This window comes from Peromyscus eremicus, chromosome 7, assembly GCF_949786415.1.
Source record: "Peromyscus eremicus chromosome 7, PerEre_H2_v1, whole genome shotgun sequence".
Classification (NCBI taxonomy): Eukaryota; Metazoa; Chordata; class Mammalia; order Rodentia; family Cricetidae; genus Peromyscus; species Peromyscus eremicus.
In genome coordinates this window covers 50,426,395-50,498,483 of record NC_081422.1, presented here as the reverse complement: position 1 = coordinate 50,498,483, position 72,089 = coordinate 50,426,395, and the positions used below count along the sequence as shown (strand labels likewise).

The 72,089-nt window shown below is 43.0% G+C and overlaps 1 protein-coding gene across 1 annotated transcript; it reads right to left on the bottom strand.

Moving 5' to 3' along the window:
- Positions 1 to 30,556: 30,556 nt before the first annotated feature.
- Rcn2 (reticulocalbin 2) lies at positions 30,557 to 52,925 on the bottom strand. The gene is made up of 7 exons (XM_059267928.1): positions 52,711 to 52,925; positions 52,258 to 52,363; positions 50,690 to 50,886; positions 42,626 to 42,739; positions 33,129 to 33,225; positions 32,029 to 32,171; positions 30,557 to 31,548 (listed from the first exon to the last, which is right to left on the bottom strand). The coding sequence occupies exons 1-7, from the start codon at positions 52,855 to 52,857 to the stop codon at positions 31,396 to 31,398; spliced, it is 957 nt and encodes a 318-aa protein (XP_059123911.1). The 5' UTR covers positions 52,858 to 52,925; the 3' UTR covers positions 30,557 to 31,395.
- Between the last annotated feature and the right edge of the window lie 19,164 nt (positions 52,926 to 72,089).

Sequence of the window (72,089 nt, the reverse complement as noted above, 5' to 3'; positions counted from 1 at the left end):
ATCCCAGGGAACACAATCCTAAGACAGGGTTTGCCCACTCAGCAGAAGAGGCTTCTGGGAGTCCTGAGCCCAGGGTGGGTTGGTGAAAAAGATGAGTCAGAGATTGTCCACAAATCACCACCCTCACGGAGGCTTACCTTAGGACCGACTGGGTTGATCAGGCAGCTGCACTCCCAAGTGGGGGTTACACAAACAGGGCTTAGAGAGAGGTACAGCCAGGCTTCCTTAAACAGCCCCCCAAGAAGAAACACAGTGAGCCTGGTGCTGGAAGTCTCTGGTGCTAGACTCCTGGGACTTGAGGTAATAAGCATCTTTTTTAAAGGATTTATGTTTTATTTTTGTTTGTATGTATATGTGTGTGTGTGTGTCCTATATGTGCACAGATACCTGTAGAGGCCAGAAGGGGGCGTCTGATCCTCTGGAGCAGGGGTTACAGGCAGTTGTGAGCTTCCTAATACAGGTGCCAGGAATTGAACTCTGGCTAAGAGTAGGTAGCACTTAGCACTGTTGCCGTGAGAACTGACCCCGTGGGGGTGTTACAGATGCTTGAGTAAGTCACAGTGACCATGAGGCCTTCTCCTCAGTTTAGATCCACAAAGGCTGCTGGACACCATCTCCTCTCAGGCCCTGCTGGGCCATGTCTGCCAGGAGGGGAACAGGCCTGATTTCTTTGTTAAGGGAATTGCAGACCAAAAGACAAGTTCCAGGAAGATTTCTCCTTATGGGGTGGGACTGGAAGACAGTGTTGTGATGAGGAGGTGGGTCACAAGGAGGGAGGGCGGGTTACAAGGACAATAAGGCCTGGAAGGTGCCACCATGCAGGACAAGCGAACTGGTGGAATATAGATGGAAGGATGTAGAATAGCACAGAGATTTGCAGGAAGCCTTCAAAAACTGGAACGGCATGTTAACCCGGTTTCCTCCCTCACCAGCCATCGCCCACACCAAACCCGGTCCTTAGGGAGGGGATCTGGGCTTGAAAATCACAGCTCTTTAATGACCGTTCCTGCTGCTTCAAAACACAGTTTGCCTTGAAGTCTAGGCAGCTGTGCCCCAGGCCAGCCCAGACTGTTTGACATAGCATTTTGAACACGTATGTTTGAAGAACTCAAGAAGTTACAGGTCCAAGGACTAAAAATAAATCACAAACTCAGCTGTTACAGCATTGATTGGCACAGCCAACTGCCTGGTGGGATTCAGCGCTTAAGCCACTCTGTCCATCCTTTGAGCCATGGAAGCAACAGAGACAATGCCACTGGTAGACATTTGGGGAGTCTCAATACCTGTGGTGTTTTTATTTACTGTTTAAAGTTGCACTCCCTTGGGGATGGATATTTGTAGAAGACACGCTGAGATCTATCAAGTTCAGAGTTTTTCTGCCCAGTACCAGACTGGCCTGTGATCTGCTGGGGACAGGGAAGTTGAGCCAGGCATCTCCGTTGGTCATGACCTGACTCCTCAGTCTACGGTGGACAGGCAATCCCCAAGGGGGTCGCAAACAGGCAAGGATGCATTAGGTACGTGGAATGAAAGTATTTCTGCGGAATATGTCATGTGCTGTCTGTCTGGGCCAGGGACAGCTGCCACAGCCCATCCTGAGATGCTATTGGGCATACTCCTAACCCCGACTCTCTAGAAACCAGCAGCTGGATCCTTGCTGTAGGCAGAAGGAATCTAGGCAGGAAAGGAGGAGAGGAGACCAGCCCAAGTGGAGCAGTAGGAGGCTACCGCACATGGAGATAGTCCTTGAAGTGTGCGTCACTGTTACACCAGACTGCTCCTGACAAATCATACAAACCAGCAATAGGGCTCAGCTGATAAAGATGGGTGCCACCAAGCCTGAGAACCTAAAGTCACCCCCTAGGACCCACATGGTAGAAGGAGAGAGCCTTCTTCTGTCACAAGCCATCCTGACTTACACACCTGTTCTGTAGCATGTGCCCACGCTCTCAAACACAGCACACACACACACACACACACACACACACACACACACCACACAGAAAGTATTATACATGATCAATTAATTTAGCTGAAAACACTCAATGATAATATGATATTATTTGGAATTTCAAGACAGCAGTGTCAGAGCACCAGACCCTGGACAAGCTCATTTCTGAGCATCAGGCTCCATGCAGTGGTGTTTGTGCATTCATGAAGCTATCCCTGCTCACCACTGCCTGCTCTCTGTACAGCAGAGTGATGTCTTCAGACTCAAATCTGGCCACTCTTGGGCTGTTCCTTCTCTATGTGAAGGATGTTGTTCTTAGGCCCATGGTCATTGTCACTACTTAGCCTACAGACCCTGCATGACCTAACCTCAGCTTGCTTTTCAAAACTTTCCTCTCTCCTGCACTTTCTTTTGGTTTGCTATCCTGCTTCTTTCTCTTCTATCCCAGATCCGTTTTCCAGGCCCTCTTCTTTGCTTGGCAGGTTCTTCCTCCCTACCCCAGCCTCTGTCTTGGCCCAACTACTTCCCTTCAGATATTACTCTTGTCTCCTCTTCAAGAAAGCCAAGCGATAGACTGCATAGGACAAAACGCAGGCAAGACAATATCAGTGTGACGACTTCTCAGAGGCTGGAGGAGGGGCTATTGTCATGGAAACAACCTTCATTGGTGGAGCTGATGCCAAGCTGGAGGGAGAGTCTGAAGCAAGAGCTTGGAACCCTGAAGAGGGGGAGGAGACTGGAGCAAAGGAGGCCCTGAAAACTCCTTAGTGACATCTAGGGAGTGAGGAGGTCCGCACCCTTCACTTCATTTGATAATGGCAATCATTTTATCCCTTTCGGTGCCTATATAATAATGCCTTGATAATGCATCTCCTGGAAGGAGGGGAGCCTCTGCTCTGGTGGAATATCCCTCCAATGCCAGGCGGCTGTGGCCAGCAGGGAATTCCTGGCAGGCTGTGTAGTCTGTGGATGGGTATGCTGCCTATGGCTGATCTGGGACATTCCAGTACCTGGTCAAGGTGGTCCACTGTTCCTGGAGGAGATGCCTGTGGTATTCTTCTAGGTGGTCCAAGGTCTACATTCTATGTTCTAGGGAACACTCTGCCCTGCCCCAGAATGAAAAGAGACCCGCTGCAGTGTACCCAGTGAAAATAACAGCTCCCCCCTGTCTGGGGACATGAACAGTAGAAATAATGCTGATTGTCGGACAGTAGAATGTACAGGACAGAGCGAGTCTGTTGGGGAGTAAGCCGGAAGCCTAAGCCGGAGAGCAGGGACATGATCAACTCGACCAGCTGAGACTAAGTTCAGCAGTAACAGACGGCCGGCCCACCGAGCTCTGGCTGCATCAGGCCTGGAGCTAAGCACGTCACACACTCTGTGAGGCCTCGTCATCCTACTCCACAGAGAAGGACACCGTGGCTTAGAGAGGCCGGTTGGCTGGTTGAGTCACGTTGTGCTCTTTGTCCCTGTTGTGCTGAGGAGCCAGGACCTAGGCAGGGACAAAATGAGGAGGAAGTGAGTTCCCAGCTGAGAAGCAACTGAGGAGGTCAACAGTCATGGTGAGCAGCTGGGATCTTAGATGGAGACTCTGCCTCAGGGTCGCCAGTGGGCTGAGGGTGTGACCCTTGGTCCTCAAACTGTGGTGTCAGTACAGGATTTCAGTTTGCCTTGGGGACAGCGTTGTAAAAGTAAGGCTTCTTTCTTCTCGCCCCGCCCTCCTGAACCTTCAGATCCACTCTCTTGCAGCCACAGAGACCATGACGGAATTTCTATAGCATTGTCTGTCACGAGGGTTCTTGAAAGCCACCAGAGATGTGCAAAGTGGCCCATTGGCAGCTGTCAAGGTCATGGAACAGAGAGCCCTAGAAGGCAGACAGGAGTGAGGAATGTGAATCCCAAGACTCACCGCCTCCAGCAGAGATTATCTGGAGGGTGACAAATGGTGCCACATAAGAGACCATGTCCCCGCCTAGACCCTTTGATGTCAGGTGTCAGACGTTCAGCCTAAGGTCAGAACTCCAGCCTTTCCCTCACCGCTTCATTTCCCAGATGGGGATCTGAGGCCCAGCGTTGAGACTTAGCAGCTGACCTGACCTGATTGACAGGGAAGGGAAGGATACTGGCTGCCTCCAGCAGCACCCTTTCTAGTCTGTTCCATTTGACTTCTTCCTCCATTCTTGGCACCTGTTCCTTGGGAGAGCCCCCATGCATTGTTCAGCTCTTCAGCTGGCTCGGTATTAATTTGGTTAGAACACAGGAAGGCAAAGCTGACTTCAGCCCAGCTGCTGTCTAACTACCAGTGAACCCAAGATTCAGAGGCAGGAGATCTTGACTTCATCTTGACTCAGTCAAAAGATCAATTAGCTGGGAATTAAATCAGGTCAGGTGAATGGAAGAGCATGGAGGACCCAGTGGGCGGACCCAGGGATGTCCATAGGGCTGGAGCTTAGGAGGGGGACCAACAGAAGAACTCCAGCCTCACCCAACCTCAGTTTTCTCGTGGGGAAACTCAGCTTTCTCATGGGGAAAATGGGATAAGTCAATCATGTGTTTGGTGTTTCCCACAACTTAGGTAAGAAGTGTATAATGTGCCCATACCAGTGTTTGATAACATGAAACCAGGCCCCATCACAGTAGGCTGACAGCCCACAGTCATGACTGTGCCTTAGACACGGCAATGTAAATATCACCAGCTTCACCCATGCAGGCTCTGGAAAAGCTTCATTCCCAGGATTCCAAATAGCCGGCTCCTGAAAGCAGCTATAAACCAGAGCAGAAATAGCTTAATTCAGGCCCATAATACCCCACTTTTCCAGAATACTGGATCTGACCCTCCAGGTCCTCCCAAAGCTCAGACCTCCAAGCACCCTTTCCAGGGCCCTTAGAAGAGCTTCATTGTTTTATGTTCTTTTTGCAACTTTTTACTTTGGAATTATTTTCTTTTAATATTCTGGTTTGCTTTTATTTACGTGTGTGTCTATGCCTGACTGTCTGTGTGTACACCATGTGCATGTAGTACCTGCAAAGGCCAGAAGAGGGCTTCAGATCCCCTGGAACTTTAATTTTAATTACATAAACATGTAATTTTAAACCTAGAGAAAAGAATACAAAAGTCCTTTTCTCTGTGTCCAAAATTATTAAGTGTTTTATTCTCTCCGATTGCTGTTTCTTTGTTTTATCTGTGCACATTAACTTGTTATATTGTTTGGTAAGTTAGATACACAGGTGACTAGTCACCCTTCAGTTTTCAAGTGTGCACTTTATAAAGATAAGAGCATTTTCTTATCCAGCCACACACAAAATCAAAGCATTTACTGTCAAGCTGGAATTGTAGCTCAGTATTAGAGCACTTGTCTAGCATGTAAAGGGTCCAGTTCTCAAAAAAAGGTGAGAAAAAGAAAGAAGTAAAAATTTTATATATATATATTTAGAGAGAGAGAGAGAGAGAAGAAGAAAGGAAGACGGAAGGAAAAGAGAAGAGAAGTTCAGCAGCAGTCTTACAGTGTCTAACCTGCAGCCCTGTTCACTCCAGTAGCATTCTAGCCTTTACTGACACCTTTTTCTTCTGGTCCCCATCAGTATGTGACAGCCCCTCCCCCATGCGTCTTTGACATTCATGACAGTGACATTTTGGAAGATTGCAGGTCAGTTATTTTGCAGACGGTCTCAGTTTGACTTACGTGTAGTCTTTTCCTTGTGATTAGATTCTGCTGGTGGGTTCGGGGAGGCACACCACATCCAGGAAGCTGTCCTTCTCCGTGCACCAGATCAGGAGGCACACGGCATCACTCATCTCAACTTCGGGGGGCGGGTGTTAACTTTGATCAGCTGATGAAGGTGATAGCTATCTGTGTCTTTACCACAGAGTTTTACTCCATCCTTTGTGGTTAAAGAGGGTCTTGGAGAAAGAGTCTTTGAAGCTAATATGCAGATCTTATTCCTCACGACAGTTTCTTCTGCACAAGACGGTGATTTTCTAATTCCAACATTCCATCTGCATTTGAGATAAGGCAAGAAAGACTATTCCTTCTATCCTGTTTGTTCATTTATCTATGTTAGTGTAGACTCGGGAGTTTCCATTTCCTTCAGTGGGTTTCCGTGGGGGGGGGCGGTGTTCTGTGGGCTGTGGAAGTACGTGTGTGTGCATGTGTATAGAGGTCAGAGGTCAACATTGAGCACCTTCCTCAACAACTCTTCACAGTACTTTTTTGAGGCAGTCTCACTGTACTTTAACTGAGCTGGACTAGCTGGCCAGTGACTTCAGGGATCTGCCTGCCTCTGTACCCGCTGCTGCCCATACGGGGCTACACACATGTCCTTCCACGCGCAGCTTTTGTGTGGGAGCTGAGACTCTAAACTCACATTTTCATGCTTGCACGACAGCGGAGGCATCTCCCCATTCTCCGCTCGGTGAGTTCCTGTGTCACTGCTATTTGCTGTGGATTCCCCACTCAGTGAGTTCCAATGCTACTACTCTTGTGGTCCACAAGCTTTTCCAGATGTGGCCATTATGAGGCCCACAGGGTGACTTCTACTTCTTTCTGCTTTGGTCCCATTGTTTATTTTCTGGGCCAAGATGTTTCTGAGCTACCTTGTAAATGAACCATGTCTGCGCCCCCCGCCCCTCCATGAAATCGTCTTTCTCTGAGGATCAAGCCTTGTTTCCTTTCGGGGTAAGTCCAGACCTTCCGCTCTTACGCCACCAGTTGTTCCCTTTTGTCCAAGCAACTGTTTGGAGTGCACTTTGAGGAGAGAGTCAAGGGTTTGTGGGAGAAGATGAGCTGAGAATCTTTAAGCTATTTCTCACACCAAGCCCCTGTGAGGTCCATGGCTTGCAGAATCTGTCTGGTGAGGCATGATTCCTATTGCTATTTCATTATTGATTCATTATTGATAATAAGACATTTACATCTATTTGCTGACATGGAGAAAGGACGGGTCATGTGGGTTTCATGCCAGGCTGCATCCAGACTTCAAGGTAAGGATGGGTATCTGCAAGGCACTGGAGTCCCTGAGGCCAGAGGGTTCTTCTTGCAAGGACTCAGCCTGTGTCTCTTTTTTAAGGCCCCCTCCCTATGCCCTGACTTTAAGGCCTTATGGCCAAATCACACAGAAATAGTGGAAGAAGGGAAATTATGTTCCTTTCCTTAAATAAAACTAAATCATGACGTCACTGTGACCCAGCAGAGAGCATGTTACCAGAAGCAGAGCTAAAGCAGGAGCAGGGGAGGGAAGTGGTGAGGATGATTGCCAGGCATTTCAAAACCATCAGGCCAGAAAACTAGGAACCAGCTGACAGGGAACTCCTTTGCTACCAAGGCAACCTCCCCTCACAGGCACCGTGTGCTCCCAACACCGTCCTCCCCTCATAGGCACCGGGTGCTCCCAACACCGTCCTCCCCTCACAGACACCGTGTGCTCCCAACACCGTCCTCCCCTCACAGACATCGTGTGCTCCCAACACCGTCCTCCCTCCACAGGCACCGTGTGCTCCCAACACCGTCCTCCCCTCACAGGCACCGTGTGCTCCCAACACCGTCCTCCCCTCACAGACACCGTGTGCTCCCAACACCGCCCTCCCCTCACAGACACCGTGTGCTCCCAACACCGTCCTCCCCTCACAGACACTGTGTGCTCCCAACACCGTCCTCCCCTCACAGACATCGTGTGCTCCCAACACCGCCCTCCCTTCACAGGCACCGTGTGCTCCCAACACCGCCCTCCCCTCACAGACATCGTGTGCTCCCAACACCGTCCTCCCTTCACAGGCACCGGGTACTACCAACACTGTCCCCCCCCACAGACATCGTGTGTTCCCAACACCGCCCTCCCCTCACAGACATCGTGTGCTCCCAACACCGTCCTCCCCTCACAGACATCGTGTGCTCCCAACACCGCCCTCCCTTCACAGGCACCGTGTGCTCCCAACACCGCCCTCCCTCCACAGGCACCGGGTGCTCCCAACACCGTCCTCCCCTCACAGACATCGTGTGCTCCCAACACCGCCCTCCCTTCACAGGCACCGTGTGCTCCCAACACCGCCCTCCCTCCACAGGCACCGGGTGCTCCCAACACCGTCCTCCCCTCACAGACACCGTGTGCTCCCAACACCATCCTCCCCTCACAGACACCGTGTGTTCCCAACACCGTCCTCCCCTCACAGACACCGTGTGCTCCCAACACCGTCCTCCCCTCACAGACACCGTGTGCTCCCAACACTGTCCCCCCCCCACAGACACCGTGTGCTCCCAACACCGTCCTCCCCTCACAGACATCGTGTGTTTCCAACACCGTCCTCCCCTCACAGACACCGGGTACTACCAACTTGTCAGTGTTGGTCCTACAGAACCCAGTCTGCAACACCAGGACACCTAGCCATGGGGTAAACAAGGACTGAAAACCAGATCCTCCTCCTTAAGTCACATGAGAGGAACTTCAAGCGCTAGAGCAGATGCCGCTTTCTGGTGTTTGCCGAGGTCCGGTGTGAACTCCTGACGTGGAGGTCCCAGCCTGACTTGCACCTCTGTGCTTTCCTGTCCCCTGCACTGCCCATGGTCACTCTCTTTAAACAAGTCCCTTCCCTCTGAATTTATTGTTCCACTAAGTCCTAGAAAAGGTTTCCCATTGTTTGAAGCACCCCAGAACAGATCTGGTCTTGTCTCCGGAAGAGAAACCATCTGGGTAGGTGTTTATACTTCCCTGGGGAACAGCCTAGGAAGCCGTTCAATCTCTTCAGAGCATCGCCAGACCAGAGGGTGCCTACCATGGGCAGATACCAGGCTCTTCTGCAGATGGGTATACCAGTGTCCAGCAAGGGTGAGATTCTTGTCCAGGACCACACAGTGGGTTGGTTAGTCACAGATCCAGGTGCTGGGCGACTACCAGAAGATCTCCCAGCTAGCCTGTGCTGACTGGATCCACCTTCCCTTCTGATACTGACAGACCAACCCTTTCTCCTGGCTCTCATCCTCAGCCCTCTCCCTTCTTCCTTTTTCTCTCCACTCTCCTTCTTCCTTTATGTCCCATACGGCTTGGCAATCACCTCTCCACTTGTCTGCACCCAGAACCATCTTCTTTGCCTTTGGGATTTGACCTTGGCCCTTTGCCCCATCATCTACAGAGCTCCTCAGGGTCTTGGCTGTTCCAGGGTCGGGACAGACATGCTAAGATCCCACCTTAAGGCATCTGCTTACAGAGGACATGAATCTCTCTCTGCCAGTGCCAACCAAGGAGCTGTCACCTGTGACTGTCCACAATTATTATGCTTCTACTGTATTCTAGATGGGGTTGTGTGCTTCACATTCACTGCCTTGGGTCCTCACAAAAGTGATCAGGGTGGAGCCATCACCCGATCACAGGGGAAGGACTGGGTTTCGAAAAGGTGAGCTGATGCTGTGGGACATTTGTACACTGTGTGAAAGATGTATTGCTGTGATTGGTGTCACAAAAACTGAAATGGCCAATACCTAGGCAGGAGATATAGGTGGGACTTCCAGGCACAGAGAGGACTCTGGGAAGAAGAGAGATGGAGTGGCCAGTCAGACAGCATGGGCAGTAAGTACTGAGAGAAGAGATAAGGAGCCATGCAAAAGAGTGTAGATTTAAAAAACATGGGTTCATTTAAGTTATAGGAACTAGTCAGGAACAGGCCTAAGCTAAGGTCAAGCTTTTGAAATTAACAAGAAGTCTCCATGTCATTATTTGTGGGCTGGCTGGCCAAAATAAAATCTGACTACAAGCTGATATGGCCACAGCTATGATTAATAAGCGAAGGGGCTGAGACTTGCCGCAAGGTGCCCCAACGCTTATGACTCAAAGCATTCTACCCTGGCCTTACTTCCCCAGACCACCACACAGACTTAAGGATTCACGATGCTACAGCTATTGTAGCATCTCCAAAAAATCATCTCAGAAAGCCACCTGGGACAGCAAGTATTGTTGAGTTGTTGAGAAAGTTTTAAACATCATTATACTATGACCTAGAGGCCTGTGACTAGCAATCTAGATGAAGAAAGTAACAAGAAAGACCAGAAACAATTAAGTACAGCTATATTCATAACAGTATTGCTTATCACAACGGGAAGAGGTGAAAATAACCTAAATGTCCACACCCAATTAAGTAGGGCATCACCCTGCTGAAAATACATCATGGCCAGTGAAAAGATGGCAGTACACTTGTCATGACATCCCACTAAATAAAAACATGAGCTTATAAAGTGATGTACATGGGTTGATCTCAGCCATAAAAACACAGTCTGCAGTTACAATCTAAAAAGGAAGTGTGTCTCCGGTAACTCTACCTCCTCAGGGTTCCCCAGCGTGACCAGCACAGCTAAACAACTCAGCCGTTTTCACCCTGGTGGTGTCTTTTTGGGTTGTCTCCCTGATTACTGGAACAATCGGACTTAGTCCTTTCTGAGCAGCATCCAGACAGGATGTATGAGATGCTCAGCCTATCTCTGTGGAATAAATGAGAAAATGAATGAAAAGTGCCAAGGAATGTGGTCCAGGCTTCAAGTCATTAATTTGCTTGGATTCAGAGCCTCTTTTGAGTCTTTAAAAAAAGTACTATTATTTGGTGGTTTGATTTTTTAAAATTTATTTTTATATCTTTTTATTGATTTATTGATTTATTTATTGAGACAGGATCTCTTTACACAGCCCTCTCTGTTCTGGAACTCACTATGTGATTTTTTTTTCTTAAGACATGGTCTTACTCTGTAATCCAGGCTTGCACTAGAATCAGCAATCCTCCTGCCTTAGCCTCCCAAGTTCTGATGACACAGGTGTGCACTACCACCCCCGGTTTATACAGTGCCAAGAATTGAACCCATGGCTTCATGCACTCATGGCAAGCACTCTACCAACTGAGCTACATCACGACCCCAGAACTTCCTTGTATGATAGAATCTTCTGAACTTGTCACATCCAGTTTTTTTGTTTTAACCTCTTCTGCTCACAACCCACCCTCCATTCCCTCCTAAAGCCTTAAGTGGCCTTGCCACCTGGCTGCGGCTGTGCACATCCTCTGAGCAGTCAGGCTGTCTGGGAGAGGCAGCAATGTCGCTTTGTGCAGGGACATGGTGCTAGATGCCTGATGCCACTCGGTGGCAGACGCTTGGCGTCCATCCCTTCTTCTGGTCCTTACAGCAAAGAAGCATCAACTGGAGCCCTCCACCGACAGCTGCACAAACCAGGCTCTGGGTTCGGGATCTGCTTAAGCCCTTACAGCCTGAGGTGCAGGGCTACGGCTCAAACCTCGGTCTCCAAAGCGCATGTTTGTCTTCAAGAAGGACTACAGGAAGGGCACTGGGCAAGTCACTTCCAGCGAGGCTCTGTTTCCCCTCTGGGAAATGAGGCTTGTGGTTCCCAGTGCATCCAGCTGTCCCCTTCCTCAGAGAGTTCATGACAATAACAACACCCCAATGTCCCTATTCATATCGCCCTGCGCTCTCTGAAGGCAGCATGGAATCTTGGGAAAGAGAGGACTGTAAGCCACCCACGTGAGGTCATGCCCAGTTAACTCCTCATGGTGGCCATGGACTAGAGAAAAGCTGCCATCCTCAGCACTGGCAGAGAGCCCGGGGCTTTCTCATGCAATCTTCACATAAATACAAGTGCATGGGTAGTCAACGCACGTGCCCACCCCATCGGATGCCTTAACCACAGGCCTGGAATCTGAGGATTACACAGACGGGCCTCACACCGGCTTTGATCAGCTCTCAGAACCAAGAAGATCTGAGAAATGAAATGGATATGCTCTCCCCACCCCAGCCCCGGTACACACTCCGCCCCAGTACACGGTGTAATAACAGCCTTCACCAGCACAACCTCCTGTCTAATCCCAGGAAGGTAGTCTGCAGCGGCGGCCCTGGGACTCCAAGACAGAAGAGTCTCTCCACAACGACCCCAGAGTTAAGTGGTACTGCTGCTGAGACAGCCATCCCAGGCCTATACTTAGTTCCTCCCTTCCAGAGACTGTGTTTGTCCACCTCATGTGGCACATTCATCGGCTCTGCTCCTAGAGGCAGGGCACTGGGGCTGTAGAAGGGGCCTGCACTCTTGGAGAGTTTATAGTTCACTAGAGCAGAGGAGGAAGAGGAAGGAGGTCCCGGGCTTAGTAATAGAGGGCTGCAAAGATGTCAGCACAGGAAGTGGAGTGTCAGAGAGCCAGCTGCAACATCTGTTGATGAAAGGCCGGCTGACCGACTGAATGAGGAAGCTGTTTAGGAACCAGGAGAGGAAAGCGCAGGAGTGCTTCGCAGAGACAGGCCTCGAGCCGGGTCCAGAGGGCCAAGAAAATTCTCCCTCATCACCGTCCGCTGCCTGCTGTGTGGTGAGGAGGAGATGGACCCTCAGTGACAGGGTGTGAGAGCACCTGATCTCTCATGGGCTGCACTGGGAAGGGCCTGCCTCGATAGAACAGATTCCTGAGTCCCGGGAGAAAGATGGGTTACCGAGTAAAACTAGAACTGGCCAAGCTGTAACGCCAGAGGAGCTGTGGAGGAGTAGTCAGCCAGGGCCAACCTCCTCACGGTCTTCCTCCACTTTCACTGTGTGCTCTTCACCATCTCTGTCTTCCAAGAGGTGCCCTTGGGTCAAGGGCGGGCCTTGAGTTGTTAGAAGAACAGCGACCCCTGGAGGTCAATAGGGTGCAGCGGTGGAAATCCGCGGCACTTCTTTGGTGTAGGACACTAGAGCTTCCCGTGGTGGCTTCAGCTCACTAGTGAAGCTACTCCCACAGAGACACTTTAATGGTCGGAACAGGCGAAGACGACAGTGCCATGTGATGTTAGTATGTCCCGGTCCTTATCTTTTGCCTGCTCTCTTTCAGCCCTCAGCGCCCGATCCTAAGCTGTGCTCGCCCGGCAAGCTCAGTGTTTGGTACTTTCAAGCAAATCCTCTGGAGATCTCAGAGCTCTTAAATGGACTCCAGGGTTACTTCCTCCAGAGCAGGGATGACTTGGCTGCCCCTCAGCTCTGACCTTCCTACCCAAATCCCATCACGCTGAGAGTTCAGGCTAGAGGTGCAGAAGACCGGGAGGCCTTATGCTCTTCAGACTTCCCGAATTAAGTCTCTTCCGAGCATAGAAAAGGGGTCTTGGCGTCTGCTGTGCTAACACGTTTCCAGATTAAAGCCTTTTATTTTTTTAATCAGCCTCATGAGTCAGACATCCTGCTCTTGCTCCTGTCCTGGGGAATGAGAAGCAACTGGAGTCCACCAGCCTGGAAGTGAACGAGTAAACCAAGGCACCACACTGTACTGTAGGTGAGACATGGATGCAGGATGCAGGAGACGAGATGAGTTCTGTGACACACATCCGTGCTATCCATTAAGAACACACCAATAGATTCAACCTTACGTTTGGTGTTGTGCTATTGTCTCTAGTGTTAATAAAATTGAAATGTCCCTTCCTAGCATCTAAGGTAAGACTTAAAATATTTTGGTCATTTATAGTATATTTTTACCTATAATCAGGACATGAACTTCATAGACTAGCATGGCTGTATAGGGTCTCACCTACGTCATGTGTTCTTTCATTAGCCAGTTTTAAAGATTCACATACATTTAGCATGTTCTGGTGGTAATAAAAAAGACTTATTTGTTTTTATTTTACATCTATGAGTGTTTCACCTGCATGTGGATGTCTACCGTATATGAGTGCCAGATCCCCCGAAATAGGTTTGCAGACAGTTGTGAGCCATGTGGTGCTGGGAATTGAACTCCTAGCCTGTGGAGGAGCAGCCAATGCTCTTAACCACCGACTTACCTCTCCAGCCTAAAACAGTGTTTTGTTTTGTTTTGTTTTTTTAATAATGAAGTATTCTTTTTTCTATCAATAATTTATTAACAGGCATCTTACACTTAACAATTATTTAGGGGAAAGCATGGAGTTCAATTTTATTTCACTCACACAGACCATAGTGCATACTTGGTTAGGTTCACAGGAACAAGATGCAAATTCATTGCTTTCTGAACAGAGAATTTCAATTAAATAGAATCTGTCCAAGAATGAAGTCCAGCACCTTTTTAAATTTTAATACCCTGTGTACTAGTGAATCAAATCTAAAGAGGCACTATAGGTTACCCCATCACTGTTAGAAGTTAATGTTAAAATAAGATTTCTCAAAAAGCTGCACAAAGTGCATCAGCATTTTTAGGCACCACTAAATTGTGCATAAACAAAATCTAAACACTCACCATCCCTGTTTGTCAGAACCCAGCTTCACAGCGAACTGGTGAGGACAGGCAGCAACAGCGTCATGCCCACCCTTTATATGCCTACAAAAAAAAAATCAAGATCTGAAACATATATACAAATATACTTAAATACTTTAAAAGAACATTCCTTTCAAACATTCTCCTATTTAAAGAATGAAAACTTTTAATGGATGGCATGGATGTATGTCACAGAATTCATCTCGTTTTCAAAGCTAAAAAAAAAGAAAAAGAAAAAGAAAAAGAGAAATCAGCAGGCTTTGTTTCTACATGCTATACAAAACTAGAGGGCCTCCTTTGAACGAGGGGCTTAAAGTGTGTCAGATACCACCGTGGACAGTTGATAAGTACCGGGAGCCTTTTTTATATTTATTGACTTCTCAAGACAGGGTTTCTCTGTTTGCCTTGGCTGTCCTGGAACTCAGTTTGTAGACCAAGCTGGCCTCAAACTCAGAGATCTGCCTGCCTCTGCCTCCCGAGTGCTGGGATTAAAGGTGCGTGCCACCACGGTCATCTATAAATACTGCTTTAAAAAAGATTAAATGGTTTTTGTTTTAATGTGCTTGTCTGTGCACAGGCACTCATGGAGGCCAGGAGAGGGTGTCAGGTCCTCAGGAACTGGAATTACACATGGTTTTGAGCCACCATGTGGGTGCTGGGAACTGAATTCAAGTCCTCTGCAAAAGCAGCCAGTACTCTTAACTGTGGGGTCATCTCTCCAGCCCTATACTAATTTCTAAAAGATATATTTTAGTGGACATAAAAACCAGCCACAATCTTAACACTGAAGAACATGTTATTGTTTATCTGTTGACCTCATCAATTTGGCAAGTAGGAAGTATGTTAGCCCAGGAAATTTATCCAAAAGATTCAAAACTCATAGCAATACTTTCAGAGAAAGAATGGGTCCTCCTAAAACAAATATCCATCAGTTAAAAAGAAGTATCTGTCACTTTGGGATCATAGGTCCAAAGTTAGATAGCTGAGTACTTGAGAAACCAAAAAGACTCTAGGTCTGGAAGGCCGAGGAGGCCCTGGTGAGAGTCAGGTGGGTATTAAATGCTTCCAGTGGGTGGTCCCAGTGGGGAAGAGTTTTGCCCCTCACATACACTCTTAACCACTGGACCTTCTTTTCAGCTCCCTGTTAATTCTAAAGATGGGGCATACCACAAACTCATATTGATATTTTTCAATTCAAATTCAAGAGGTTTTGTACAATTGTTTTGTTGCTGCTTTCTTTGTGTTTTCTATTTGTATCTGTTTCTCCTATGTTAAGAATCTCATTTCTTTCTTTTTTTTTTTTTAAGATTTATTATACCTGGGCGGTGGTGGTACACGCCTTTAATCCCAGTACTCGGGAGGCAGAGGCAGGTGGATCTCTGTGAGTTCGAGGCCAGAGTTCCAGGAAAGGCGCAAAGCTACACAGAGAAACCTTGTCTTGGGGGGGGGGGGGAAGATTTATTATGTATACAGTGTTCTGCCTCCACACCAGATCTAATTATAGATGGCTGTGAGCCACCATGTGGTTGCTGGGAATTGAACTTATGACCTCTGGAAGAACAGTCAGTGCTCTTAACCTCTGAGCCATCTCTCCAGCCCTTGTTTTGTTTTTCAAGACAGAGTTTCTCCTTGTAACAGCTCTGGCTGTACTGGAACTCGCTTTGTAGATCAGGCTAGTCTCGAACTCACAGAGCTCTGCCTGCCTCTGCCTCCTGAGTGCTGGGATTACTGGCGTGCACCACCACTGCCTGGCAAGAACCTCATTTCTGGACCTGGGAAATAGCTCGTCAGCTGAAGCTCTGAGCTGTGCAAGCATGAGGACCAGAGTCCTGATCCATACAAACCATGTAACTGCTGGGCCATCACCTTGACCCACCTGTAATTCCAGCATTGGAAGACAGAGCAGGAGGTCCCCGGAGCAAGCTGAGTAACAAGAGTAGCCATATTGGAGAGCTCTGGGTTTGAAGAGAAGCTTGCCTCAATGAATAAGGTGGGAGAGTGATATCAACCTTGGGCCTCCATATGCTAACACACATATATGCATGTACACCCCACCACATACAAAAACATGCATGCACACCCACACACATATAAAATCATGCATGTACACCCCCATACACATATAAAAACATGCATGTACACACATACCACACACCATACATACACATACTATACACACACATACCATACACACACACACTATACACACACATACCATACACATACCATATATACACACCATACACACACACTCCCATACACACACACCACATGCACACACCATACACACACCCCTCCACACACACAACATACACACATACCACATGCACATATCACAAACACAGACCATACACACACACCACACACACACCACACACACACCACACACATAACACACACACACACACACACACACACACACACACACACACACACACACACAACTTGGTGTGTATATGGAGTATCACATTTACCAGATACCAGGAATTCTGGAATAAGAATTTATAAAACTCTTGGTTGTTTTATCCCATGTTGCAGTCTCAAAATGCCAATACCAACTCTACCAGCCAAATAGTTGCTGCAGTGGCTTAAGAGCATCTTGTTTGTGAACTCGCAGGTCTTTTGTGTGCAGGTGACAGTCCACTCGGCTATAGTCACGTTGCTGAGTTCAGAACAGTTCCCGTGAGCTAATTCCACCAGCCACATGCTGGCACTGTTATGTTAATTTTTTTCTTTCTTTCTTTCTTCTATTTTAGGTATTCCTTTCTAATTTAATTTTTTATTTACAGGAAGCATTTACTAGGTTCCAAAGTCAAATGTACAAAACAGTATGTATTCAAATTAAGTCCAGCTTCTTTTTCTTATTTTTTGCCTGTGAGCTGACCCATCATCCAGCCCTCAGCTTCTTTTCCTGCTTTTCCACTTGTACCCTCCCATCCTTCCTACCATAGTGGCCTCTTGCTGGTTTATCCTTCCATTCTTGTCTGTTTTCAGCACAAACATCTACAAGTCTGCCTTTTAAAAATATTTATGATGCTTTCCTGTTTCTCTTCTAAGAACTTGTCACATACGAAGACAGTCCTCACTCTTTTGTAGTGCTGTCTAGTACTTTTCTTCGTGGGCTTGTAGTTTTTTGTTTGATCAAACCATTAATTGACCTCTTGGCAAACAGATAAGCTGGGCTTTGGAGGATGCTATCTGTACTTTATCCTTAGGATGATCAGGAGCCACTGATAGGTTCTAGTCAGGCTTTGGGAGAGTCTCCTCTGCTGAATGACACAGTTGTCTGGGATTTGCATCCAAATCGTCTTAGATTGAAGTAAAAATTCAATTAATTGCTGGGCCATTTGTAGTGGGAAACAGGTAAAATCTCCACAGTAGCATTCTTTTTGTTCTCCTTCCAAAGAGAAAACATGCTCTGCCTGTAGCGCAGTGGTTCTCAACCTTCCTAATGCTGCAACCCTTGAATACAGTTCCTTATGTTGTGGGGACCCCAACCATAAAGTTATTTTTGTTGCTACTTTACAACTGTAATCTTGTTACTGTTGTGAATTGCAATGTAAATATCTGTGTTTCCCCATGGTCTTAGACCATCCCTGTGAAAGGGTCATTTGACCCCAAGAGTCACAACCCCCAGGTTGAGATCCACTGTTGTGGATGCTTAGTGTGGTCACAGGGACAGGAGAAAGACTGTATGATCCACAAGCTCGAGTAGTCTAAGAACTCTGTGACAAAAACTCTGCTTCTGCTGGGATTTTAGACAGCTGAGCAGAGAAAGGAGGGCCCTGGTTGGACAGCCTCTATGACAGTCCATGACCATCTCAAATTCGCCCTCTTGAGATCTGGGGCCATTCTCAGGGCCACTTCTGAGACTCCACCAGGCAGTTCAGACAGCCTCTGAACTACCTTCAAGTGTGTTTTCCATGGGATGGCCAAACCAACTCTGCTAGTCGGCTAGACTTTGAGCATGTCCACCCTTCTACCCTTTCCTCATCTGCCCCAATGTGCTCACAGCTCTAACCTCACCCTCTGTCAGCTCTTGCTGTTGATCCATCCAGGAGAGGGCCCTGGGAGGCGTGGGGCTGCAACAGCATGCACAGAAGTGTGCCCTGCTCCCTTGAGCATTGCCATCCAGGCACTACCACACCTGAGGAGGCTGGTGGGCACCTCAGCAGAAGGGACGATAGAAATGAAGAGCCAGAGGGGCTGGCATTGGAAGGGACCATGGTTGCCACCTCAGAGATTCTGAAGAGGTGTCCTGGGTCTGAGAAGTCATGTGGTGAGAGCTGTGTTCCTCCTCTCGGACCTACTTGCTCTTAAGTTGAAGTACCATGGCATGTTATCTCACTTGAGGAAGACTTGTTCTGCTTTGAAAGTGTTCAGTATCTGAAAAATGTTGACTTCAGCAGTTTCTTGCCTAATATAAAAATTGCCTGGGCCAGCAAGATGGTTCAACAGGTTAAGGGGCTTGCCACCAAGCCTGCTGAACTCAACTCAATCCCTGGGACCCACATGGTAGAAAGAGAGACTCATCTGCTACAAGTTGTCCTCAGACCTCACATGCATGCTATACACACATACATACAATAAATAAATAAGTTGATAGATGTGATTAAAAAGTTAAAAAATGCTTTTACTGTGCTATCTGTGATACATAGACATGAAGACTCAATGCCCCTCAGATGCTACCCACTGCTGGGCAGCTCTAATCACCAAGATGCTGCTCTCTCTGCCTTGTTCTCATACCTGATTCTCTCCCCACAGGGCTGTGGCTAACTGAAGGCAGAGCTCAGATTCTTGCCCTCCCCCTGTACCTTGTCTGTCTCCATGTCAATATCCTGGGGCCTTGGCTCTGCTCCTTTGGTGTTTACCACACCACTACCTGCCCTAAAGAGAGTCCCTTTGCCAGAAGTAAACATGTTCTATGGTCACCTCAGCTTGCCATGCTGCCCTTCAAAACTGTAGTTGTTTTTCTCTTTTAAGGGTGTTGGGCTTGCTGGGGTCCCCCCACCCCCCCCCCACCCCCCCGCCCACCCATTTGTGAGTTCTCAACCTTTTTAAAGGTGTGAAGATTCAAAGAGGCCCCAGAAGGTTGGATATTTCTTCCCTAGGCGTCTGCAGCCTTTTCTCTGCCTGTCAGAGAGGTCACAGACAGAGTCACAGTAGCCTTACGAGGAGACTTCACAGTAAAGCATCAACAGTAAAGGTTGAAGACAGAACTCTGTGTGGAGCCCATGGAATGAACAACACCAAGTTCCTGACCTTCCATGGCAATCACCTGGATCACCCAAGAGGCTGAGATTCAGGAGGTGTAGAGGTTTGGGAGGTGTAGGGGTTTGGGAGGTGTAGGGGTTTGGGAGGTGTAGGGGTTTGGGAGGTGTAGGTTGGGCCTGAGAATTTTTAGGTCTACCCCTTCCTTGGAGATGCTGATGCTAATGATTTTAGGACTGATTAAACTCTGAGAATCACTGGATTAAATGATCATAGTCTCGAAGCAAAGCAAGGTGTCAAAGAATACAAGGGTTTCTGAGTACCCAGGAGAGTAATATGCAGCCAGACTTGCATGCCCACATCTGCTTGAGCCTACTCGGGCTGCAGGTGCCCACTGCCCTGCTGACAGCATCCCCCAAAGATGGTCTCCAGGGTGGAAGTGGAGCATTGGAATGCCATTAATTTCTAAAGAGCAAGGAAACCTTTCCTCTGGATCTGATTTTGGTCACTAAAGAAATGGATAGGAAAACCATTTTGTTCAGAAGTGACAATAATCAGAGAATAGGACAATCATGCATTTACATATATACTTATTGAATCAACAGTAACACCAGCATCATCATCAATAAGGCTGGGCATGAGGTACATGCCTAAACCCAGCACTCAGAAGGCAGAGGTGGAGGCAGGTAGATCTCTGAGAATTCGAGGCTAGCCTGATCTACATTGTGAGACCTTGTCTCAAAATAACAACAACGAACCCCCCCAGAATAATAAAAATAAAATAAAATATCCATATTGTTTCACTGGCCTCCTGACCTGAGTACTGAAAAATGTAGAATTACATCTCTCTGTAGTGCTTGAGATTGGACCCAGCACCTTACATGCTAGGCAAGTGCTCTGCTGTTGACCCATGTCTCTAGCCTTGCAAACTTCTAAGAACTATGATTCCCTGGAGATGTGGGATTTGGATTCTTTTTCAATGACAGCAGTCAGTACCTGATCTGGCAATCCTGGAGCAGGCTAGTGAGAAGGAGAAGCCAGTTGGGAACCACAGGAGGGAGGTGGGCTGTCCTCAGGACAAAGAGGTGTTAGAATTCGGGAAGTTGTGTAGGCTTTAAACTAGTTAACACCACCAAGTATCAAAGACTAACAAGTAGCTGTGAAATTTTCTGGGCCCAAGGGAGAAGCAATGTGGCATAAAGACCAGGAGCTGGCAATTGGTGGCCAGGGTCCGGCCTCCCTCCAAGGCAGCCTTCATTTCTCCTTACAGCCCTATCAAAGGCTTGCCCTTTTGTGTAGAAAGCTCTTTTGCCGCATCTGGAAATGCCAACGTCTTCAAACCATCATCTGCTCCTAACAGAACTTAGGAGGGCTTTAATGAGAACTGGCTGTTTTCTGTTATAACCTTTAAGAGAAACCCGCTATAATGCCTACTGGGATTTGATGAGAATGTGTAGTCAGCAGGTTCCAGAGCTTGCCTTCATGTTGTATTTTGGCTATGTTTGCTTTCTCTTTTTTATTAGCCAGCAAAGGTAATGTCTAGTCTAAATATTCTATCACGAGAAAAACAGTCTGCTCCCCTATTGAGCAATAAACCCAAAGAGCCTGTTAATAAAAATGAAGTCTATTTAAAAATTAATGGTAGGTAAGATTCAGTCCAATTCCTATGGCTTAGAGTTTTGCTGCTGGTGGAGCATGAAGAGGGCCTTCCTTCTCTTGCTCTGAAGACACTGGTTCTTCAGCTTGCTTCTTGATGAAAGACTGGTCAGTCTTACTGATAATTCTGCCACTCAGTGTCTTCATCCTGTTTCTACTACAGTTGCTCTTCCCAAGTGTTTTGTGAACTTCCCCTGTGGAGAAGTAAGCAAATGTCTACTCACCTAAGAGAGGTCCCCAGTGACAGAGCAGAGCACAATTCCACCAAGTCTAGTTTGGTGAACTAATGAGTTTGTTGAACCTCCTTACAGAGCAGGGGTGAAAGGTTACATACAGGAGCTGGGAATGACACCTCCCCCAACCGCCCTCCAGGATCCACTGGAAAGTCTCACTCCAGAATGGATGACAACTTCTCAGGTAGAGTACCCACTTCCTCAGGTAGAGTTCACACTGTATGTATTCTATCACATCCCGAGACCCAAGACCACGTGTAGCTCGGGCAGAGCTACTCATAGCTGGGAAGAAGGTGAATGGAGGAGCTGGAATCTCAGATGAGGGTCTAATGACCTGCTTATCCTCTTCCATGAGAGAATCTGAACAGCCTGGTTCTCAGGGCCTTTGCCAGTAGTCACTGTGGCTGGCGGTAGGCTCAGAGGACGGCGTCATCCCTTTCCAGTTGAGTGCACACCCACCTACCTGATCTCTGGCATCCTTTTCCCATGTGGGCCTTGTGAACAATTCACTCTCTGTACTCTTCCTCAAACAGGCCTGGTCCCTAGGTAGGCTTTTATATTCCACAGGATCCATCCCCGACTGACCCTTCCCACCTGGCCACAGTCTCTCAGTTCTATCTGATCCACGATTCATCCATGTTCCCTCCTGCCTTCCAGCTTTTGCTTGTTAGCTAGACGGGAGCTCATGCACTGTGCTGGCTACTTTTATGTTAACTTGACACAAGCTAGAGTCATCAGTGAGAGGGAGTCTCAATGGAGAAAATGCCTCCATAAGATCAGGCTATAGGCAAGCCTGTAGGGCATTTTCTTAATTAGTGATTGATGGGAGAGAGCCCAGCCTATTGTGGGTGGGGCCATCACTGGGCTGGTGGTCCTGGGTTCTATAAGAAAGCAGGTTGAGCAAGCCATGAGGAGCAAGCCAGTAAGCAGCACCCCTCCATGGCTTCTGCATCAGATCCTGCCCTGGTCCTGGTCCTGTTTGGGTTCCTGTCCTGATTTCCTTCAATGGTGGACTACGATATGGAAGAGTAAGCCAGACAAACCCTTTCCTCCCCAGCTTGCTTTTGGTTATGGTGCTTCATCACAGCAATAGAAATCTTAACAGACCGTGCACCATTCATGCATTTCCACTCGGTGTCCACTATTTTTGTCCTAGGAGACAGTTCAATACTAACAATAACAACAGCTAACGCATCAAAGACTGCGTGCCAGGCACTGGTCTCAACACCGGAACTCATCTAATCTACACCTGGGGTAAATCCAATAACTCATTAACCTCATCTAATAGTTAAAGAAGATAAAAGAGTTCAATGCAGTGGTAGAATGTGAGGCCTCAACGATTGATTGGTTCCTTCCTTCCTTCCTTCCTTCCTTCCTTCCTTCCTTCCTTCCTTCCTTCCAAATTGTTTCGGAGATATTTATTATGTTTCAGTTATAGGTGCTTGAGAAATATGAAATACAAATGAAGAGCTATACCCTGCTGGGTCTTCATCTTCCATCCTAGTGAATGAAAATGGACAGCAGGACATATAATGTAAGTATGTAGCATATTTGGAAGTGGTAAGTACTAGAAAAAAGAGCAAGGCTTAGGGGTCTGGCACTCCAAACATGGATGTGTGAGGGTGGAAGCGCTGGACAGGAGCCCTCAACCTGGAAGGAGATGAGCATCCCTATGGAACCCTGGGGAAGAGTGTCTTGGGGAGTTGAAGCAGCAATTGTCCCTGTGTTTGAAGGAACTACCTATGGTGTTCTGTGTGGAGGGAAGGAAGGAGGAAATGAGTTGGGGAGAGTCTTGTGGCTAATGCAAGGACTTGGCCGGTGTGTTGAGTCACATGGTTAAGAGGGTGCCCTGCGGAGAGCAGTGAGTAGAGGAGGAGTGGAGGGCAGAGCGGAGGCGGAGAGCAGTGAGTAGAGGAGGAGTGGAGGGCAGAGCGGAGGCGGAGAGCAGTGAGTAGAGGAGGAGTGGAGGGCAGAGCGGAGGCGGAGAGCAGTGAGTAGAGGAGGAGTGGAGGGCAGAGCGGAGGCGGAGAGCAGTGAGTAGAGGAGGAGTGGAGGGCAGAGCGGAGGCGGAGAGCAGTGAGTAGAGGAGGAGTGGAGGGCAGAGCGGAGGCGGAGAGCAGTGAGTAGAGGAGGAGTGGAGGGCAGAGCGGAGGCGGAGAGCAGTGAGTACAGGAGGAGTGGAGGGCAGAGTGGAGGCGGAGAGCAGTGAGTACAGGAGGAGTGGAGGGCAGAGCGGAGGTGACTGCGTGAATGCAGTCAAGATATGTTCCAGCAGTAGCTGGTAGCTATGGACATAGTGAACAGTGGCTGGATTGAATATGGAGATGGGGGAGAGAGGAGAGAGAGACGTGGGGGGAAGGAGAGAGGTGGCAAAGGGTGTAAAGCAGGTTTCCATGACTTCACCAAATATCTGAGGGAAATCGACTTACAAAGGAATGCTTCTTTTGCTTTTCCAGTTTCAGAGGCTTCGCCATCCACTGGTGGCACAGTAGTACACCACAGCAGGAGCATGTGGTAGAGGAAGCTCCTCACGTCACGGTGACTGGAAACAGAAAGGAGGTACCCAGGTCCCAACACGCCCTTTAAAGACAAGCCCGTACAGGACTAGAGAATATCCACTAGGCCCTCCCTCTAAAAGGCCCCGGCAGCTTGCATCATTGCCGTGGGCCAAGGAACCAGTCCTTCAACAGAGGGTCCTGGAACATGTATCTAAACCACAGCACAAGGACTGCAAACTTTTGGTTCCCTGAGGCTGCCTCAGTCCTTTAGGGGAGTGATGCAGGGCTTCCTCTGCCGCCTGGGGCAGAGCTACTGTTTGCTGGGCTTCAGGACACACAGTTCCCAGGGTTGGCCACAGGCTGTGCCACCGGCTCATTCCTGAAGCGTTCAGTGAAGGAAGGGCAGGAAGCAGAGAAGGTAAACAAGGGAGGGAGGAAAAAAGGTTTTTTTAAAAATTGCCGGGCGGTGGTGGCGCACGCCTTTAATCCCAGCACTCGGGAGGCAGAGCCAGGCGGATCTCTGTGAGTTCGAGGCCAGCCCGGGCTACCAAGTGAGTTCAGGAAAGGCGCAAAGCTACGCAGAGAAACCCTGTCTCGAAAAACCAAAAAAAAAAAAAAAAAAAAAAAAAAAAAATTATCACAGACTCTAAAATCACACCCCTCAAAGAAAAAGCTCAACTTTTTAAAAGCTACATTTTAAAACTCCTCCTTTCAAAGTTAGAGTTAAGTCCATCATACTCCCTTTAAGTCCTTTCATAAAAAAAGGACTTTTTTTTTTTCATAAAAAAGCTGTGTTTCTTCCTGTCTGTTTAAACCATATTCTACATTGAGAGTGGTTATGTAACTTAAAAATGAAAACAATGTCATGCCTTCCTTTTAGTCTGTCCTCTGGGAGGCTGGGCCATGGGGAAGAGTGCCCAGGAAACTCACTGGGGTGCAGGTAGAGTCATAGTTACAACCATACAGCACTTTAATTAACTTTTTCTTAATTAACTGGGAGGTAGAAAATTTTTTCAATAGATGTATCAAGTACAGAACACACTCCTTTTCCAGCAGTTGCTGAGGACAGCAGGTATAGACAAAATGTCAGAGCTGGAAGGAAGCGTAAAGATCCACTGCTTAAGACTCCTTCCACAGCTCTCTGCTAAGAAAACAGACTCAGGGGATGGAGGGGGTGGGGGGCAGGGGGGAAAGAGTTCACAGGACCTTAGTGTTTTTCTCAGGCAGTCCAGGAGCTTCCTCTGAGAGCAGATGTGGAAAACAAAATCACTGCCTTTCCAAACCAATAGGGTAACTTACAGCAACTCAGAAACCAGAGTTCTAAACAGGGCTCAGGGCTGGGGCATATCCAGTGACCAGCACGCAGGCTTAGCGTGCTCAAGGCCCCGGGGTCAATCCCCTACACAAAAACAGAGTGCGATTTTGCCCCATCTGAACATCTGGTGACTATTTTTGTCTAATACACAGCTGAAGACTACTGATACCCACTGAGAGGCCAGTGATGTGGCTAAGCATTCTAATTATGCCCAAGGTAGCACTTTCCCCTTGCTCCCAACAAAAACTTATTTAGCTCAAAATGCCACCAGTGGCAGGGGCTGAGAAATCCTTGGCCAGGCTTTCCCACCCTGGCTGCATATTAGGTCCAGCTTGGCTGCCATGGATCAATTGAATCGGAATCTCTAGGAATGGCGATGGATGGACCCGGTGGTTTGAGAATTTTCCATTGCTTTTATGTGCTCTGTGTTTGAGAATCACTCATTAAACCCCCACAAATGGAAAGAAGCCAGCAAGCAACTGAGCACAAGGTGCGGCTTCTACCACGCATCTACGTGAGAGAAACTGAAACTCAGAATACACAGAGGTGAATACAGTCCCCGCCTTGGAGTACTTGCAGGAAAGAGGACCAGTCAACCCCATCCCACAGGGTGATTTGTGTAAGAGGAAATGTGCCATAGCAAAGAGAGCCATGGGAGAGGACAGTGGGAAGAAGTGAGGGCTCCTCAAATCACACCAAAGCCAAGCTTGTTCACAACTCTCCATTTTGCATGGTGTGTATGTGTGTGTGTGATTTGTGTGCACATGTAAGTGCAGGTATGCCTGTGTCGAGGCCAAAGCTGAGTACTGTTCACCCTATTTTTGAGGTCTCTCGTTCAACCTAGACCTTGCTGTTTCAGCTGGGCTCATTCATATCCAGTGACAGGGATTCATCGCCCAGCGAGTCCCCAGGATCCACCCGTCTGTCTCCCGATGCTGGGGTTACAGCCATCACACCCAGCTTTCACACAGGTGCTGGGGACCTGAACTCCAGTCTCTGCTAGGACAGCAAGCACTTTATTCCACTGAGCTGCCTCTCCAGCTCCTACAATGTTCCTTTCCCCATTTCAAAACAGGGCCACCCTCTGTAGCCCAGCCTGGACTTGGTAAAGAACCAAACTTGCTGTTTCTGTAATGGTCCTGGCAAGAAGGCAGATATGCTGAAGAGATGTTGTGCCCTTCCTTTGGACATCAGACTGTTGAGATAACTCTTTTTGGGATAAACTCTTGTGACTGTGTAGTCCTGGCTACCCTGGCACTCCATATGTAGCCTAGGTTAGATTTGAACCTGAGGCTGTCCTCCTGCCTCAGCCTCCTGAGTTCTGGGACTACAGGTATGTGTCACTACATCCAGCATCACTTTTTTGGGATACAACTTTAGCTCATTATTTAGGACATAGGATTTTTGTTTTGTTTTGTTTTGTTTTCATTTTTATTTCTCATTTTTAACTAGCCTCCATTTAAAATCTTTCCCTTCTAGCCTGGGCACCCATTTTCAAAGCGAGCAGCTCTAGTGCTCCTGTGAGGGTCATGATGCTGTAACGTCTCCTTTACTTCGGGAAATGAAATTCTCTAGTATAACTTCTCTACATAGACCAACTTTAAATAATTTATTTCTGAAATTATAATTACATCATTTCTCTGGAAGTTTGCTGTGAGATTGTGTGTCCTAGAAATGTCAGAAGCTACGACCATGAAGTCTCAACAACATGACTGTCTAAACATGCTGAACAAGGACACCACCAATAAACACAAATGCAGAGGGGTAAATGCAGGAGGTCTCAACACTGGACAAAAAACTACAGGCAGGTAAGGAATGTGGAAAGTAGGAGAAACAGTTTTCCCCAGGGAAGAACACACTAACTGGTTATTCAATATCAAACGGTCAGCCCAAAAAACATATACATAAGTAATGTTATATGGACTGAGCAGGTTGTAGTCATATATTTCAGTACACACACACACACACACACACACACACACACACACACACGCAGCAATTAAAGAAAAAGAGGCCATGAATTTGAAAAAGAACAAGGCAGTGAGAGTACATGGGAGGGTTTAGAGAGAGAGGAGAAACTGATGATTACATACACAATTTAAAAAAACTAATATACACTCTGGCTGGGCGATAGTGGTACCTTTAACCTCAGCACTTGGGAGGCAGAGGTAGGTGGATCTCTGTGAGTCTGAGGCCAGCCTGGTCTAGAGCAAGTTTCAGGACAGCCAGAGCTGTTACACAGAGAAACCTTGTCTAAAACAAACAAACAAACAAACAAAAAACAAAAAAACCCTCAAAAAACCAAACAAACAAAACACTAATACACACTCTTCTCCTGCCCCATGTAGGCTCAGCTCAGAGGTTTACAAGTGACACCAGCCCAGGTCCCAGGTTCTGAGCTTCTGGTTGCACCAGGCCAGCGCATGAGGAGGAGAAGCAGGAGGTAAGTGATTAGGACACTGTTTGCCTGCTTTGCTGAGACACCTGCAGAATTGGTCTGTCTGCTTGGTAACAGCTCACGTGACTGTACTTCATCATCAAACAGAGGTCAAGGTGCAGGAAGCACCACCAATCCCTATTGGTTCCCTTAAACCTGCCCTGCCTCTGTGAATGGTGTAGCGTTTGTTACCCAGAAGTCTGTGGGGGGCCTGTCTCATTAACAACTGTAATAAGGAGAAACAAAGAAGGCCTGAAGGAGCATTCTTTCAGTTTAACTTACATGACTGTACCAGAAGATGGTGGCACTGCCATGGTGACCTGGTTTTCTGAAGAACACTGGAAAAGGCTGAAATAAAAATATCACTTTCCTTTGATTTACAAAGCAGGCAAATTCTGGAAATGTAGCATATTTTAGAGCTATATAGAAAGAATTCATTTAAAGGAGAATTTGACTCTAGGCTTGGATGCTCATGGGCAGGTCTTTCATTTCTATGAATGTCCACTGGGGTGCTGGGACATCATGCAAGACAAAATAATTTCCTTCTGTGCAAGGCTGTCCATAAAGTAGTTTGACCTGGATTCTTCACCCTCCTCTTTAAATGCTGGTATAGTCAGAGTTGCACACCATGATCACCATGTGATTTTATTTTCATCAGCCCCAACAGAGAAGGAGGCATCCGCCAGTCAACCCTTTCCACACCTTCCTATCCCTTGGCAAACACCGATCCACTTTCTGTTTCTACACATTTCACATACATGGAATCAGAGACCAAGCTGTTATAAAAAAGTCAGTGTAATAGACTGATATGTCAATTATCCCCTGTAACATTTCCTTAGTACACGGATCCCCTAATTGTCTATTATGTGCTCATCATTGGGACCTGAAGAAGCAGCAGTGAAGACAGCGACACTGACTTCTAGCTCAGTTTTTATGTTTTTGTTTTTTTTTTTGTTTTTTTTTTTTTGCCATGTGACTTTTTTTTTTCTTTCTTCTACTTTGGTGTTCCGAGATAGGGTTTCTCTGTGTGGCCCTGGCTGTCTTGAAATTTGCTCTGTAGACCAGGCTGGTCTCGAACTCAGAGAGATCCACCTGCCTCTGCCTCCGGAGTGCTGGGAATAAAGGCGCGCACCACCACAGCCCCGCAAAACAAAAACACACAAAACCTTTCTGATCCTCTTGCCTCTACCTCCCCAATTTGACGTAGTGCTAGAGATGGAAACCTGTGTTTTGTGTATGCTAGGCAAACCTCTACCATCTGGACTACACCCCAGGCTCCTTAGTGCAGAGACAGCCCACTGCAGCACCAACTTTAAGGACAACGAAACCATTCCTGAGATACTACACTGCTATGTTACATGACCTATTTATACACCACCAGAATGAATCAGACTGTATGACAGGGAGTTTGGGCGGTAGTGTGTTGGTTAGTGTGGACTGTCATGACGGTAGGGCAGGATGTGGACAGAGTTGGACAAGTGCATGGGGAAGCAAGAGGATCCCAAGTTAGAGGCCAGCCTGGGTGAACTCTTTCAAAACAGAAGATGAAAGGAAAAAAAATTCTGTTTTGTTTTAGTGGAAGATGCTTTTTGCTTAAATGCCTATAGAAGTCACTTCCTCAATGCTAAATCTCCACTTAGGATGGGCTGAATCTTGCTGTGATTCAAAAACAGCATATTACTCAAATCTCTAATCTAGCATAACAGAAGTTTATTTCCACTGTGGATCCATTTGATCTCTGTATGTGAAAGGATGATAAAGGTGCTGGTGGCGGTGCTGGTTACCGCATGGAAAGGTCACAGCCACGACAGACCCCAGTGTTAGTTTTCAGAGCTTTATTAGGAGGGAAAGAGGGGGAGGGGAAAGAGGAGAGCCAGGCCTGAAGAGAGAGAAAGATGGTGGAGGGGGGAAGGAGAGAATAGAACAGAGCAGAGAGAGAGGGTGGGGTCTGCATCCGGCTTTTAAGGTGCAGGTTGTGTGACCACGCTGTGCATATGCAGTTGCCAGCGCCTACTGATGACGTAAGATGCAAGACCCCGAGCTGCGCATGTGCACGAGTAAAGGCAGGCTCCTAACAGTGTGGCTACTGAGCAATCACTGACATTGGACTCTGTGGCTCCACTGTTTCACTGAGCCTTCTCCACACAGTGCCGTGGTAGAGGAAAGGGGTTGATACTGAGCTGGTCAGGGAGTGACAACTACTACTATATTCAACTGGTTGGAGCCGGTCACTGCCCACCATAAGAGAGCTATGTCTATCCATACTGAATGGACAATAGTAACTTCTTAACTCAGTGAAAGCATTCAGCATAAGGACTGAAATGAAATTTGTATCTGATAGTTCAACGTCTGTGACGGGAGCTTTAGAGGATCTACTAAGAAAAACAGTTAACATGCTGAAAACCCAAGCAGCTATTTTAACTGTTAGTGTGGCTCAGAAGGGACAGATGAGTGATAACAATAATTCAATTCTTAAACAGCTACAGCTAGCTGTGTCGTAAGTTAATAAAGAGCCATGCACCTCAACTACGAGGGTAAGAGCTATCATTAAAAGTGAGTTTTGGGTTTGCATCTGCATCCAACGTCAGCAAAGACAGGTCAGTAGTAGGTAGTCAACTCTGTCAGAAGAGAGCTGGGGGTCTTCTCTAATACTAAGAAGAGCTTGGTGACCTACCCTGGGTGTTCTGAGACAATGGTAGCCTGAAAATAATTAACAAATTTCTCAACTGACTTTTCACCCACAAATAAAGGATCTGTAAGTCACAAGTCCAAAAAGTTAGTTCCTCACCCACTTTTCTCCACCCTGACAAAGGTATGCTGACTCCTGAATAGGATTAAAACCAATTGTCTGGGTGTGGATAAGTGGCTCTCAATCTCCATAATTTTTAGCTCAGTAGCAGAATTTGTCTAGAATGCCAGAGGCTCTAGGCTTGATACCTAACATCTTAAACAAAACAAAAACATGATTTTTTAGCATCAAAATGCAAAATCACACTCAATATAAGAGTAATTGAAAATGTCTCAGGTGCACATTTAATTATAACATAATTCTTTTATTAAAAAAGGCAAAATAAGAATATGCACTAGAATAATTAACAGTTTTGAGAACACTCACTACCTAAATAAAGGAATGAATAATGTATAATACAATGAAACCCGTGCTAAATTTAAGATTTATCTGGAAAAAAAATATAAAAAGATAGGACAGTTTATTTTTAATCAGTCAAAAATGAAGAGTCTGGACAATGTCAATTTCCACTCACCATAATGCTATAATTATACATTAAATATAATTACTATCTATACATATGCAAAAATATAAAGTTCTATTTCATACCACAAAACCTTTTATAGAAACCATTTTAAAATTAAGTAGAACTTCTCAACATCTATGTGAGGTTTAAGTCCTTCTGAAGGTTCCTTTAAAGGTTTTAAAATATAACACTAAACCTAAAAACACTGTCCTTTGTCAGTTTCAAAAGTAAATCTACTTAGTACAGAACAAAAACTGATCGCTTCATCACATGCTACTTAAATACTATTGTTTAGACATGTCTAAAATCCTCCATTTCTTCAAGTATGGAAACAAAACTCAGTCATCCCACAACACAGCACTACACAGATGGAGTACTTGGGAAAGACTGTGTGGTCATATGGCACAATACTTATGTTTTACTCCTTCAATAAATCTTGAAATAAATACCGAGTTTTGTTTTGTTTTTCTTCTAGAAGGCCAAAAATGATAATCTACATTAAGATTTGATATGGTAAGACTTAAGAGTGTAAAATACGACATCAATATTTTATCATAAAAGTAAAGCTGGTAGCAAACTACAAAAGGACCCATCCTGCACTTGGGCACAATTAGGAGTTAAAGCTCATCATGATAGAAATAGTCATCATGGAGCTGTCTGCCATAATCCGTGGCTTCGCTGGTAAGAAACAAGTCTTGGTTTTCCAGAATCTCTTCTTCAGAGAGCTTTTTGTCACCATTCAAATCCATCTCATCAATTAGATGAACAGCCTTTAAAATAAACCAAACCAAAAGTTGTACAGAATTAGTCTTTAAAATAAAATGTTCACATTTGGGTGTGATTTGTCAAAACCACTGAGATATACCAAGAACTCATTAATGTCTAAGTCTCTAAATTATTATACATGCCACTGTGCCTGTCTACTGCTTCTCTCATATCCCCTTATTTAATCTATATTGGGTTCTGCAGCGCCACACTGGGTCAGTACAGGGTATAATCCACTTGAGCCTCTAAGTATGACACAAGGTGTCATCCTATTGACTGTGTCCTAAGATTAGTACATGATACAATCTTAACTTCCTTGTCTCCCTGACAATACGAAAGTTTCATCATTTAATTCAAAACACAATATATCCATCCTATGTAATTCCATTTCTTTTTTCTTTTGATGGAGATTTCCAGCTTCCTTTCCTATCAGTAATACAAAGTGTGTGTTAGGAAGGGGAAAACAGCAATTCTGTAATACTTACTTCCTCTTGTGCAATGCCCTGATTATTGGGCACTACCCATGATAACAGCTCTTGGGGATCGAGCCGGCCATCATTATCCTTGTCATAATCATTCACAAATCTGTCCTTCTCAACAAGTATCCATTCTGGATCTTCATTTGCAGCTTAATAAAAAAGCAAAAACAAAAACACTAATATATAAGAGTATCACATGAAACCAGTAAGAAGTTTGATGTATCTCTAAAATAAAGGAAGTGAATTTAAAGTTTACTACAAATTTTGAAACCCAATGAAACAGAACTACTTACCAGAAAAAATCTGAAATAAGGATAAATATGTAAAGATTTCCAAAAGTGAGACATTAACTAAAAGAACTCAGCCTTAACTGTTGCAAATTTACTAAACTAATGCTTTTATTGTGTTGCCACTTACCCTGATTTCTAGTTTTCCTAATTTAAGTGGATAATATTTATTTTTAATTAAAAAATTGTTTTGAGACAGGGTCTACACAAACTAGTCTCAAACTCCCTATGTAGTTGAAGATGACTTTGAACTTGATGCGCTACCACACCTGGTTTGTGCAGTACTAAGGCTAGAAGCCAGGGGTCTCCTGTATGCTAGGCAGCACTTTGTAAACAGCCACATGCCCAGGCCAGGGCAATGCTTTATATACATCACGTGACTAGAAGACTGTTTGACATGTTTGTATACAGCAATGCCTTATGTAAGGCTCATTTGCAAGAACAAACCAGGAAAACAACTTTAAAACAACAACAACAACTTCTTCTTCTTCTTCTTCTTCTTCTTCTTCTTCTTCTTCTTCTTCTTCTTCTTCTTCTTCTTTAAGCTTCTTCTTTTTTAACACTATTTGCAGTATTTTACGTCCTTTCTCAAGATCTACACGCAGTGGCACAGGAGTTTAAAGACAACCCCCCTTCCTCCTTTGAATGACAATGGCATTACATTCGCTGGAAAAGGAAGTGTTTAGACATACATGGAAATGAAAATGAGCAGAGTGTCATGTCAGGAGCTGTGAGAGCCTGTGTGGTTCCTCTGGTCACACAGAACCACTTTCCTGAATTCCAACCCCATGCTTTCCGCCTTACCCTCGGGCAACTTACTTGGGTCTCGCCTGTAATCGCCAAGAAATTCTTCCAAACTAACAAATCCATCACCATTTTTGTCATGTTCTTCTAAAGCCTCTTGAATGACGAACTCCTGTTACACATTCATTCAAAGAGAATAAACAACCATTTGTCACAAACATTTCAATCCCACCGTCTTAACCAATCCTACTATAGAACTTCTTCATAAGCAATCATTCTGGCCGTTCATATCTGCAGGAAAATGTTCGTAAATTCTAGAACTCAGAAGTAAGAATAACCCCCAAGTACTGAGTGATTTTAAATTGTACATCTTTATTCTCCTGTGTGAAGAATTCTATTTCACTTTCATAAACAACCTTGGCACTAAACACAGGCTTCCTGCTTTCTGTATATTCTCCTCCCTCTCAAGACCGCCTTCTCTCAGTCTCGTGGACTGCTAGACAAAGAACTACAGGGAAACTAATAACTACTGAAGACAGAATTAGCCTTTTCCAGGGATGAGCGCCCTAACTGACTCTCCAATACAACAAAGCGGTCAGCCCTGAGACCGCACACACGCAAGCAACAAAAGTAGACTCCGCAGGTTGTACTTACATACTTAGGCACACATATACATACATGTGTGACAACAATCAAAGAAAAAGAAGCTATCAATCTGAGTACTGTGGGGAGCATGGAAAGAGTTAGAGGGAAAGGAGTTGGGAAGAAAATGGAAGGGGGAAGTAATATATTTTTATTAAAAATGTATGGAAGAAAAAGAATGCCACCTCTGACTACTCCTTTTTCCCTCCATTTGCTCTGCAATCCAGTAAGGGCTCTCAAAGAACATGACCTTATACTCCTCAGCACACAGATGTTCTTTCTCCAGGGTGGAAACAGCTGTGGGATAATCTTTTTGTACACTGTAAAGATGAGTCTCTGCCTAAGGTACCTTCTGATTGGTTTAATAAAGAGCTGAATGTTCTTTATTAAATACCTACGCAGGAGAAGATAGGTGGGACTTCTGGGGGAGAAAGGGGGTCTTGGAAAGAATCTGAGGGATGGAGAAATTAAGACAGAGACGGGGGAGGGAGTTAGATGTACAGTATGGAGGAAAGGTTAAGTCATGTGGCAGAATGTAGATGAATATAAATGAGTTCTTATAAAGTTATAATAGCTAGTTGGGAACAGGCCTAAGCTAAGACCAAGCTTTCATAATTAATAATAAGTCTCCATGTCATTATTTGGGGGCTAACAGACCAAAAAAGTCTGATAAGACTACATTTGGCACCCAATTCGGGGCCATGTATATCCACATAGAGCCTGAGAAAGTTGAAAAAAAGTTCCAAACATGGAGGCAGACACAGCTTCCTAGTAACCATGCTCTCAAGCAGGCCCAGTGCTCATGGCATACAGAGGTATGGCTCCTTTAAGACGACCTGCTATGCAGCCAGCATGCTACTCAGCACTTGGTAGAAACACCTGCTGCAGTGCAGGCCCACCAATTCCCCAGAGCTGAGGCAGGTAAATACAGCTTCTTGCTGATACCTGCAGGCATGAGGCTCAGCTCTCATGGAAGGGCAAACAGCAGCTACAGGCCAGAACCAGCGGGATAGCCTGCTGGATGGATCTGAGGGGGACAGAGCCAGCCACGCGTGCCAGGTGCTAAGCAGAACCATGCAGAGGATGGCTAGGTCCTTTAAGGCTTGGCTCATGTGGTCAGAGAAGGCTACAGACATACAAAAAGCCAGGTCCTGACCAAAAAAAACCCTGCACAGGTACAGTATGCTTGAAAACGTGCTTAAGTGCTAAAGAAAGAAAAGAAAATAGGTATAAATAGTCATAGAAAAAATAGTTTAAAAACAATAAAGTAAAATCTTTAATGAAAAAGATATATATATATATATATATATCCAAATGGACTTATAAAATTGACAGATGCCTTTTTTCTGCTCAAATTTAAAAAAGAAAATCATCTTTAGGTGATTTGTGCATACTGCATATGCCATACTTGTGTTAATACATCTGTTACCTTTAAAAGTTAGTGTGTTTTCAGAACGAAAGGACCAGACATCAACAAAGACAAGTAGCCCAGGTGATCCAGCCTCTCAGAATGCCTCTGTTGCTGTTTCCTCAAAAACCTACATGTAAAACAACTTCAAAGCAGCTAGCTGAGATGGTGAAGCCTCACAGACTACTCTAGCCAGGACTTCAGTTAGCCCTGCACCTTCCCATCACATCAAGACTGGACAAAAAAAAAAAAAGGATACAGCTAGCTCTTCCAAGACTTGACCATTATTTCAATTTTCTCAGGGTCTACCAAAAATGCTGTCACCCCCAGGCAACAGCAAGCAATTTGAAGAACTTGACACCCCCATTTCCAAGAGGTGGAGGAGTTGTTTTTGGTTGCTCGGTGGGTTATAGATGTTTGTCATTGTTTAGGGGAGTTGGTTGCAAGTTGCTACTGGTCATGGTAAGAGAGGAAACTAAGCAAAGAGGTTAGATTCAGGGATCTCTCTCTGAAAAACAGGGGAGGATATAGGAATAATGGGATAATAATAGGATATAGGAATAATAGCATAAAGTATTGAATCTACTTTTAAACTAAAAGACTACTAGTCTCAAATATTTTACATTGGTATGGATTTTTGTATATTGATATAAATTTAAGGTCATTTTTATTATGTTATACTGTATATATGTTTCTACTCTTATTTAAGGTATTGTACCTATAAAGCTCATTTGAAAATGTAATGTAAAGTTCTAGTCCTTAAAAGCTATTACTACAAACTGTTTAGAATAATTAAGAAATGCAGGTTAGTAATTAGTCATCTATAACAATCAAATTTGTAGTCATGTTAGGTATGTTTTCAAGGTCCAACATATTTTAGATAAGTGATCTTCAAATACTTGAATGATCTACAAAATATGATATTTAAGATGTTTTAATAACATAAGGCTTTTCATGACAGTGAGACATGTCTGCTCCTGGCAGCACCAATCTACTTCAGAGAAGATGATGGCCATTATTTTCAATGTGGCAAACTTAGCTACTGGACAAGAAACCACCCTTGCCTCAACTGCTGACAGTATGCTGTCCAAACCGGACAAGCAGGACACAAAAGAAGGCAACTGCCAAGACAAGGTAGGGCAGCCTTCAAAATTCCTGCTTTACAGAAAAGTCTTGTCAGATATTCTAGGCCTGTAGGCCAAAGATGGATGCCCCAACATTGCAGAGGAACCTTGAGTGACTGTCCAGGCAGCCAGCTGTCTCTGTCATTTCTATAGTTTTGGATGTTGCTTGCTTTGCACTTCTTGTTTACTCAGGTAATATTTTATCCTTCTCAGGTCTCTGATGGAGGTGAAGACTAAATTAGTTTTACAGTTTTGTTACCAAATTAAAAAAAAAAACTCACAGAAGAGATGTAAAGTTTATAAAGGTTGAGAGACATAAAGCTTAAGTTGTTTATCTAAAAAAGAATGTTTTAAAGTCTACAAGGATATTTTTAGGCTAGTAATACAAGTTATGATGGAAAGTAGCTTAGGTACAAAACTTTGAACTCATTAAGATAGTATAGATAATAGAGTACTTTCCCCAAATTTGCCAAATATTAATAAACTGGATACTGTGAATGTAATTCTTATCTGATAATTGTTCTTACTGTATATAGTTTTACTAGGTTAGAGTTAAAACCTTTCCTTTTTATTTAGACAAAAAGGGGGGAATTTTGTGAGATAATCTTTCTGTATGCTGTGAAGATGTGTCTTGCTGTGGGATGGTCTGTATGTCAAGTGTGTTGCTGATTGGTCAGTAAATAAATCACTGATTGGCCATTGGCTAGGCAGGAAGTATAGGCGGGACAAGGAAAAGAATTCTGGGAGTAGAAGGCTGAGAGGGGGAGACGGCCAGCCGCCATGAGGACAAGGAAGATGTAAGGTACCAGTAAGCCATGAGCCATGTGGCAAAGTAAAGATTAATAGAAATGGGCTAAATATAAGAGTAAGAGCTAGACAATAACAGGCCTGAGCTAATGGCCAAGCAGTTTAAATAATGTAAGAGTCTGTGTGTTTATTTTATAAGTGGGCTCTGGGACTGGTGGGACTTGGTGGCGGGAGCTGGAGAGAAATTCTCCAGCAACAAATGGCGTCCAACGTGGTGGCAAGAGTTTCCACCTAAAAACTGAGAAAAAAGATTCTAAAACGGACCTAAAAACAGCTTCCTAATTGTCTCTCTCAAATAAGCGGCAGCTGCCGGTTTGAGCTACTGGCGGGTTCCTAGCGTGCGCTCTGGACCTGCAGTATGGTGGGAATGAGGCCTCTGCAAGTAGCACATTAAACTGTGTGGTGGATTTAGCCTTTGCTAGTACAAAACAAAGAGGTTTCTGGGCTACACGCTACTTTGGTAAAAGTGTAGACCCACTATTTCTGAGAGTTACGGCTCCCAGAGCTGGTGAAAAGCGGACCACCACCATGTTGGGAAGCTGAAGTGGGCGGAGCCAGCAGCCACTGCGCCGTTTCAGGCTTAGAAGGCTGCAGTTTAAAGCAATAGGCTCAAGCTAATATAAAAAAATAAGCCACGTAAAGATGACTACCACACAGAGAATCTGGATTATGTTCTCTTTGATATTCGTAACTGCAGAAAAACATTTGATTGTAAAAGCTGTTGAGTTATGCCAAAATGTATATTTTAAAGGTACCTTGACTTCAAAATTTGGATATAAGGATATGTTGCTTTGGAAAAGAGTCTCTGCTTTTGTTTCCACAGAAAGCCAGAGACTATGGATTTGTTCCAGATTAAGATACATCAGGTTTGACCAGCCAAGACCCCCTGAAAGGTCTCCAATGACACCATGGCCCAGATGATTCAACATCCAGAATGGTTTCAAGTCAACTGGCTCAGATATACAGCCTCACGGACTACTCCATGATCCTAAAATTTTCTTTCTGTCTCCAGAAGATACAGCGCCCCCCTCCAGCAGGAAGTAGTAAGAGAAGCTATGCCCAAATTCCCAAATATACCAAGCTGGCTTTAGAGATGGAATTGGCTCACTCCCCCTCTAAACCCAGACATATTGCTCAAAAAAAAAAAAAAATGGTTAAGAGATTCTTGTGTCCCAAATCAGAAGAGCCCTCTGGTGTGGGACAGAGAAAAAACAATATTTTTATTTAAATCAGGTTGATTATAAATACAATCTCTTTCTAAAACAAAAAGGGGGATAGTTTAGATATGATAGGATGAAAGGGTAGATTAATGAACCTACTTTGAAAGAGTAACAACTTGTTTAAAATGTTTTACATTGCTATAGATTTTAGTTTATTGATACAAATTTAAACTTAATTTTGTTATACTGTATATATATTTCTATTCTTATTTGAGGTATTATGTTTGTGTAACTCATTTAAAATTGTAATGGATAATTAAAAAATAGATTAATAGTTAGTCATCTATGATAATATTTGTAGCCATGTTAGTTAAGTCTTCTAGGTATACATAGATATATTTCAGATAGATAGGTAGTCTTCAAACACTTCAAAGACCTACAGAATATGGCATTTAAAATGTTTTAAAAGTTTAGACTTTTTGGACAGTGAGACATGTCTGCTCCTGACAGCACCGATTTACTTCAGAGAGGAGGATGGGCATCGAAGACACTCCATATGGAGTTTATCTTCACCTTGACAAAAATAGCCATTTGGGCAAGAAACTGTTCTTGCCTGGACTGCTTGATCAACTGGACATGCAGGACCCATACAAAGGTGACCACTGAACTTTGCTTGACAAAATGGTCCTTCAGGTTCCTGCTTTGCAGAGAAAACTGCCAGACATTCTACAGGACACAGAGAAAAGTGAATAAGAGACTCTAGGCCTGTGGGCTGAAGACAGATGCCCCAACTTTACAAGAGAACTTTGAATGACTGTCCAGGCTGCCAGCTGTCTCTGTCTACCCTACAAGATTCCTAAAAGTTGCTTATATCCTTCTCCATTTCTCAGGTAGTAGTATATCCTTCTGAGGTCTTTGATGTGGTTAAAGACTAGATACTTACAATTTTCCTTAGTTATAATAAAAGATAAGTTAGATATAAAACCTTAAACTTACAAATATAAGATAGATAGGATCTCTTCTTTAATATTGTAACTGTAATTCTTGCTTGATAATTGTTTTGTTATATGTAATTTTACTATGTTAAAGTTAAAACCTTCCTTTTTAAGAAAAGAAAAGGGGAAGTGCTGTGGGATGGTCTGTATGTCAAGTGTGTTGCTGATTGGTCAGTAAATAAATCACTGATTGGCCATTGGCTAGGCAGGAAGTATAGGCGGGACAAGGAAAAGAATTCTGGGAGTAGAAGGCTGAGAGGGGGAGACGGCCAGCCGCCATGAGGACAAGGAAGATGTAAGGTACCAGTAAGCCATGAGCCATGTGGCAAAGTAAAGATTAATAGAAATGGGCTAAATATAAGAGTAAGAGCTAGACAATAACAGGCCTGAGCTAATGGCCAAGCAGTTTAAATAATGTAAGAGTCTGTGTGTTTATTTTATAAGTGGGCTCTGGGACTGGTGGGACTTGGTGGCGGGAGCTGGAGAGAAATTCTCCAGCAACAGTGTCTCTGCCTAAGGTACCTTCTGATTAACTTAATAAAGAGCTGAATGGCCAACAGCTAGACAGGAGAGGATAGGCAGGACTTCCAGGGAGAGAGGGGAACTCAGAAAGAATTTGAGGCATGGAGATTAAGCCAGTGAGGCATGGGAGTTGGATGTACAGTATGGAGGGGAGGTAATGTGCCATGTGGTAGAACATGGATAAAAATAAATGGGTTAATTTAAGTTTTAAGAGCTAGCTGGGAACAAGCCTAAGCTAAGGCTAAGCTTTCATAAATAATAATAAGTCTCTGTGTCATTACTTGGGGGCTGGCGATCCAAAGAAAGTCCAACAAACAAGACTAACTACAGCTCTTGACTTCCAAACTCAGTCCTCTTACTACTTCTAAACCTACATTCATCCACCAATCTAAATGTTCCTCACTCATTTCAAGCTCTTACCAAACAACCAGTCCTCCATCTGTCTCATATGTAGAGTGTTTCTTTCCCTTAGCTCACTTCTCAGCACTGGAATCACCCAAGCCTCTGACTCTCTGACCTTGGATCCTTTACCTACATCTTCTGTGATGTGCACATCCCAAGGGCATTGCTTTACTCTTGAATTATCACCCTGTCTAGTCTCAGGCTTCACCCTGTGATTCTCACTTTACTACCTGCTGCTCCCTAAGCCTCTCAATTCAGACTTTGTATCTGAACTATAATGAAAACATCTTCTCAAATTTCCAGTCTGGACAAATCCAAGGGCTTCACCTACATTTGTATGAAGCAACACTGAAAGACACATTGTTTTTTTAAAAACCCAACTGTACACATTTTACATATAGAAGAGACTAGGGACCCAAGGATTAGTTTTAGAGAAAGTATGTGAGAATCTCATAAAACTATAATCATTATTTAGGGTAGTGTGTCTATATACACTTCTTCTGTGGGATAGTGCTATAGTTTTTATTTATTTATTTTTAAATCACATTTTTAAAGGAGAAGGGAGTTTGTAATCTAACAAAAGTTAAGAATCATTGATCAAAATAATTCTACCATTCAAGCAATATCCTTGGGCAATAGATTTATTTTAATTATGTTGCCATACTTTAAAAGAATTTTTAGAACAATATGAATGAAAATATTTCAAGGCTAGGCCTGGTGGAGCAGGCTGGCTATCCCAGCAACTTGGGAGTCTAAGGTAGGGGAATTGAAAGTTTAAGGCCTGCCCACACCACACAATGAGTTCACATAACTTATAAGTTTTTTTTTTTTTTTTTTTTTTTGGTTTTTAGAGCAGAGTTTCTCTGTGTAGCTTTGCACCTTTCCTGGAACACTTGGTAGCACAGGCTGGCCTCGAACTCACAGATATCCGCCTGGCTCTGCCTCCTGAGTGCTGGGATTAAAGGCATGCGTCACGACCGCCCAGCATAACTTCTAAGTTTACGTAATTTATAAGGGCCGGGGATGTAGCATATGCAAAATCCCATGTTAAATTCCCAGTATCACAAAAATAGAGCAAACCTTTCAAATTAAATTCTAACTTGAATCTACAGTAAAAATCAGTTAACCGATCCTGTATCCCTGTCTTTTCCTATACCCAACATACCCTTTAGAGGAGGAAAAGGCGATACGAAAACAAGCAAGGTAAGTAGGAGTCAAAGAAGCCGCTCTCAGTGATACTCTACACTATGATCACACATCTCACGTGCTGCCATCAGCTCCAACACAGCACAGAAAGGACAACCAAGGAGGGCTCCATCTACCGCATCCAACGGTGTCAAAGGTATAGCTTTTGTCACTTTTACATAAGCTGAAAACTTCAGGGTCCTTTCTGTCTCTTAACACTTATTTTGTAAACCAACATTCTTGACATTGCTGTTACAAGGTCTTCAAAATGTTGATGGAATTTATTCTGTTCCCTTGCCAGGCTCCTATTACATAATGACTATTATTTAATTGCTTTCACTAGCCCACCCCATCCTCAGTCAACTGTTCCTTGTTCTCTAAAAGTCAAGGTCCAAAATCCTCTGCCTGCTTTTCTACAGCTCAATTAGTGTGGCCCAGCTTAGCTTTGGCATTTAAATCACACCTAGCACTGGTCTTAAACTAGGTCATGTCCTTTGTGCCAAGTAAGAACTTAGAAACTTCACAATGACAAGAAAAGTGGCACTAATGGCACCGCCTTGCCATGAGCTATGGAGAAAAATGCGCCTGCTTGTTATTCAAGACAGCAGATTCTGGCCATTACCCACTCAACAAAGAGCTACACCTCCCTCCATAAAATACCCAGGAAATAAAGCCACAGAGCTGGAGGTTATGCCATACAACAGATCTCAGTATACATGGGTTGTCAGTAAAGGTTTTCTTATTAATATGATGGGAAGTAAGGCTTCTTAAGAAGCTTGCTAAAAACACAGGGGCTCAACCAGTGTACAAATAATTAAACTAGAATCCAACAGCCTTGTGCGGGCTACTAAACAATACCCCAGTACTTCTTTTAGGTACTCATGGAATGAGAAGACTTACTATGTATAAAGTCAAAAAAGTATCCCATCCTCTGAAAATCAATCAAAATGTGATCCATTTTTCCAGACCAAAAGTTCTCATAAGTTAGGCTGTGAACTACATGAGAGTTGTACTGATAAGAACATGGAAAGCCTAGACAAAGGTCTGAAAACCCTGAAAGGGACGAGACAGGCCTTGATAGGTTATGACAGAAGAGGTAGCCGGAGAAGACTGTTGCACATATACACAGATTAAAAACAAAATCCTCCACTTTCTCCCTCCCAGAACCATCTCGCCATCACAGAAACCCTTACCACTTCTAATCTCACGTGAGAACTTCTGAACGTTTTGAATCTGCTCGTCTCTAAATTCCTGTTTCACAACCCATTTTTAATAACTTAGCAAATAGGCTTTAGTCACTCATAATGCTGTTAAACTTGCTCCTTACCGTCATATACTCAACTTCTTCAGGGTGTTCAAAAGCAATAAATTCTTCAAGATTCAGACCAGGACCAGAATCCTGATTAGCTTTTTCAAATCGCTTCTTATCCTTTAAATGAAGCTTTGGGGGGAAAAAAAGAACAATTTTAAAGATCTCGGTACCATATCAGCTTTGAAAAATGCACACAATGTGAGATTTAATATACATTTTCATACATTATCTCATCTATCTTTATAATAGCCTTCTGAAAGTAGGTGGAGCTAATCACAAACATCCACACAGAAGCACCATAGTCAGACAAAGCTAGACCTTAGTTGTACAAGACACTAACTATGGCATTCAGGGCAAAGTGCTCAACCTCTTTGGTTTCTTCTATAAAACTGGGACAAAAATGTCTACTAAGAAACTTGTACGACAGCTGCCACTGGGTAACCCCAATGGTAACCGTGAAGTGGTGGCACACACTTGCAATCTCAGCACTCCAGACACCGAGGCAGGAGGATCAGGATGGAGGCTAGCCTGTGCTAAACCAAACCCCAAACAATAAATTACTAGATTGTTGGCAGAGTAATTGAGATTACACGATTTAATAAAAGCCACAGATACTTACATCTCATTAATTCAGCCTAGTAATTTTGGAATACTTTCAAAACAATAAAATTAGGACAACCAACTATATCTTGGTAGAGCCTTTTAAAATTGCTTCAGGTCCTCTAAATAATTTTTCAAAAATATGTTAACATTACTTAAGAGGCTAAGGCAGGCGAATCTCTGAGTTCAAGGCCAGCCTATGAGATATAGGCTAGACTTGGCTACATAGAAAGACCTTGTTTCAAAAAACCAAGAAACAAAACCACTCAAACAAACAAAAATATGTTTCAGAAAAATGGTCCCTTATTTTGAGAAACCTCTCCTCTGACTACTGATAGCATATATGGAAGCCTGTTCTTAGTAGGCTCTTCATTCTGCTAATTACATATATTCAGAAATAAATAGTCCAAAGGCTTAATAGGGTCTCATTGGCCGGGCGGCAGTGGTGCATGCCTTTAATGCCAGCACTAGAGAGGCAGAGCCAGGCAGATCTCTGTGAGTTCGAGGCCAGCCTGGTCTACAGAGTGAGATCCAGACAGGCACCAAAACTACACAGAGAAACCCTATCTCGAAAAAACCAAACCAAACCAAACCAAACCAAAAAAACAAACTTCTGTTTTCTTTTTAAAGTATGTTCAAGTACAGAAAAGATTCAGCAATTAGGGACAAGGATGCTTTTGATATATGTTCAAGGAGAATTCTCTAACCAACGACTTTGAAAGCCATCAGTATGACATTCCTAACATCACACACTTTCTATTTTGAATATTTTTGGGAACAGCCTTTTATTCTAAAAACTTGCATATAGTAAACATTATTGTTTAAACATAATCACAAATATTTTTAGCAATTTTTAATTTATGCGTTTTACCACTGTTAATTGTTTTTTCAGAATAGCTTAGTCAGAAGTCACATACTTAAAACAGTAGGTATTTCACTGACCCCCAGTGGAAAGCTCACACTTCCCCTAAAGAATTTGGTTTTTAAACATCTAGACTCTACAAGCCAGCCACATTCTCTTAATTATAACATGAAAAAAAACTGTTTCTAAATAGCTGCAACTTTAGATCAAGTAATTTACATTTAATGCTCAGATTTAACATGGAGAGAAGTAGAAAAACAAGAATTTGAGGTTCTGTGTAGAGTCAGCTAAGTCTTTTTGAATAAATCACTGTTCAAAATACCAAATGTTTTGAGTTCCTTATGAAAGAACCCTTCGATCTGGAGCTTTAAAAAAAGTCCATGTTTTAGCAGAGTGAGCTAACTGTGGCCAAATTTGCCTATGGAAAGAAAGGCCCTCTTTCACCAAGCTGAAGAGGTGGGGAGGGAGGACCAGGAAGGAGGGGAAGGAAAAGCGTTCGGAGGAATGTCAGAGTTCACCGCCATTTGACTGCAACTAACAGTGCCGATTGCTGGGCACGATGCCACATACTTGTAATCCCAGCACTTGGGAGGTTGAGGCAGGAGGATCACAAGTTTGAGGGCAGCCTGGGCTACATGGCAAGATTATGTCTTTTGAAGCTGGAGAGATGGCTCAGTGGTTAAAAGCACTGGCTGCTCTTCTAGAGAACAGAGGTTTGAGTCCCAGCACCCACAGAACAGCTCACAACCTTCTATAACTCCAGTCCCAGGGGATTCAATGTCCTCTTCTGGCCTCCGAGGGCATCAGACATGCATAGTACACAGACATACATGTAAGCAAAACACCTGTGCTCATAAATAAAAATAAAATAAAAAAACTTTAAGTCTCTTAAAAAATGTCTCATATTAAAGAAGTCAATATATAATTTTTAATTGTAAATTGAAAGACAATAATGAAAGTTGCACAAAATTGAACATTTTTATTTTCTTTTTAAAAATTTCTTATAGGCTACTAGAGCAATGGTTCTGAACCTGTGGGTAGCAATTACTTTGATCAAATGACCCTTTCACAGGAGTCACAAATCAGGTATCCTGCATTCAGATATTTACAGCACAATTCACAACAGTAGCAAAATTATAGTTATTAAGTAGCAACCAAACAATTTTTTGGTTGGGTGTCACCACAGCATGAGGAACTGTATTAAAGGGTCGCAGCTTTAGGAAGGTTGAGAACCACTGTACTAAAAGACAAGATACAGTGATAAAAAGAAAACCATATTAATAATTTATTTTTATGCAGAAATTTGTGAAAAACAAAACTGCAATCTTGATAAATATTATTTGACATGAGGGAATATATAATCGACAATCCTAGAATAAAGTTTAGGTCTTAACAATCAGCAGCAATGCTGATATCTTACAAAAATAAACGTTGTTTATGATGTAGTCAGCAGTTGAGTGCAGAAGTCAGAATACTGAACTTTTGCCCGGCAGCAGCTCCCCCAACTTCAATTACTCTGCTTATCTTGTGTTCTTCACACTATTTGGAAAAACTTCTTCAGATATTTCACAATGTGAAAAGGTAATTATTTTGTTGTCTATAATCTTTATATGGAAACTTATCAAAAATAAGATTCAAGTACAAATAAATTTTAGTTTAATTTTCTATTAGATTTCAATATAAAGATTTTTTTCTTCAGATATCTGCTTTTTATGACAACTTTATTCTTGTCTAAATGTAGTTTGTAACTTTGAAATTGACTCAGGCTTTAAAGTTTATTTTTTGAGGCAGGGTCTCACTGTGTAGCCTTTGCTGGCCTGGAATCCTGCTTCTGCTTCATGAGTGCTGGGACTAAAGGCATACACCATCATGCCCAGACTTTTTATATTTTGAAGACTAATGCACACTCTCTCTGGGTTTATTTTTATATTCCACACCAATTTTTTAGAGGTTATAAATAATCAAATTCTAAAAAAAAGTATTATTAGAACTTCAAAAAGATTGTCTTATTCTTGGTCAAATAATAGCCAATAGGATTCCTACTGGTATGTGTTCATTTTGGGGCTATATAATTTCCATTAGGATATAAAGATCCATTTAACTTATTCTTAAAGAAACTACTTATTAGCATATATTTACTTTTCTGTGTATATGTGTATGTGCTTACGTGAATGTATGTGTACCACATTAGTACTGGAGCCCTCAGAGGCCAGAAGTCGTCACCCAATCAATCCCCTGGAACTGGAGTTACAAAGCTGTGGAGATGCTGGAACCCCAACTCAGGTTCTCTGAAAAAGCAGTAAAAGCTCTTAACTTCTGAGTCATCTCCAGCCCCTTAATTCATTCTTTTTTTTTTTTTTTTTTTTTTTTTTTGGTTTTTCGAGACAGGGTTTCTCTGTGTAGCTTTGCGCCTTTCCTGGGACTCACTTGGTAGTCCAGGCTGGCCTCGAACTCACAGAGATCCGCCTGGCTCTGCCTCCTGAGTGCTGGGATTAAAGGCGTGCGCCACCACCGCCCAGCCCTTAATTCATTCTTAAAAGACAGTCTTACAATAATATGTAATGAGGACTTGAGGAGAGTATGGCATTTGAACAAGACACCTTTTAAAAGGACTATTTGTATTTTCTATAAATAAGCAATCTACCTCTTCAAAATGAGGACTTCATTGTCAACAACATCATGTCTTATATAAAATTCCTAAGAATACAGAAACACATATACTTTCTGTGTGTGTTCATGTATGCAGGTGCTTGGGCACACAGATACATACTTTTTTAGTGGAATAGTAATTCTTTGGAGTGGTAAAAAGAAGTTGGGAAGAAATGAAAATAGGAAACAGGCAGGAAATTATAACCTAACTAGTAGTTTTAAAATACAGTATTTGCATGTCATGGTTTTTAGAAGTCCCAGAATTCTAATGGTGCTTAGGAGAACCTGCTGTGGGATGTTCTGTATGGCAAATGTGTTGCTGATTAGTCAATAAATAAAACACTGATTGGCCATTGGCTAGGCAGGAAGTGTAGGCGGGACAAGGAGGAGAATAAAGCTGGGAAGTGGAAGGCTGAATCAGAGAGACACTGCCAGCCGCCACCATGACAAACAGCATGTGAAGATGCCGGTAAGCCACGAGCCATGTGGCAAGGTATAGATTAATGGAAATGGATTAATTTAAGCTGTAAGAACAGCTAGCAAGAAGCCTGCCACGGCCATACAGTTTGTAAGCAATATAAGTCTCTGTGTTTACTTGGTCGGGTCGGAGCGGCTGTGGGACTGGCAGGTGAGAGAGATTTGTCCTGACTGTGGGCCAGGCAGGAAAACTCCAGCTACAAGAACCCTTATTCAACCTCATCATCATTTGTGTTCTCTTTAGCAGTATCCAGGATGAAAAGACTGACCTATACTCCCTTTAGGCTGCTGGAAAATAAAGATTCAAATAAGGAGAAGGGAAACAAAGTTTATCTTCCTCTTACAAATTAAATCCTATCTAATCTAAAGCTGATGTAGTTAGCAAATGCCTATACACTTTTATTAAATATAAATTTCTGTGAATTGTACATGTTTCTTCTGTTTATGACACAGGGTCTTTTTTTCCACTATATTAAAAAAAATATGTGTATGGGTGTATGTACCATGTGCATGCTTGATACCCACAGAAGCCAGAAGAGGGCATCAGATCCCTGGGACTGAAGATACAGAGAGCTGTGAGTGACCATGTGGGTGCTGGGAATTGAACCTAGGTACTCTGGAAGAACAAGTGATCTTAACAACTAAGCCATCTCTCAACTCTTTATTACATTTTTAACATTATTTATTTATTTTAGAAAGTGGTGGTGGTATTACAGCACACATGTGGAGCTCAGAGAACAATTTGTGACAATCAGTTCTCTTCATCTACCATGTGGGTCTTGGAATGTGCGTCTTTGAGATTAAACTCAGGTCCTAAGTCTTGGCAGCAAGCACCATTACCCACTGAACCATTTCAATGGCCCAAGACAGTCAAGCCTCAAACTTGAGATCTTCTTGATTCTACCTCCCAAGTACTGCTTCTTTTACAATAGTCTTTCAACTGGAAATCAACTCCTCATTGTTCCAACTACTATGTACTGTTTCCCCACACTATGATTATCCTCAATGGATAATCCCCATTTTTAGAGATGAGGAAATTGAGGGAAGGGAGGTTTAGTTTAGCAACTTTTAAGTGGTAGAGCTGGATGTGAAACCAGGCAGACTGGCTCAGAGGCTGGAACTCTTAACCTGAACACTGGTAACATATGGACAGCTTAAGAGTAATTATTAGGCCAGGAGTGGTGGTACACTTCTTTAGTCCTGGCACTCAGAGGCAGAGGCTCTGTGAATGTGAGGAAGAGTGGTCTACGTGGAGAGTTCTGGGCCAGCCAGAGCTACACAATATGACACTGCTTCAAAAAACAAAAAAAAAAAAAAACAAAAAGAGAATAATCATTAGCAGGAAAATAAGAAGCTAGAGTTAGTGGCCAGTGCACGTGAACTTCTACAATAAATACTATGTACAACAGTAAGTAATGACCATTAGAGGTACATATGCAGATAAGGCAAAAAGGCTCAAATTATTTCCAAGCACCTTAACTTGTTTTGGGACATATCATTTACAACAAAGTATGTTTTTATTTTTATTCTTTTCTATATTAAAACAATCTTCTAAAATGCTTTTGAAATATTAATTTGTCAAGCATATAGTCATTTGTATTGATATACTTTTGGTTTAACAGACTTCCTTGAAGTCTTGAAAAGTTATCAATAAAAATAGCTCTCCTCATTTCTGCTTAAACTATTTATTTGCTTAAAAAAAATTAAAACTCAGTTGACTGTGGTGGCACAAACCTTTAATCCCAGCACTTAGGAGGCAGAGGCAGGTGGATCTCTGTGAGTTCGAGGCCAGCTGGACTACAGACAGAGTTCCAGGACAGCCAGAAGTACAAGAGAAACCCTGTCTCAAAAATAAAATAAAATAAAATTCAACACTCAATAGACTGCAAAACTACTGGATCTTCAGAACTGAGTTATTATAAATAATGTAGCACTATGTCAAACTACACTGCAGTACCTTCAAAAACCAGGAACAGAGGCAATCCAGCAATCTCATTTCTGAAAATTACCCAAGATACTCAAAAGCAAGATCTAAAAGAGATTTGTATACCACACTCATTACAAGATTCAAATGAAAAACAAGGAGGACATGAAGCTGGGAGAGACTGGAAGAGGTGGGCACTAGAGGGAGCTGGAGACGGTAACAACAGGTGGGCGTGATCAAAGCACACTATATAAATGTATGAAAATTCCAGAGAGTAAAAAAAAAAAAAATTTCAAGTAGACAAACAAAATATGGCGCACATACAAAACACACACTAGAATATTTGATCTTTTTTGTTTGTGTATTTTTGTTTTTGGAGACATGGTTTCACTGTGCAGTCCTGGCTGTCCTAGAACTCACTCTGTAGAGCAGGCTGGCCTCAAACTCAGAGATCTGACTGCCTCTGCCTCCAGAGTACTGGGGTTAAAAGTGTGTACAACCACTACCTGGCAGATATTTGGTCTTTTTAGAATATGTCCTTTCTAGGTAGAAAATTTTGGCACATGCTAAAACATGGATAAACTTTGAGGACATTATGTTAAGTGTATATAAGGCAGTCATAAAAAAGATAAACATGATTCTGCTTACATAAGGTACTGGAGATAGGCAAATTTATATTTAATGGGTACAACGGGTACAGAATTCAGTTTTGCAAAATGAAAAGAGCTTGACCAACTGGCTGAACAACAAGATGAATATAATGAACACTATTGAAAACTCTTTAAAATGGCTGAAATAGGCCTGAGATGCAGCTCATAGTGGAGCGCTGGTCTAGCATGCACAAAGCCCTGGGGTTTAATCTCCAATGCCATTTTAAAAAAAATGTTACAATGGGAAATGTAAGGGGAGATGGCTCAGTGGGAAAAGAGCTCGCCATGAAAGTGTGAGGACTTGGGTTTAGACACCCAGGACCCACGTAAAGCAGGACATGGTGGTCTGTAATCAATGGAGGTGGAGACAATGCAACCTGAGAAGCTCAAGAGCCAGCTACCCTGGGATATGCAGCAGTGAACAAGAGAGCCTCCCTCCAAATGCAAGGTAGAGACTGACATCCAAGGCTGGTCACCTCCACAAGTGCCCAAATGGGAATATACACAACAAAAATAAATAAGATATGGAGAATGCTGGTTTTTGCTACAACTGCATTTTTATTTCATATAATCTTTTAAAGGATGGGGATATGCCATAAAATATCTAAATATGATATAAAGCTGACTGTTAAATTATTTTAAAAATAAAATACTGAGATACATATTAGAATCACCAAAATGCACTTAAGGAACAACTCTGGAAATGGGGACAAATTAGTGAAGAGGAAAACAGATGCAGGGATAATTTAGGCCCAGTTAAGAGTCGTACATCTGGCTAAAAGGAAACCATCAAAGTAACCATTGAAGTGGAACTGGAGGCTGCCCAGTGAACAAGGCAATTGTCTAGGACCTCAGGCCTGTTTGTGTTCAAACAGGACAGAGACAGGGTGTGACCGAAAGGAACAGCTTGGACCCACCTGCCTAAAAGACTCCTCTTCCGTGTCATCCAGAGCAGTGTTCTCATCAAAGTCAATCACACGGTCGTACATCTGGATGTTGTATTCATCCCATGTCACAGTACCATCGCTGTTCTTATCATATTCCACAAACTGCTGTTTAGCTTCTTGCATGGCGTAATGCTTAAAAGACATTTGAATCCACTGACTGAGTTCACCTATGAGAATTTCCCAGAACACAAGAATCCCAATCTGAGTGAAGATTTCTTAACTTTTTTTGAAAAAGTAACTTCAGTGTTTGCAAAAACCTGAAAACTGGCCTAATAGTACTGATAAAAATAAGGAGGTGGAGCTGGGCGGTGTGGTGCACACCTTTAATCCCAGCACTCGGGAGGCAAAGCCAGGCAGATCTCTGAGTTTGAGGCCAGCAAGATCCAGGAGAGGCACCAAAACTACACAGAGAAATCCTGTGTGTGTGTGTGTGTGGGGGGGGGGGGGGAGAATGAGGTGGGGAGAGCTGTGCAGAGTCCAAGAATGTTGGAATTACCATATATCTCTTAAGCACAGGTATTTGAATGGCTATTTATCTATGTATTAGAAAAAGTTTTATTATTTATAAAAGGTTTAAGCGTTCCTTTAACTTATAAGTTGACCAAAAATATGTATGTGTGAGTATATATATTTACTGTGTGCTTTTTTTTTTTTTTTTTTTTTTTTTTTGAGGACAAGGTCTTGCTATGCAGCCAGATTGGCCTAAAACTCATTACATGAACCAGGCTGGCTTCAAACTCAGAGATCCCCTTCCTCCTGTCTTCCAAGTGTTGAGATTGAATACAGTTGGGTGTCATCACACATTAATCAAGGTATGTTAGTAAACATGGCTTCAATTGTGAACAATTTATTTAGAACATTCTTTTAAGTCTGTACGTTCCATTTCTGCCTAACAACTTACCTAAGAGCACTCTTTTGTTGTTTGTTTTGAACTGAGGACATTAAAAACTGAATTAAGACTAAGATAGCTGAATTCCACTCCTGGGTTTGCCATTCACTTGAAAATAAGGTTTTCCTCTCTGTACTTTAGTCCATCTCTCTGAAGAGAGGCAGATGATTCTAAGCCTCCATCAGCACTAATATTTTTTTATGTTGCTATAAATATAACTCACACGCAATAAGATGTTTTCTATTTGCTTATTGCTATAATAAACTAATAAAAGCAGATTCTTAAGATTCTACATACCATAGGAGTACTGTGTCATGTGATGTCTTAAGAACGGTTTGGGCAATGTCTCTAAAATGAATCACACTATGGACAATGAGAAAAGTGATGTGAGAAAGAAGAGTGTCTGAAGGTATGACTTGCAAACTTACCCTATTAGGGTAAGTGATGTTTACATACCGTTGGAGAAAGCACTGATTTTACTCAGTAGCCTAAATAACTTCTAGGTATAAGGCCTGTTTTCCATATCACAGTACTTTTAGCTTGCTGAAACACTAGCAATCTACATTCGACAGACAACGCTGTTTTTAAATGTACATTAATCTCCTACAAAAGGCATTCTCCATTGTTGGCGGTGCAAGACAGTCCTTACTTTCAGTGAGAAAACCATCTGAGTCCGAATCAATTTTCTTTATGATCGACTGCAGTCGTCTTTGCTGCTCTTCGTGGCCAAGTTTAACATACTCATCGACGTCTTCCTTTGGGAAGGGAAATCATACACAGGAGAATCATGCACTACACTCAGTGGGATGCAATGGTGGGGGGAAATAGGGCTACCACACGCCTCATTTCCCCCAAAGATTTCAGGATGAGCTACACTTCCTCTTCAATACGTCCCCCTCCCACCTTAAGTGATCCGGTCCTTAGTTCCAGGAATAGAAAGGATCTAGCTCTGGAGCAGCAACAGTTCCACGAGCTTTACAGGCCTCAGGGTCCCCTGGAGCGCAAGCGGAGCCCCGCCCGGCCCCCATTGTCAGGCCGCCCCAGCCAAGGCCTCGCCTGGTCGCCCCGCTTTGTCACAGGACAAAGCCCGTGGCATCCTCACCTGGACGCCCAGCAGCGCCTCGCGGTCGTAGTCTGCCCGGTGCTCGCCCTGCGGGTAATGCAGCTCCTCCGCCTTGCTGGCGCCAGCCACCGCGGCGCACAGCAGCAGCAGCAGCCCCAGCGCCGCGGGCCTTGGGCCCAGCTGCATCGCGCCCGCCCGGCGAGGACGCGGAGAGCCGCGAGGAAGGGGGCAGGCGGAGCCCGGGCTTGGCAGCCTTGCTTCGCGGGCGGCCACAGAGGGGCGGCGCTGCCAGTGGGGGGCGGGGGGCGGGCGGCGGCGGCGGCGGCGGTGGCAGCTGGGATCCCACAGTCCCAGCCCGAAGTCCGGCGACTACTGCGTTGCGGAGGCCCGCCAGGCCCAACCTTATATGGCCGCGGGGGCGGGGGCGGGACCGGAGCTCTGTGCTTGTCGCTAATTGGGCCATGTTGCCCAGGAGGCGGGCCCTTGTTCAGAGCCTCCTACCAGAGCCAGCAGGCAAGCGAGCTGCGGGGGCCGTGCGACCCCCGCGGGCCCCTTCACCCTTTCCGCCATACCCTTGGGAATATAACCCCAATTCACTAGCACTTTGCCTTTTCCTTTCCGTCTTGGTCCTGGCGGGAAACTCCCTGACCACTCTGCGCATCCCTCCTGGCCTCCATCTGTGAGAAAGCCTGCGATTTTGCTGAAAAACAATACACTATTGTATTTCGAAAAAAAATCTTTGCCCGAGGAACAGACCAGCAGTATCCATTTCCCAGGCTTCAGTGTGTCTTATTTAATTTCGCCACGGCAGGAAGTACAGTATCGGGAATTGCAGCCAGATGTTTGCATCTGATGTTCAATTTATATGACCTGGTTAAATTATTTGGGCCCTTAAGAACCTGTTTGCGCTTTTATAAAATAGGCATCTTTTTTTTCTTTCTTTTTCTTTTTTTAAAAAGAAATTTTTAAATAATTGTGAGGAGTGAATTAATGCCTTAAGAACAGTAACTGGTACATAAAAGCATTTGGTAAATGTATACTTTCATCCATGGGGGAAGAAAAAAAACAAAGGAGAGTTGTACAGAAAAATAGCTCACCAAGTGGTTTTATGGATGAATGCGTGCATTTTTTTTTTTTTAATGCCTGCTTCAGGTCTGTGTAGTTTCCTCCACCTCAGCCTTTGCATAGTAAGTCCAGAGACGTTGTAACTTGAACTGTTTTGTTTACAAATTGTTCTATCTAGATTCAGATCTTTTCATAGGAAGGAAAGGTTTTCTTTTTTTCTTTCTTTTCTTTTTTTTTTTTTTTTTTTTTTTTTTTTTTTTTTTTTTTTTTTTTTTTAGGGAGGCGGTTGTCTTTCATTTCCCACAGGCTCTGGATTGGGAACAAGGAATCCTGTTCCAAACTGAAAACCGAGTGGGCATGAATTACAAAAGTTTCTTGAGTCAGACTGGTATCTTAGGTTTAGTCAGAGACCATTCAAAGGTTTCAAAGTGAAGATAAATCCAGTGTAGAACAGCATTTTTAATATCAGAGTGTAAATACAGGCAACACTTCAGAGTCAACTTCATTAAAGGAACAAAACCTTCATTACTGGCTCATATTACATTTTATTTCAGTTCTGAGTTTTGAGGTAGTCTGTGAAAAATAAAATAATCCTACTTAATGAAAGGAACTCAGTTTTGGGTGGATTATTCTCAAGTAAAAGGTAAATTCCAAGAGCTTCTGATGTAATTTAATTACAATGGATTGGATACAAAGTATTTAAGAGTTTTTTTTAAACTCAAGGACTCCCCAGATGGAGATGTGGGGGCAAAGGAAGCTAGTGGGATTTTATAATAATAATAATAATAATAACAATAATAGTTATTTTTAAGATAGTGATTTTTTAAGATAGTGGGCTTCCAACTCAGGGCAATTCTCCTGTCTCTGCCTCCCACGTGCTGGAATTTCAGGCATGAGTCATCATGCCTCGTAATTCATTTTTTTTTTTTTGAAGTGCATGTACACTTGTGAAATCTGCTCAGCACTCTGAGTCTCCCTCCTCCCAAAGTATCTACATACTTTGGGAGTACAGAGACACTGGTACCTACCTGCCTGTAGTCTCAGCTGACTGGAGGCTGGGGAAAGGGATTCACTTGAGGAACCCTCAAGTTCAAGACCAGCCTGGACAACACAGAGAAGTCTCATTTGACAGAAGGAGCGTAGAAAGGGATGGAGTATGTACAGTTCTGGCCTGTTTCATCATGGATACATGGTTCCTGTTCTGGAACCTTATACAGATGGTATCATACAACATTTAAAGTATTTTGCCTTGCTAGCAAGCAGTATGATGCCATAGAAAGATCATAGACAAAAGAGGCCAACGAATCTGAAGGAGAGCAGAGAGGGTATATGGGTGGGTTTGGATAGAGAAAAGAGAAAGGAGAAATGTAACTATATTATAATCTTAAATAATTAAATATCACAGACAACTTTGGAATCAAATCCAAACATTCCCTCTCTAGCTCTCCTACTATATAGCCTTGAATAAATGACTTCACTTAAAAACTCATCTGAGGCCTGGTGGTGGTGCATGCATTTAATCCCAGCGTTCGGGAGGCAGAGCCAGGCAGATCTCTGTGAGTTTGAGGCCAGCCTGGTCTACAGAGCAAGATCCAGGACAGGCACCAAAACTACACAGAGAAACTGTCTCAAAAAAACAAAACAAAACAAAACAAAACCATCTGATGCATGTACTGTGCTTTGTAAAGAATACATTTACTAGGTATCCTGAAGTATCTGCCCCACAGAAGGAGGTTCAACCTTTTGTCTTTTTTTCTTCTAGAAAATTCCTATCTTTCAGACCCCATATGTGTTTTCTAAAGGAGAGACCCTCAACTTCTTGGAATGCAAAATTGTTGATCTCTTAGGTCTTTTTTCCCCTATTTTGTGTTTAACACATTTCTCTGCTGTGGCATTTAGCAGTTTATTGTGACTGTCAACATGACTACAAAGCTGTGGGAAGCCTGAGATCAGAAACTGTGATTTCTCCAAAAAGCTTTGCTAATAAGAGAAATTCCTGAAGTTTTTGTGAATGAGTGAGTTCAGCTCTATTGGGATTGTTTTGGAAATATATAACACAGGTTCTAGAGTTAGCTAAATGATTCAGAAAAGGAATTTGTGGATTTCTTACTTTCTGAGTTTGATAAGCTGTGCTTTACAAGAAACTGTGGTTTTTAAAACAAAGCAGCTCGTACTTGACGTGTGTGGAGTGTTCACAGGCCTCTCTACCCAGAATGAAAGAGGTTTGGCACCATAAACAACCTGTGTAGAAAATTCAACAAACTCAGTGGGTTTACAACTCTACACGGATGGGATACACAAAGAACAAGGGACAGGGCTAGGGTAGCGAATGGGGAAACAACATAGACTGAATGATCACACAATTAGGAGGATTTTGTTGCTTGGTTAGTCTTTTGTCAGTCTTTGGAGAGGAGATGTGAGAATTCCAGGGTTATGACAAAGTCATAGAGGATGATAGAAGATGCCTGAGTGGTAGGTGTATATGGTACTCAGAAAGTAGTTTTGTGTCTAAGGAGTATCCAAAAGATATAAGTACTCATAAAATCCCAATAGCCCATTAGGAGTGCTTCAAAGAATTTCAAAGTGATTGCTTTGCACTAAAGATTTCCCCCAAATGAAACACTTATCTGTCCCAATAATCAAGTGTAATGATAGCTTCCTCCCCTATTTCCGGCAATTCACATTTATGGCCCTCTGTCACTTTCACTGGTCCATCTCTGGCCCTAAAGTCAGTTAGGTGGCCAGATATTAAACAGAACATCTTCCCCCTGTATCTGTAAGGTGTCTACACACCCCAGAAGACCTGATATTATTAATCATGCTCCTTACACACTCAAAAATAGCTCAGAAGGTATAGTATATGGAAGAAGATAAGTGTATGGTTGTCTTAATTGTGAGCCTCACACTCAATCTGTCCAGCTTCCTCCCTAAGACTTGCGCTTTATTAAGCCCCAGAATCCTTTCCCACAGCTCTAGCAGGAAAACTTAAGAACATAAAGAAGGGGATGAAACATGGCTAAAGATGGCAATATGGGAACAAGGAAAAAGAGGAGTACAATGTTGCTTAACCAAGAGATTTTATTCTCATAAGTAATTACTATTAACACTTGATGTATAACTAACTGGCCAGAGTTTTCAGTGTGCATGTGTGTGGGTGTAAATGCCTGCACGCATGAGTGTGCATGTTCCATTGATAATGCTGTAGCAAATACCTGAGAGTAATTTTTATATTTATAAAGGACAGAAATTTATTTCTCATGGTTCTGGAGGAAGAGCAGTCCAAGATTAAGGTGACAGCAGATTTAGTATCCAGGGGGGACTGTTCTCTGCTTCTAGTCCATCCCTGAGAGCCAGGTGTCCTGTGTTCTCACAGGTACACAAGAGCATTCAGAGGGCAGAACCTCATGCCTCAATACCTCCTAAAGGTCCCACTTTTTAAAATCCTCTGTTGCTTTGGGGATTAAGTTTCAACATGAATGTGGGGATGGACAGATATGCCTCATACAAAATTAGATTACAGAGGAAGATGCTAGTATCAATGCTGTAGCTTAAGAAAGCAGGGGAGAAGGCTGGGCGGTGGTGGTGGCGCACGCCTTTAATCTCAGCACTCAGGAGGCAGACGCGGGTGGATCTCTATGAGTTCCAAGCCAGCCTGGTCTACAGAGATAGTTCCAGGACAGTCAAAGCTACACAAAGAAACCCTGTCTCAAAAAAAGAAAAAAAAAAAAAAAAGCAGAGGAACGAGGAACACTCCCAAAATTTTCAGTAAATATCCACCTTTCTTTTAAAAGTAATTCTTATTTATTCTTTGAGAATTTCATGCCTGTAGATTATATATTTTGATCATATTCACCCCCCATTTGCTGATCTTCTTCCTACTCCTTTTCCTAACATATTCCTTCAATTTTCATGTCTTCTCCCCTTTTAAACAACCCCCTGAGCTGAGTTAGGGCTGCCTGAATGTGCGTGTGCGGAGGGGTTATTTAGGGTCATGAGCAATTTACCCAAACAATTTACCTTCCACTTCTGAAGACAAAATGACTCCCATCCCCCACCAGTCATTAGCTGCCGATGTAGCTCCCTAGCTGGGCCTGGGGTTCATGTGCCTGTCCACTATCCACGCTGGAAAGTAGCCACGTTTCATCCCAGGAGTTTCTCTGTCGTAGGTCACTTTTGCTATTGTGGTTTTCCTTTTCCTCCTCTTCCACCGCTCTGGGTATGAGTTTTTAGTTCTTATCACAAATACTGCCTCAACTGGTTCAATCTGGTTGTTTTTGGAGTTTGTTTCCCAGCACTGGGGATTGAAAGGATGGCCTCTTAACATGCTAGGCTAGCATTCTATCAGTGGACTGTATCTCCAGTCCTTTTGTTTTGTTTTGTTTTTTATTTTGAGACACTCTTGCTAAATTGACCAGGCTGACCTTGAGCTCCATCTGTAGCCAATCAAGGTCTCCGCCTTTTGAGTCTACGCCCATCTGACCTCCAGTAACATGTCATCTATTTTAGAATTGCGTAGAACAAGTTAGACTATTCCAAAATATGACTTCTGGTCTCTACTCAATGTTTACTCATCCAGTGAGAACTATCTTACCTACTGTGACTAAACAAACTCTTGCCTGCTCTCCACCAAATAGGAGAGTGGAATTAAAACAGAAAATGGAAATAGAGGCTAGACCTCAGAATCCTGTTGTTCAAGCTTTCTTTTATTTCTGATGGCACAAATAAATGAGACTATTGTGATATTTCCATATGTTTACATACTTCGAATTAACCGTGTCCAGCCACCATTCCTCTACAGCTATTGTAAACCATTTCCTCCAAATTGTAACCTACCTTCCAAGAAGGAAGGAAACTCATAAGACTCAGGAAGCTCAGAAAGACTTACAAGGCCTATCCTTGAGGTTATGCGAACAGCAATTGCTAGAGGAGAGGCACAGGGAGTGTTGCCTGGCAACTGGTCAGGAAGCTTCAGGGATGTGGTTTTTGTGAGTTGTCACCATGCTGGGGTAGAATTTTTGGTTACCCCAATGAATGAATTGGTTCACCAAGCTGGCCTCAGATGAAATTGTATCATTGGTGCCCTGGCTGGAATGACAGATGTTTGTTCATGTCTCCCCAGGGAAACTCACACAACAGCACCATCCCCACTCTTTTCTCAGCTCTAGTACTTGCTCTTCTGCCTTTAGATCTGCTCCTTTATTTTTCCTCTTTCCTGCATGTAAGAGAGAACACGTGAAACTTGTTTTCTGTGTCTGGATTATTTCACTTAACATAATATGCTCCAGTTCATCCATTATGCCATAAATGATTAGATTTTATTCTTCTCTATGGATGAATAATACTACACACACACACACACACACACACACACACACACACACACACACAATTTTATTTATTCACCTGCTAATAGGTGCTAGGTTAATTCCATAATAGTGCCTTAATAAACATGGACATGCAGGTGACTTCTTCATATGTTGACTTAATTTTATTTTCATATATTCCCAACAGTAATAGAGTGGGATAATAGGGTAGTTTTATTTTTAGGTTTTTTTTTTGTGGAGCATCTATACTGCTTTTTACAGTGGTTGGACTAATTTATATTCCTATCACTGCTATATAAGGGTTCCTTATTCTCTATACCCTCACCAGTACGTTATTTATGTATTTATTTATTATTTATTTTGTAATAACTATTCTAACTGTGGTGAGATCTTATCTTACTACATATCATAGTTTTTAAAACTTTCAATTTTTTTATTTTTGTTTTATATATATGAGCATTTGCATGTATGTGTATATGCATTTATGTGTCTGGTGCCCACAGAGGCCAGAAAGGCAGCATTAGATCCCCTGGAACTTGAGTTACAGATGGTTGTGAGCTACCATGTGGGTGCTGGAAACTGAACCCAAGTTCTCAGGAAAAGCAGCAAGTGCTCTTCAGCACTTTATTGTACATTAAAATGTTGATTTGCACTTCCCTGGTGGCTGATGATACTGAGCATTTTTTCTTATATTCATCAGACATTTGTATTTCTTCTTTTGAGAGGTGTCTGTTCAGATCATTGGCCAATCTTAATTTTTTTGTTGGTGTTCAATTTTTTTAAATTATTTGTGTTCTGAATATTAATCCCCTGTTAGATGAATAGCTGAAAAATGTTTTCTTTCACTTTCTGGGCTGTCTCTTCATCCTGTTGATTATTTCCTTTGCTATGCATAACTTTTTATTTATTTGTATTTTTAAGTTACACTTATATTTTTCCCCCTCAAGACAGGTTTTTTTTTTTGTGTAGCCCTGGCTATTCTGGAAGTCGCTCTGTAGACCAGGCTGGCCTCAAACTCACAGAGATCCACCTGCCTCTGCCTCCCGAGTGCTGGAATTAAAGTGTATGCCACTACAGCCTGGCACATTTACTTATTTTTGTGGGTGGGATGCACATGTGCCACACTGTATGTGGAGGTCAGAGGATAACTTGCAGGAGTCTGTTCCTGTGATTTTGGATTTCTAACCCCCAGCATTTGCTGAAGGAGCTGTCTCTCCTCCGAAGTATTTTTTGGCACTTTTTTTTTTTAAATGTTTAAAGTGAAAAACCATTTTGGCATTTTTGTTATAATTCATTTGGCAGTAGACTGGAATTATTTCTGAATTTTCTGTTCCATTAGTCTATGGGTTTTTGTTTTGTCTTGTTTTGTTGTTTTTTCGAGATAGGGTTTCTCTGTGAAGTTTTGGTTCCTGTCCTGGAACTCACTCTGTAGACAGGCTGGCCTCAAACTCACAGAGATCTGCCTGGCTCTGCCTCCCAAGTGCTGGGATTAAAGGCGTGCACCACCATGGCCTGGCTAGTCTGTGAGTTTTTAAATGCTAATTTCCATGCTGCTCTTTCTTTTCTTTTCTTTTTTAAGACTTAGTCTCTTTATGGCATGCCTTTAAGTCTGGTATTATGTTGCATCCATTACTATTTTTGCTCCAGAATGCTTTGGCTATCTGAACTCTTTGTTCTTTCAAATGGATCTTAGGATTGTCTTCTGGACCTGTGAACAATGTCATTGGTATTCTGGTGGGGGTTGAATTGAATGTATAAGTTATTTTGGGCAGTATGGGAATTTTAACAGTATTAATTCTTTCAGTCTGTAACTTCTTTGAAAATGCATGCTGCTGGATATCTGTGCACTCGGGGATGTCTTTCTGCACACTGTGAATATATGTTGTTCCCATTGGTTAATAAATAAGCTGCTTTGAAGTGCTAGAGAGGCCCACAGAAATCCACAAAGATACCCCCACAACAGACTGCTGGCAATGGTCGAGATACAGCCCGAACTGACCTACTCTGGTGATGGGATGGCCAAACACCCTAATTGTCGTGGTAGAAACTCCATCCAACTACTGAGGGATCTGGATGCAGAGATCCATGGCTAGGCCCCGGGTGGAGCTCTGGGAGTCCAATTAGCGAGAAAGAGGAGGGTTTATATGAGCAAGAATTGTTGAGACCAAGGTTGGATAAAGCACAGGGACAAATAGCCAAACAAATGGAAACACATGAACTATGAACCAATGGCTGAGGGGTCCCCAACTGGATCAGGCCCTCTGAATGGGTGAGACAGTTAATTGGCTTGATCTGTTTGGAGGCATCCAGGCAGTGGGACCGGGTCCTGTGCTCACTGCATGAGTTGGCTGTTTGAAACCTAGGGCCTATGCAGGATCGCTTGGCTCGGCCTGGGAGGAGGGGACTGGACCTACCTGGACTGAGTCTACCAGGTTGATCTCAGTCCTTGGGGGAGGCCTTTCCCTGGAGGAGGTGGAAATGGGGGGTGGGCTGGGGGGAAGGTGACAGGGGCCAGAGTGGGGAGAACAAGGGAATCCGTGGCTGATATGTAGAACTGAATTGTATTGCAAAATAAAAATAAAAATTAAAAAAAAATAAGCTGCTTTGGTTTATGGCAAGGTAGTGTAGAGGCAGGTGGGAAATCCAAGAAAAAAGACAGGAAAGAGAAAGGCAGAGTCTGGAGAGAGATGCCAGCCTCCCGCCCAAGGAACAACACGCGAGCAGACCCAGGAAGCCACGGCTACGTGGCAACTTGTAAATAGAAATGGGTTGATTTGAGGTATAAGAGCTAGCTAGCAAGAGGCCTACCATAGACCATACAGTTTGTAAATAATATTAAGCCTCTGAGTGATTATTTTATAAGCAGCTGTGGGACCACGGGCCGGGTGGGACCGAAGGAATCTTCCAACTACGTTTGGTGCCTGTGGTGGTATTGTGTTCCCCAAAATATATTGTGCACCCTCATAAACTTATCTGGGATCAGAGAACAGAACAGCCACTAGATATAGAGGCCAGAAAATAGTGGCACATACACCTTTAATCCTAGCATTCCAGAGGCAGAGATCCATTTGGATCTCTGAGTTCAAAGCCACACTGGAAACAGCCAGGCATGGTGACTCATGCCTTTAATCCCAGGAAATGATGGCAGAAAAGTATATAAGGTGTGAGGACCAGGAACTAAGCAGTTTAAGCTTTTAGGCTTTTGAGCAGTTCAGCTGAGACCCATTTAGATGAGGACATGGAGGCTTCCAGTCTTGAGGAAACAGGATCAGCTGAGGAATTGGCAAGGTGAGGTGGCTGTGGCTTGTTCTGCTTCTCTGATCTTCCAGCATTCACCCCAATAGCTGACACCGGGTTTGTTTTTACTAATAAGACCTTTAAGATTCGTGCTACAGGCGCCCATACATGATAGCAAGAATTTCCACCTAAAACTTGAGAAAGCTTTAAAAAAAGGAATCTAAAATGGAGCCAAGAGCAGCTTCCTAGTGTGTCTCCCAGGAAAGCCATGATACAGAAATGCCACGGTATGTGGGCTTTTCCTACAGCATGGTGGATTCTTGGGTACACAGAGGTGTCTCCAAGCTGTGCAGTGCACTGCATGGTGGATTTAGCTTTTGCTACAGACCAAAAAAAAAAAAATGATTTCTGGGCTGCACACTCCTGATAGAAGCATAAACCCACTGCCTCACACAGGAGATCACTTCCTAAATATAACACCAGTAGCACAGACACTGAGAACAATTAATAAATGGGACCTCTTGAAACTGAGAAGCTTTTGTAGGGCAAAAGACACAGTCAATAAGACAAAAAGACAGCCTACAGAATGGGCTTCACCAACCCCACATCTGACAGAGGACTGACCTCCAAAGTATATAAAGAACTCAAGAAACTAGACATCAAAATACTGAACAATCCAATTAAAAAATGGGCTAAAGAGCTAAACAGAGAATTCTCAAAAGAAGAATCTCAAATGGCTGAAAGACATTAAGGAAATGCTCAACATCCTTAGTCATCAGAGAAATGCAAATCAAAACAACTCTGACACCTTACACCTATCAGAATGGCTATGATCAAAAACACCAATGACAGTCTATGTTGGAGAGGATGCGGAGTAAAGGGAACACTCTTCCACTGTTGGTGGAGGTGCAAACTTGTACAACCACTGTGGAAATCAGTATGGCAGTTTCTCAGAAAATTGGGAATTGATCTACGTCAAGATTCAGCCATGCCACTCTTGGACATATACCCAAGGAATGCCCAATCATACCACAAAGATACATGCTCAACTATGTTCATAGCAGCATTATTCGTAATAGCTAGAAACTGGAAACAACCTAGATGCCCGTCAACTTAAGAATGGATTAAGAAAATGTGGTACATATACACAATGGATTACTACTCAGCAGAGAAAAACAATGACAGCATGAAATTTGCAGGCAAATGGATGGAACTAGAAAATATCATCCTGAGTGAGGTAACCCAAACCCAGAAGGACAAACATGGTATGTACTCACTCATAAGTGGATACTAGATATAAAGCAAAGAACAATCAGTCTGCGACCCACAGATTCAGGGAGGCTACATAGCAGGGCAGACCCTAGGATGACTGTGGCTTATAATAAGTTTTAGTTTTACTCAATCACTGGGCAAGCTTCAGTGAAACATTTCACTATTAAGTTAAGAATCTATACTGTATCAAGCTGATAATAGAAATAAAATAATAATAATAAAGCAAAACAACAAAAACAGAAAACAGAAAGAGGAAAAAAAGAAAAGAAAGCAGGCTGAACAAGCCATGAGGAGCAAGCCAGTAAGCAGCTCCCCTCCATGGCCTCTGCATCAGATCCCACCTCCAGTTCCTGCCCTGTTTGAGTTCCTGTCCTGACTTCAGTCAATGATGAACTGTGATGTGGACTCATAAGAGGAATAAACCCTTTCCTCCCCTGCCACAAACAAACAAACAAAACAAAACCCAAAAAACCTCACTGCCTCTCAGAGTTGGTGGACAGCATAGCTCCCAGGCCTGGTGGTGAATTACCTCCACCATGTTGGGAAGCTGAGGTGGGTGGAGCCATCAGCCAAGGCTGCCATTTCAGTCCCAGCCATGCTGTAGTTTAAAGCAATAGATTCACAATAAGACAGATTCAGATGGAATAAACCTCTAAATGGTTTACATTATGTGTAAAAATGCACATAGGCTTGAAAGAGAGAGGGAAAGGAGGATAGACAGTTATATAAAGAAATGGTTTAAAAAGTAAAGTCTTTAAAGAGACAATAAAAGTAATATAAAAATAAGCGACAAAAAGATGGAAATTACACAGAGTCTGGATTATATTGTCTTTGTGGTTTTTAACTACAGAAAGTTAAATTATTTTTAAAGGTATCTTGACTTTAAAATTTGTGTCTAAGGATATATTGCTTTGGAAAAGAGGTTCTGCTTTTGTTTCCACAGAAGATGAGAACCTATGGATTGCTTCCAAGCTAATATGGTTTGATCAAGGAAGACCCCCTGAAAGGTTTCCAGATATTCCAACATCCAGAACAGCTTCAAGGCAACTGGCTTAGACAGTGCAGCCTTACAGACTACTCCAGTCAGAACCTGACCATAATTCTTAATTTTCTCAGGATCCCCATAAGATTGCCAGTGCCCCCAACCAGCAGGAAGTAGTATGAGAAGCTACAACCAAATTTCCAAAATATTGTTTATAAATGTTTATTTTTATTTGAAGGGGGTTAATTATAAATGCAATCTCTTTCTAAAAAAGAAAGGGGATAGTATAGATAAGATAGGATAAAAGGGTAGACTATTGAATCTACTTTTAAAGAGCAACAACTTGTTTAAAATGTTTTACATTGTTATGGATTTTAGTTTATTGATACAAATTTACAGTTAATTTTGTTGTACTGTATATATATTTCTACTCTTGTTTAAGGTATTATGTTTGTGCAGCTCAATTGAAATTGTAATGTATAATTAAGAAATACAGATTAATAATTAATCATCCATGATAATCAAACTTATAGTCATGTTAGTTAAGTTTTCTAGTTATACATAGATATATTTCAATTAGGTAAATAATCTTCAAATACTTCAAAGACCTATAGAATATGGCATTTTAAATGTTTTAAGAACTTAGACTTTCCTGGACAATGAGACATGTCTGCCCTGTCAGCACCATTTACTTCAAAGAGGAAGATGGGCATCGAAGACACTCCACATGGAGTTTATCTTCTTGGCAGAACTGGCCATTTGGGCAAGAAACTGTTCTTGCCTGGACTGCTTTGACATTATGTTATATAAACTGGACATGCAAGACCCATAGAAAAATGACCACTAAATATTGCCAAAACAAGGCAAAATGGTTCTTCGGGTTCCTGCTTCACAGAGGAGACTGCCAAATATTCTACAGGGCTCAAGGAAAAGCAACTGAGAAACTCTGGACATATAAGCTGAAAATGGATGGCCCAACATTACAGAGGAACTTTGGAACACTGTCCAGGCAGTCAGCTGTCTCTGTCATTCTAGATTTTTGGAAATTGCTTATAATGCTCTTTCTGTTTACTTAAGTAATATTGTATCCTTCTAGGGTCTTTGATGTAGCTGAAGACTAGATAGTTATAATTTCCCTTGGTTATGATAAAAGATAAATTAGATATGAAACTTTACACTTACAAATATAAGCTAGATGATAAAATATTTTCTTTAATTTTGCCAAGTACAAATAGACTAGATATTGTAACTGTAATCCTTGCTTGATAACTGTTTTGTTATATGTAATTTTACTATGTTAAAGCTAAAACCTTCCTCTTAGATTAGATTGAAAAGGGAAAGTGCTGGGGGATGTCTTTCTGTACGCTGTGAATATGTGTTGTTCCCAATGGTTAATAAATAAGCTGCTTTGGCCTATGGCAAGGAAGCTTAGAGGCAGGTGGGAAATCCAAGGAGAGAGACAGGAAAGAGAAAGGCAGAATCCGGAGAGAGATGTCAGCCTGCTGCCCAAGGAACAACATGCCAGCAGACCCGGCAAGCCACAGAACACGTGGCAAAACATAGATTAATAGAAATGGGTTAATTTAAGATATAAGAGCTAGCTAGCAAGAGGCCTGCCATAGATCATACAGTTTGTAAATAATATTAAGCCTCTGAGTGATTATTTTATAAGTGGCTGCAGGACCATGGGGCCAGGCAGGACCAGAGAAACCTTCTGGCTACATCTGTGTTCTGAAACATTGGGTAATTGTGTACTGTGAATCTTTTTTCTCTATACTGATGTTTTGTTTGCTTGTCATTATCAGTCACTGAGATGTATGTTTCATAATCTCCTACTATGGTTACATATTTTTCTACTTCTTTTGTCATATATATCCAGGCTTTGTTATTAATGGCTTCCAGACTTATGATTGTTATGTTTTTCTAGTGAGGTCTTATTATAAAATATTTTTGTATCTTTTAAAACTAATACACAAAAATATAAAAGTTGTACTTAGTAACAGGATACTGTCTTAGTTACTTTTCTTTTCTTTTCTTTTTTGGAATAGGGTCTCTCTATTATGTAGCTCTGGCTGTCCTGGAACTAGACATGTAGACCAGGCTGGGATTAAAGACCACTTGAACCCCCAGTGATTCACCTGCCTTTGCCTCCCCAGGATGGGATTAAAGGCATGCACCACCACTGCCTGGTTTTAATTACTTTTCTATCACTGTGAAAGGACACCATGATCAAGGCAACTTATTTAAAGGTGGGTTTATTTGGTGTTTATAGTTCCAGAGGTACAGGAGTGGGTCACCTCCATGCCAGGGAGCATGGCAGCAGACAGGCAGGCATGGTATTGAAGCAGCAGTGGAGAACTCAACATTCTGATCCACAAACAAGAAGTGGAAAGAGATCATTGGGAATGGCATGGGCTTTTAAAACCTCCGTCCAACAAAGCCATACCTCCTAATCATTCCCAAATCATCCCACCAGTCTCTTCTAGCCTCCTCAGGCACCAGTCATACATGTGATGAAATGCATACATGCAGGCAAACCACTCATATATGGGGTTGGGGGAGAGGGTTCTTTCTGCAGATGGCTCTTTCACATACAATTTGTGGCTAATAATTAAGAAACTGATAAAGCATAAGTATTATAAACACCTGGTTTGGGAACACAGGAGTTGTCTCTTAAATGGTCAGGAAAAAAACACCTATTTTGCAGTACCGTGGGGAAGACCAGCTCCCTCTTTTTCCCCCAGGGTGCTCTTGAGGAGGGAGAAGTGAGAAATATGTGGATAGAAATATAGAGAAGAGAGACAGTTAGAAACATAGGATAGCCTTGGGAGGGCCTGGGTCAAAACCCACCAACCCCTTCTGTCTCTACTAAAGGGCTTTTAAAGGAATGCCAAGGGGTGAAGCAAAAGACCTCCCCCCAGCACTGCCAAGTGCAGTCCATCCCAGGCAACTGGTGACCATGCACGTGGTCAAGCCATCTTCTAATGCAGCCCTGCTGTGCAAAGCAAGCTCAGATCTCACTAGAACCTTTGTGGGCTCCCACACATACCAATCTTTATAAAAGTATAAGTTACAGTAGTCAAAAGGTAGAAACAGCTTATATGTTTACCAACAGATGAACGGGTAAACAAACTGGTGTACGCATACAGTGGAATATTATTTAACCTTAAAAGGGAATAAAATTCTGATATTTGTTATAGCATAGATGAGCCATGAAGACATTATTCTAATTGATATAAGCCAGACACCAAAAAGACATTGTATGATTCCACCTACATTAAGTATTTAGAAAAGCCAAGTTCATAAAGATAGAAAGTAAAATAAAGGTGGAATAGAGCAAGGAGAAAGGTAGTATTGTTTAATTGGTACTGCATTTCTGTTTGGAATAATGAAGAGGTTTTAGAAGTTGGTTCTAGCAGCATGCCACACAGCAATGAGAAAGTGCTCAGTGTCACTAAACTATGCACACAGATAGTTAAAATTCTGTTATGTATTTTTAGCACAATAAGAAAAATTAATTTAAAAACGGTAAAGGCTAGAGGTGGAGAGATGGCTTAGTGTTTAGGAGCATTTGTTGTTTTTGCAGATGACCTGGGGCTTGTAACTGTAACTCCAGTTCAGGGGGATCAGTGCCCTCTTCTGACCGCTGTGGGCACAGGCAAGCATGTATTAACTTGCATACATTCAGGCAAACATCCCCCCACACACACACAAAATAAAGACAAATCTTTTTAAAAAATTGGTAAAGATAAATAAGAACAAGTGTTCACTGGGTAAAACATGCACTTTGCTACCAAGTCTGAAGACCTGAGTTCAACTCCCGGGACCCACATGGTGGAAGAAGGGAACTGACTCCTGCAATTTGTCCTCTGACCTGTACAAGGCACATGCTTTCTCCAGGACAGAAATAAGTTAAATAATATAAAAAAATTATAGTGGATATTATCATATAAAAACCAAATCTCACAATTTAAAAAACTTGGTATATTATAGTGAATGACAGTGGACATCTACGAATTTAACCAAGTTTTAGTCCTGATTGCAGAGGCAGTGTTCCATGCACCATCTTTACTAAAGCAAATTAAAATGGCTACCAGCATATGATATGAAGCTGTAATTTAAATAATTTATTCCTACTTATCATGAATTAGAAACGGTGTAGCTTGTTCACACAGGATGGAGGAATGTGTACATTCAATCTTGTCCCTATACAAAGGGACTCAAGTCATCTGGATATTTCATGGAGCATCACATTGGATATATATTATATTTATTATATCATATCATATCATATCATATTATATTATATTATACTGATGACATCATATTAACAAGACCAAGCAATGTCCAGAAATAAAATCTGCCTTTGGTACTTTGTCAGGACACATACAAGTTCAGATGGCAGGAAGTAAAATATAGACTCTTATGACCTGTAACTTATGGACCTATTTGGAAGAAAACTGCAGACCAACAGAAGAGACTTGTATAGCATAATGGAAACAGAACGGGGTTTGTAGGCACGTGGTCTGAGATCTTAATCCAGCTTCTGCCTTTTACTAAATGCAACATTTTTTGGCAGTTTCTTAATGTCTCTATATCTTGATTTCCTTGCCTCCAAAATACCTAGCAAACATAAGAACCAATGTGTATATATCTCACACTGACCTGACTCTATTTTATAAGGTTAAATTTAGACAACACAGGAAAACTGCAGGCGTATACAGTGTGTGTGTGTGTGTGTGTGTGTGTGTGTGTGTGTGTGTGTTTCCTTTATTGGCTTTCTCTGGCTGCTGTAAGAAATTAAGACAAAGTTAGTAACTTAAGCAGCATAGTGTGTGTGTGGTGTGTGGTGTGTGTGTGTGTGTGTGCGCGCGCACTAGTTGTTAAACTGCACTCCCAGATCTTCGTTTTTATAGCACTAGATTTGAGAAGTCTGAATCAATTCCCTGGGCCAGAATCAGTGAGTCAGCCAGGCTGTATCCCCTCTGGAAGCTTTAGGGAAGGATCTGTTTCCTGGTGTTTTCCAGCTTCTAGAATTTCATTTCTTGCAGGCCTTGCGTGACTAAGGACCATTCCTCGGTATTTCATGCATGCAATGTCATCTCTTACTTCAGCTCTCACCATTGATTGAGTTAAATATCATTTTTCTGTATGAATCTCTTTTGCTTTTTGCTTGATTCTCAGTTAAGGCTTATGTGGATAACCTATGGATGTGGATATGTGGATAACATATTCATTGTGAATTTCCACTATTTTACATTGTAACAACTGTAATTTTTAGGGACCTGGGTATCTTTGGAAGCTATTATTCAGCCAACTACAATTCTTTTCGTCTTTGCTATTTTAAGTTCTTACTACCTTTAAAGGTCTTTTTGGCCTCTAAAACAGTGCCTTACAGTGGAACTATAATGTTAACTCCATATGTGATTTTAATTTCTCTAGTAGCCACGTTAAAAAGGTTGAAAGATGGCTTAGTCAGCAAAACACTTGCTATGCAGATGTGAGGAGCTGAGTTTGATTTCTCAGCACCCAAGTAAAAAAGCCAGTATCACGCACATGAACAAACTGGGTGTGGTGACCTGTGCCTGTAATCCCAGTGCTGGATTGTGGAGACAGGAGGATTTATGGGACTTGCTGGCTAGCCAGTCTAGCCAAATCTGCAAGCTCCAGGTTCAGTGAGAGACCCTCTCCCCAAAAATTAGGTGAAGAGAAGTTGAAGAAGATACTTGACATTAATCTCTCGCCACCCCCCTACACATGTAAGTGGACACATATCAACACACACAAAAAAGAAACAGGTGAAATTAATTTTACTTAATGTATTTAATCTAATATATCCAAATTATCGTCAATATAATCAATATATAATTAATATGAAAATTATTGTGATGGTTTAGTTTTTTATGCCAAGTCTTTGAAATCTGGTATGTAGTTTGCATTTGGTGTAAATGTTAATTCCAATCAAGCACATTTCAACTGTCCTGCAGCTGCATGTGCAGCAGCTGCTGTGTTAGCTAGTATAGGACTATAGAGCTAGGGCAGATTGGCCTATGTACTCACACACAGCTCATATTTTAGTGGCTGTTATTATTACCCAGGCAGTCTACTCTGACTATATCCATCATCAAGGTAGTAAAGGCTAGCTCAAATCCTTAGTGTGCTGAGGCTGCCACTGAGGGTTATATATACCCCGAAGAACCAGACAGGGCACGGGATTAACATTAATTAGGTCAGGAGTCAGCCAGATACAGCATGAAAACATGATCCACTGGAGGTCTGAAAAGAACTTAGTGCATTAGTTATACCAGCTAACAGAAGAGCCAAAAAGCCAGACAACAGACAAGAGGCAAACCCCAGACCAGCATCTGTACATTGCTACTGCCACCTCTCAAAATAGAGAAATGACAGGCGAGAGGAGGTGGCATTATCTGAGCTGCAAACAGGCATTCCTAGAAAATTAGTTCCATGCCGCAAACGTGGATCATGAAGAAAGGAACTGTTGGTAAGAAATGAAGACAAGAGAAAACATAACCACTACTGTACATGCTGCTGAGGAGGGAGTGTGAGAAGTACTCTGAGTATTCTACCATCAGCCAAATCTATCTGGCAGGCGTTTGGAATGGGATCCTGAAAAATGTAGTTTCCTGAGTTAGGAAAAAAACACAAGGAAAAAAAAAAAACTAGCAAGGCAATTCTTGAATAAATGGGCATTTAGGTCCCACGAGCCACAACTTTGTGATTCAAAATGTCAGGTAGCTAATGTCCTACAAATTGGGATTGATGAGCATACGCCTTGCCTGCCCAGCATCCAGAAGAGCTAAAGCTTCTTACACACTTTGCAGAGTTCTCAGTGAGATCGTGCTTCAGTTGCCCACAATGGTCACGGACTTATCTACTTTATCTCTGACTCACTTTCTTCTTGTCCTGCTTATGCTCACAAGGGTCACCTTCCAAGACCTTTTCTTCAGGTAAGAATTCAAAATGAGCCAGGGCAAAAGTCTCTAAACCAGGGGAGTCTAAGGATACTGGAGAGAGGGAATTAAGATTTTTTGTTTTTAGAGAGGGTCTCATGTAGCTCTGGTTGGTCTCCCTGTGTAGTGATCAGGCTGGCCCAGAACTCATAGAAATCTGCCTGTCGTGGCCTCCAGACTGCTAAAATTAAATGCCCCCCGGAATTAAGTTTTGTTCGTGTGTCTTCAGGCATTGTGGTTTCCAGGATCTGGGTATTGTGCTTGTGGTGTAAGGGAAACAGCACCATCTGTTGGTTACTGGTTCAAAACAGCTATTTCATCTTGTGGGTCGGCACTTGGTCTTACGTTGAGCCTTGTGTTTCCACTGGCACTCTACTTACAGCTCCCATCAATCATTTCACCAATCTACTAGGTCATTTGTTCTCCAATAATACAGTATGTGATAGGACTAGACAGTTCCAAGATCGTGGACTTGTTTCTCTTGCTTTCAAATGCAACTCTTGGTGGAAAGAAACTTTGCCTGAGATGAAATGATAATGACACTAGGATCATGACATCCTATAGGTC

Bases quoted from the DNA above. Each gene is read 5' to 3' on its own strand.
- Rcn2 (XM_059267928.1), bottom strand. From the start codon at position 52,857: ATGCAGCTGGGCCCAAGGCCCGCGGCGCTGGGGCTGCTGCTGCTGCTG. The intron at 42,740-50,689 runs GTGGGTCCAAGC...TTCCCCCCAAAG, and splicing joins AAGAGGAGTCTTTTAGGCAG to CTTCATTTAAAGGATAAGAA. The intron at 33,226-42,625 runs GTAAGGAGCAAG...AATGTGTAACAG, and splicing joins AAGAAGTTGAGTATATGACG to GAGTTCGTCATTCAAGAGGC.